The 72,089-nt window shown below is 36.7% G+C and overlaps 3 protein-coding genes across 11 annotated transcripts; 1 reads left to right on the top strand and 2 right to left on the bottom strand.

The window, feature by feature from the left end:
- Nucleotides 1-20,757: 20,757 nt before the first annotated feature.
- Nucleotides 20,758-21,132, bottom strand: LOC147514505 (uncharacterized). The gene has a single exon (XM_086592608.1). The coding sequence runs from the start codon at nucleotides 21,130-21,132 to the stop codon at nucleotides 20,758-20,760; it is 375 nt and encodes a 124-aa protein (XP_086448734.1).
- Nucleotides 21,133-24,946: 3,814 nt separating this feature from the next.
- On the top strand, nucleotides 24,947-30,141 carry ARI1 (RING/U-box superfamily protein). 2 transcript variants are annotated; one of them, XM_086583510.1, is made up of 7 exons: nucleotides 24,947-25,279; nucleotides 25,587-25,619; nucleotides 25,707-25,986; nucleotides 26,514-26,994; nucleotides 28,755-29,303; nucleotides 29,378-29,532; nucleotides 29,626-30,141. In XM_086583510.1, exons 1-7 carry the CDS (start codon nucleotides 25,094-25,096, stop codon nucleotides 29,628-29,630), a joined length of 1,689 nt encoding a protein of 562 aa, XP_086439636.1. In that variant the 5' UTR covers nucleotides 24,947-25,093; the 3' UTR covers nucleotides 29,631-30,141. The 2 variants fall into 2 exon arrangements, with proteins under 2 accessions (XP_086439636.1, XP_086439631.1); XM_086583505.1 differs by having other exon boundaries at nucleotides 24,976-25,279; nucleotides 29,702-30,141.
- Nucleotides 30,142-31,178: 1,037 nt separating this feature from the next.
- On the bottom strand, nucleotides 31,179-54,495 carry SUVR5 (histone-lysine N-methyltransferase SUVR5). 8 transcript variants are annotated; one of them, XM_086583496.1, is made up of 12 exons: nucleotides 54,195-54,495; nucleotides 51,611-52,169; nucleotides 50,803-51,105; nucleotides 50,586-50,707; nucleotides 47,415-47,525; nucleotides 37,002-39,908; nucleotides 36,542-36,703; nucleotides 35,881-35,997; nucleotides 35,700-35,803; nucleotides 35,478-35,615; nucleotides 34,683-34,770; nucleotides 31,179-31,835 (listed from the first exon to the last, which is right to left on the bottom strand). In XM_086583496.1, the coding sequence occupies exons 5-12, from the start codon at nucleotides 47,523-47,525 to the stop codon at nucleotides 31,728-31,730; spliced, it is 3,735 nt and encodes a 1,244-aa protein (XP_086439622.1). In that variant the 5' UTR covers nucleotides 50,586-50,707; nucleotides 50,803-51,105; nucleotides 51,611-52,169; nucleotides 54,195-54,495; the 3' UTR covers nucleotides 31,179-31,727. The 8 variants fall into 8 exon arrangements, with proteins under 8 accessions (XP_086439622.1, XP_086439584.1, XP_086439605.1 ...); XM_086583458.1 differs by having other exon boundaries at nucleotides 50,597-50,707; nucleotides 54,195-54,460; XM_086583479.1 differs by having other exon boundaries at nucleotides 50,597-50,707; nucleotides 51,611-52,165; nucleotides 54,195-54,460.
- Nucleotides 54,496-72,089: the final 17,594 nt, after the last annotated feature.

Here is a 72,089-nt window from a genome sequence, read left to right as displayed (position 1 = left end):
AACTGAGAAAGAGTACTTGATCAGTCCCCAAATGTGCGCTTTATTACCCTTCTTATGCTTAATGAACAGACGACTTATAGCTTTTGCTACCTTTTGCAGGATACAAGCCATTTAGGACATATATTCCTAAAACGTGCATTTTAGCACAAAAAGGATTGCTATTTACGCTGCTTGAGAAGATTCCAGTTTAGGAGCAAAAGTGCCAAAAAGTCAAAGTCAATTCTTAAGGACTTAAGACTAAAAGCTGAAGACTCAATGACTCAAAGCTAAAAGCTATGGACTCAAGGACTTAAAACCAAATCAAGAATTCAATTATATGAGCTTAAGTCAAAAGCCCACATAGCTTAATCTTATTCTCAAGGTGTTTCTAGAAGAAGGGGCAAATATGTAATTAGTGTCCTATCACTACACCATATCAGGATATTAGCAACGCCACCAATTTTTACTTACCAACACTTATTTACCATTGCAGGCTTAGTAACGCTTATTTAGCGTTGGATAGTGATGCAAATGTTAGTATAATTATTACAATTTCCAGAATTAATTTGTTACCCTTCTAAACCGTTGGTTATCTGTTGAAAAATTGAAGACTGGGAATACATTAGAAAGTTTTAGGAGAGGGAAACAAAAATATATCACGCTCTTCTCAAAAAATATGTCAAACTCTTCACTCTAATTTTTAGGAACTCATAACAACTCAAACTCTGAAGAAAAGCTAGGGTTTGCCAACGCAGGTAAACGTAAACGTAAACTCTTTACTCTCTCTCTTTCTTCTCTTTGTTTACCCTCTCAGCTTAAATGATTTATTCTCTTTTTGATGTTCGTCCATAGTAGCACTTGTTGCCACTGTTGTTGCCACTTTTAAGGTAACTACTTTCTCACCTTCCTCTTCCGTTTCCATTAGCAATGAAAAGGAGTGAGCTTTTCACAAAAAAAAAAAATGTTTTTATTGCTTTACTGGTTTGAAGGATTTGTTTCCATCTTAGTTTTGGATGGGTTGATGCTATTTGATTCATTGTTACTACAAATTTTATAAAAAAATTTGTTTTTTTCTACTTGAATGATCATTCTTCTGTTGCTTTACTGATGTTCATCTGTATTTCACTCTCCATCTAGGAACCAACAATTTCGAGAAGTTTTTTTTCTTGCTTGAAGGTACATTTTTTAGATTAATATGATTTTGCGTAAACTGTTACAGTTCTAAAATGGCAGCAAAATATTCACTTGGCGTCCTTATATGATTGGCCAATATGATATTCATATGGGGATTTAACAGGGAGTCCTTATATATTATCTATGTGTTACATGATGTTACATTGGACTTGATCTTCATGGGCTTTCTCCTTATACTATGGGTCTATTATGTTTTTTCTAATTTTGCTTATGATTTGGTTTCTGAATATAGAAGTATTTGTTATTGTTAATATGAATTTGTCTGTGACTTGTTGGCTTTTAATGCAAAGGAGATTCCTGATGCAATTTGTTTATACTCTTGTTACTCTACACTTGTGGATCATGTATACTTGTTCTATGTATCCCTAGAAGTTAATTGGTAGCGTACACACTAATTACGTAGTTAGTTAATTCTATTTAAAGCTATTCTTTTAATATCATAGACTTAGCTAGAATTTCAAGAATACTGGTGCTGCTTGCTACCTAGGCCAAATTTGTCTTTGGAACTCGACTCGAGCTTACTTTTGATGTAGTTGGAGTCAAATTTAGGATTCAACGACTTACACAAAAGCCTTAGTACTCTGTGTCTATATTCAAGGTTTGATTGTGTATTATGTTGTATCAAATCGATAGATTACACAATGTGCTTGTTCAACCCCCCACATGTCTAATTTTACAGAATGTCTCGGTCAATTCAGAAAGAGTGAATGAATGAATTGGAAAAATTTAGAGATGTGTACAAACAAGGGGTGGTTGATTTCATTCAATTTGTGACTGCGAACAACCGCGGCTCGACCACGTGTCCTTGTCCTTGTAGAGAATGTCTAAATGGAAAAAGTTTTGTGTTTGGTACAATCTCTAGACATTTGATTAGGTACGGGATGGATAAGAATTATCATGTATGGGTTTTACATGGTGAGAACCCATGTACGGATCCAGTGGTGGAGCCAGTGATTGAAGAAGAAAATACTAAGGCTGAAGGGCTTGGGATGGGGAATTTTGTTGATGCTTCTTATGGAGTGCATGAAGTAGTTTCAGGTGATTTGAATGAGGATGAAGAAAATCATATGAGGGATTTTGAACCACCACCTGTTCTTGAACCTGATTTGGGGAAGAGGTACAACGAATAAAAGAAAATGGCAGAACAAAAGCTATACCCTTCATGTGAGGCTTTTGTTACTACACTTTCCGCAATTTTTTACCTTCATAACTTGAAGAAGAAATATGGTTGGTCGGTGAAGCTTTAGATTGTAGTTAGTATACTTCAAAATTTTAGTTTAAGAGTTGAGGTTCATCCTAAATTGTTTAAAGTTTGAGTGACGGAGATGTGAAGAAGAAAGGTAGACTCTTGTATGGATTAAAATAGTTCTAAGCTAATGAAAACTTGGAAGCCTTTGTTTATTATATTGATGACTTGAAAACATGAAAGGGAAGATTGATTAAAACATTGAAATAAGAACAAGTGAATAAGATTAAGGATTGAAATAAAGAACAAGTAAACAAGATTGATGAAATAAGAACAAGTAAATAACAAGTTTAATTGAAATGAAATAAAACAACAAGAAAATAAAAACATGAATTGAAAAAACAAGACAAAAAATTAAACAAACCAAATTGTTTGGATCCTAAAACAATGGATGGTTTCTCTCTCCCTTGCTTTTTGCTTATATACCCCTAATTTTGCTTTTTACAGATTTACCCTTCTCCATTACAAACTAGACACCTCACGCTTCACTTTTACTTTTGCTTTTGATTTTGTTTTTTGGTTTCTTCTTGACCAAGATAGGTTTAGGGAGAAAAGTCATCATATTTTGAGATAAGGGCCTCCATCTCTAGTCTTCTTATTTGAGGGTTTTGACTTTTGACTTTGATTGGTTGACTTTGAATTTTTTATTACTTTTCCATAGTAGCTATTGGTCTTCATAATAAGTGTGATTAAGGCTCCTTTTGGTGCTAAGATGCGCTTTTATGATAAGTGGTCTGAAATACTCTTTAACCTGAAAAAGACAATAAAAGCTATGAGTTGTCTTTTCCTTAAGCGTAAGAGGGACTGTAATGAAGCAATATACGGGTAATAAAATGCATATTTACGAGTTGATCACCACCCCCAAATAGCATCTTGCTTGTCCTTAAGTAAGGATAAGAGAAAAAATTAGGATCACAAATGAGTGATTTATTATCAGTTATACTAATCTCGTTTTGTATAATGCAATTGCATTAACCATATGCAACAAGGCCTTAAACTACTAAGAATTCCCTAGTGGACGAGCTTTAAGCCTCATGAGAGTTTTCCAGTGACGGTACTCACAAACTTCTTCTATTTAGTACAAAGGGTATTGTTTTCTTATTTATTCTCAGAAGTTCATATATCTCATTAGCAGGGAATAAGGACAAGCTCCTTTGAACGTAGAATAATATATATACAGTAATTTAACCATCAATCTAAAGATAAATGCACAAAACATAAGCAATGAAATGCAAAAGCAGAGTCATTTCTTAGGCTTTTGGACAGCTTCCTTAAGGTGGGCTCTCACAGGGGTGTGTTGTAATCACAACTCTCTGATAAATTCACTCAAGGTTCGTTCTCTAAAGTGCAGCGGGCACTTATATTCCTCGCACACTCAAATGACGTCCAAAGAAATCGGGGTCGATTGATCATGCTTGCCACTTACTATCACACCATCATATTCCTAATCGAGCTAGAGGTCATTTATTAGGAGTTACAGGGCTAGGGTGATGGTTTAGAAAGAAAAAAAGAAGGGAAAACAAAATATGATAAGTCAAGAAACTGGGTCTTCAAGATACATGTAACCAGAGAAGAACCTCGTTTTGTTCTTTTGCTTCAGAATTGTGATACATTCTTTTAGCCCTTTGGCTTTATGACTCCATATGATTTTGAATTTTGGGAGTTCTAATTTTTCTTTTGTTTATGATATCATCTCCTTTTGATTTTGAACTTTTGGGAGATTCGATTTTTTTTTTACTCCTTTGAATTTTTTGGAGTTTTGGTTTTTGATAGGTCTTTCTTTTCTTCTATTTTTTGTTTAAAGCAAATAATTGTTCTGTTTTTGTACAAGGTCTTCTCTTCTATTTTTCTGATAGCTATCAAGTTCTCAACTCATCAACTGGGTAAGCTTTTTATTGTATGTTGTAACGGGTTAGAAATTTTTAGTGAAAAATAAAAAAGCTTTTTAGAAAGGGTGAAGGCTCAAAAGGGGTAACTAGAGGAAAACTATCTTTTTGGGTTTTTGAAGTTTATTTGGCTATATCGGTCCAAAAAGGGCCTAAATTCCCTCTTATGATATGGCGTGGTGATAAAGCAAGTGGATGTGTGGTCTTTCTATCCAGACATCCTTTGTGTCATCACTCAATAATCATTCAGATAAGGCTTTTGGCTAGATTCTCACAGGATATGGAACTTAATTGTTCTAACTTTGGCTTCGGAAACTCACTGCTATATACAAACAAATGCTGATACATGTCATTCATAAAAAGATGCATAAACTATTGTACGTATATTAGTCTAAGTATGAAGAACAAGTTTTTACTCTAGTGCTATAATGAGACTTCTAAATTTTTTATTCATCATAGAAAAAAGAAACACTACTTTTTAATACTAAACGGAAAAATATTTTTGGTTTTTTTCGAAAAAAAATTTAGAAAGGAAGAAATATACTATATAGAAAATTGCCTAGTTTTTCCAAAATGTTACTATACCACCCCCAAATAAAACTATGTTTTGTCCTCAAAGTATGAAGATATAAGGAAAGAGATTTCCATATAAACATGAGCAAAAATGATGATACACCTGTATTATGTTCTTCATGATAAAAATACACCACCCCCAAATAAGTTTGGGGCGTGGGTTGGTTGATATAGAATGAGAAATACATGGTTTATTATACTAGGGATATTTATTCTACTATAAAATCTTTTTGGGTTTTTTGTATATTTTGAAAACATATGTAATGCAGAAGATTTAACATGTATGCATGATTATGATTATACTACGATTGAAGAAATAAAAAGTATGTAAATAACTATCTATATAAACACATATGAAATGTATGTGTGTCTTTTTTTTTTTTTTTTTTTAGAGTAAATGTTTTTCTCAGTCTAAAGGTATCTTTAACTGTATAGAGGTTTTGACAAGAAGATAAAATTATATATGAATCCGGTATCATTTTGGATACTCCGGGGCGTATAATTTTCATTTTTATATCCTCTAATTTTGAAAACTATGTAGAGATGTTATAAAGAGACTCGTGCTCAAAAGCAATGATTGAAAACAAACCGTAACAGGTATCTCAGGCAACTTTCGTGTCGGCTATTTATTGAACTCAATCCAAATTTGTGGGCTTCCGCAGTTATGTGTGTTGGGGGGTTTACTGTGCAAGACATAATGGAAGGGTTTAGCTGATTGGACACTAGTGGGTGGTGGAACTAGGTCTTTTTGGTAGTTCTGGTTAAAATGGGATGGGAACCAATGCTCTGTTCTGATTGTTGTAGGTACCTTGTCATTGTCTGAATGTATTTAATGGTTTAATGTGATTATTGAATGAACCCTGGAGGTGGTTGGGTTTGTGGATTTGGGTGTTGCCTCTATGGTGCATTTGGTACATTGAAAGCACAGATTTCTTCTGGTAGAAGTGATGATATGTTGTTGAGCAAGGGACAATTGGTATCTATATGGTTTAAGCTGAGACAGAAGGTGCATGGTGATATGGGCGACCCTTAGTAACACATAACTGATCCTCAAACCGCCCTTAGAAGAATGGAGATTGTGTATTTTTAAGGGTTGGTCTATGTGGAATCCATTTCCCGTTTTGTTTTTGGGAAAATCACATAACTATTAATGTATCGAGACCCTTTCATAATGAGAACGAAAAAAAACAACTATTTTGACAAAGAAATGTAAAATAAAGAAAAGGAAATTAAATTGTATACTCGTTCCATAGGATCACACTTACTCAAACGACGAGTAAAAAGTATTTTACAAAGAATATGCGAGATATACTGTGGACTAAGGCTCCGACACTTACAACCACACCCTTCAAGTGGAGAGGTCCGGTTACCTTAAGGATGCACTCCTATGGAATGCATCGAGAAAACATAGCATGAATCTTTTATAGTCAGATATTCAATACTATATGTGTCGTTTTAAGTCAGATTCCCCAAGACTATACATAAAGTGGATAATATGATGTTAACTATATACTAATAGCTTAAACAGTTGGGGATCTTTATAGAAAAACATATGAAAGCATACACTGCCAAATAGAATGAAATTATGCATTTGGAGTGTAAGATGCAGAATGATAAGAGAATGTTTGTGTAACCCATCATGGAACTTATACAATAACCCCTCATACTTGAATTGTCCAAGAGAGTGAGAGGTTGGTAGTATATATCCTTCATGTGGCTCAGATGATGGGGGATAGGACATACCAGGTTTCTCAACTACTGAAATGATGGACTTTTATGTTTGTATATTGGACAGAGTCTCTTTACTGCGAAAGTTTAGAAAATTATGAATGATCTTAAAGGCAATTGACTTAAGTGCGAATTTGAGGTTTCTTTGAAAGGATTTTGTGGTGCAGTCCTCAGAAATTGGTGAATTTTTTTATGAATGGAGGATGGATTTCAAGATGTGTTAAATTGGGATGGTGATGGTTGGGTGGTGGTTCTTTACATGATCTCGAGGACTCAGAGAATTCTTCATCTAGTTTTGGCATTTCCACAAGATTGTGGTTCATATCTGCAATAGTAAGGATGCCACAATTTTGTTCCATCAATAAGTCTTTAACGGCTAAACTAAATTGAAATCCACTTTCCACCATAGATTTTACTCTCTCTTTTCCAAGCACTTTATTTTCTTTGTCCTTTCTACCTAGATTTTCATAAATTTTCTCAATGCCATTTTCCAAATATGTCGAGTCCAATACATGCTCTTGAGTTTCTTCTGCCGGAGTTTTCTCAGTTATGGGTGATGATGCATTAAGGCATGTAAGAGAAATTGTGACTTCGGGCATATAGTCATCATCATAAGATCTGGAATTCACACGATAGTCAGGTGGAGGATGATGGGCTTTGGGCTCTAGTTGATTGATTTTAATTATTTTTTTGGTCTAGGGCTTTCAAGAATCACGCAACGCCTAATTTACCTACATTGGGTAATGACTTCCTAATGGTTGTTATGTAGCTCGGGTTCAGCCTTATGCGTGAATGTAAATTGCAGTGCAGAAAGTAAAATTCAAACAATCACGTAAGCATGCTTGAACACACAAGTATTGTAACGCCCGTATTTTTAAATACGTATTTTTCTATTTATTAATTAATTAAATTATTTATTTTCAAAATTCGTTGGATTGGACTCGGGACATGTGGGCCTGGTTTTTGGGCCCAAGTCGGTGTTGGGCTTGGGTTTCGGACCTAAGTATATAAACACATTGTTCTAGAGAATAGGGTTCTGGGAGAATAAAAATATTAAAAATGGAGGCAGAGAGAGAATCTGGTTTGCTGGAGGGGTGGAGCGCGACGATTCGGACTAGGAGGATTCGTCGAGCTGTTCATACAGGTGAGTAGCTATTTTGCTATTTCACCGGATTTATGGTTTTCGGGTATCGGTGTATATTGTATAATGTTTATGTTTTGTATGTACTGCTCATTATCCTGTTGTATTGGACTTCGTGTCATTTATATTATTTAACTTTGGTTGAAATTTGTTGGATCAATAAAACTCATTATGGGAATTAATGTCTGCAAGCCCGAGAATAGAGAATTGTCGGGCATATGACTTGAACCGTATAATAGGTATACTTGTTGTGGTTGGTGGATGTCGGCGAATTAGGGGTCGTTATATTGGTTGATTGGTTGAAATTAGTGGGATGTTGAACCCCCCGAAGCATTTAACAAAGTTAATGGAGGCGCGACCTCGACTTGGTACTGCCCTTCTTATTGTTGTTGTTTGTTTGGTGGGTTATGAGGTTTGATTGAGGGATGAGGACCGCCGATTGGGTCTTTGGAGAGTGGGGCGATGAAGCTTGGAGGCGTTAATGGCGCCGGTGTTGGGCTGTTTTTTGGGTTTAATTGGTTGTTGTGTTTTGTGGTGATGGGTTGATGTTTGGTTGTGAGGGGGTGTGTTTGAGGTTGGCGTGAGGGCTGTTGAGTGGGCTGTTGGAAGCTTGAGGCCAGCCATTAATGGCGGCAAGAAATTCCAGATCTAGATTTAAGAAGAGTTTGTGTTTTTATGATTTTCGGTTTTTTTTTTTGTTAAAGTCGGTTGGTTTTTGATTTGGTGTAAAACCGATGTGATGAAGTTTGGAATGGGTGGAGGCTTGTGGTGGCCGGAAATTTGGGCTGCTGGTGGTGGAGGAGCCTGTTGGAGAAGATGACCGGCTGGGCTTGGGCCTGGGTCGGTTTCTCTTGAGGCTTGGGCTGGAGGCTTGGGCCTTAGCTTGTTTAGTTGTTGGGCCGGTTTGGTTTTAAGTTTTTGGGCCCGATTTTGGTTGTTTTGTTTGGGCCAGTTTCTTTTGGTTTTGTTTGGGCCCGGATTCTATTTTAAGTTGTTGGGCTCGGTTTAGATTAAGCGGTTGGGCCAAAATCTAACTAGTTTTCTTGGACCAGTTTAATTTAAAGATTTTCAGGCCGAATCCAATTATGTTTTGGGCTAGTTCAGTATAAATTTTTGGGCCTAAACACTAGTTAGTTATTGGGCCGGATTAATCCGTTGTTTCGGACCAGTTCTATATTAATTTATGGACCAGTTCAATATAAGGTTTGGGCTTGGCCAGTTGGGTCCGAACCTTTACCTTGGTCATGAGCCCATGAACCATGGACCCTTGACCTTAGCCATGAACCATGGCTATGACCATGAACCTGTTGAACATAGAAACGACAGTTTGACTTTGACAATGACAGTTTGACTTTGACCATGACATTTGACTTTGACGTTGACCATGACCTTTGACCTTTGACTATGAAATGTTGACTTTTCCAGTTTTTCACACTTTTGATTATATGGACAAATGTAGTAATAAAACATTGTCGGATATTGTATAACTTTGTTTGTCATTATCTAAGAAAGATTTGACATTGATGTTGTGTATTTTTGACACGTGACGATATTGAGATGTTAGGAGACATTATATTCCTAATACGTTATAATAAAAATGTATGCGATACGTTGAAGCATTATGACATGATATCATATGTTGGGATATATATATTAATGTAATATCTTGGAGAAATTTATATAAACGCTCCATTATTATATATGTGAGATGCTACTATGAGGTAGCATAGTATTGGTGAATATTTGTCCACGGGAGTGTGGTGTAGTGCAATAATATATTGGCACGTGAAAGTATGAAAATGGTTATGAGATATATTGAGATATTTCTATATATTGTGGCTTAGTGCAATAAGGCAATTGACCTCGACGCGTGATATAGTGGTCGGATTTATTATGAGTCATTAATGTATGACACTTGAATAAATTACGAACGAAAATCCTAGAACCTAGGTACCACAACTCATGTGTTTGGCCCTTCTGGCGTTTCAGTTAATCTGAATGGCCTTCGGGCGTAAGTAATGTGATTGGCCCTCCTGGCGTTTCAGTAAAGCTGAATGGCCCTCCTGGCGTAGCCGAATAGTGGCTTGATTATTCCGTTCGCAAAATAGAACGATGATGCGCGATATTTTATGCCGAATAGTGGCATTACTTACATAATTGCTTCCGTGTGAGGATTTACCTGGTGTGCGGCATCCCGCTCAGGGTGGTTACGCACGGAGTGGTTCATTATGTAAGGGAAGGCATGTGGATGTACATATTCGGCGTTGGGTAGCGATTGTGGTAGCCAAAGAAACTAGGGCTATGTTTGATTGGAGCTGTGGCAAAGGCAAATTTCGTCACCATTTGCCACTAGTAAATTTGTAATGTGTCAATTGCAAATAACTTGTGGCAAATTTAAATTACCAATGTTTGATGATACTGTGGTAAATATAATTTGCCCTGATTTGCAACCATTTGCAGCTGTTTGATTGTCCAAATTTGCCGCGACAAATATTTCATTTTTTTCATATTTTTAAAATATTTAAGATTTATTAATGATAGCTACTCTTATTTGTAAATTTATTTTATTTTCATATGGTTTTATTTGTGTGGTTTTTTCCCACGGCAAGTAGTATTCGACTTTTATTTTTTTTTTTATTTTCAAACTCAATGAAATATAAGAAAAACCAAAAAAAAAATTATAAACAAGATCACTCTCGGCGAACTTCTCAACAATCTACCAACGATAACATACACAATACTAAATAATTTTTATGTACTATTGTGCAAAATAGTACTAAAAACATATTCAACCATATAGTTTTATCCATTAACACGATTGTTACATAATAAAAGACCAATGAATGAAGGATCTTGGTGGATTTGAACCACCACCACCTTGGAATACATGAAGATGCAATCTCCCAAGTGCTCTACCATTTGAGCTAAAGATCCGTTATGTGGTAATCTACTAGTTGCAACTACTGCAACACCCAGCAGTAGCACCCAACACACACTCCACCCAAAGAAGAAAGAAGACTCAAAGACACGCCCACCCAAAGAACAACAACAACAAAGCAATGTAATAGCACCTAGCACACTCCACCCAACAGCAATAGCACCACAGAGGCCACCACACCACAGATAATTAGTTGATGAGCAGAACTAGGGAAGTGAAATTATATAAATGCACCCTAGTCTTAATTCTTGAACTAGAAGCATATATGATATTAACATACCAGGTTTTGTAATCAAGTCTTTTGTCGTCTCAATTGCCTTTAGAAAGTCCTTTCTCGAGGTTATCACTTTTCGCATGCATCAAGAACTCTAACTATAGTTTCTTCTTCTGAACGAAAAGAAGTAGTGATAATCTTGACAAGTGGAAATATGGTAATTTTTAAGCTTGATTAAAGAGAGCAATAAAACTCCAACAGTAGCAAGCTCCACTAGACCTGTTATAACAGAAACACATTGTATCACTAAAGCGTACATAGCATGAGTGGTACGGACGTATTGTAGAGCAGGAAAATGCAAAGTTTCTAATAGTTCATTGGAGAAAACTAAAGAAAATAACCAACCTATATGGCCAATGAATGTCGTATCAATTAGAGAAGCAATTGGGTCAGCTAGTAAAGCAAGTGTTGTAGGCAATGTAATATTTATAATCTCCCTTCCAAGTTCATCCTTCTTAAAAACAAGGCTGGCATTAGAATCAATGAACCATTAGGCAATTGCAAAAGATACTAAAGACTGGAAGAAGTATAACTAAATAAGCATGTATTGTCTTTGCAGCATTTCCTATGGGGTCGGAGACTTGGGAGTTGGGACCATTCTCCCAAAATTTTAGAGGTTTTGGTCATTTCCAACTGAAAACATTTCTAATATATATTATAATCACCTATTCATGATTGGGATGAGTTCCAAGGACCAATTCCCTTCTCACAAATGAAGCTAATTCTCAATATCAAATGTAAAAGAAACAAAGCAATACCTTGCATCCCCGAAGAAAACGTGGGCGTGAATTCTCTTCCTTTCCTCGAGAGATTCAAATTGGATTCTGCCATTACTAGACCAGAAAAATATCACGCAGAACACAAGTAAGATACTTGTTCCCACCGAATTGCCAAAGCTATTAGATGATTGGTAAAAATGCAAGATACTTGTTCCCCAAGAGCTAAACTTCTTGGTTCGAAAGTGTTGAAATCTAACTACAACTAAACTCCTTTAACCCAATACCCCCAAAGAATTCGCTCAACACTCCAAGAGATTGATTTCTTTTTGAGTCAATGGAAAATCAACAAATATCAATAACCAAAAGCATTCATCTCCTTTTAATTGTTCTGCTTCACCTATATTACTCAAAAAAGTTTCAATATAATCAAATATGGAAAAATTATCAAAGAAAACCAAACAGATGAGATTATAGATCCAATTAAATTGTTAAACTAATGATCCAAAGAATAAACAGAAAAGAAAAAAAATAAACAAAGAATGAGAGATGGAGAGAGAGATGAGCATACCTGAGCCGTCCAAATCGATTAAAAAGCGATTATTGAGGGAGGAAGGAGAGAGAGAGACTCATGAACCGAAAGGGGAGAGAGAAATGTTATCGGGGGTTTTTTTTTTTTTCATTTTTGATTGGTTGCAAATCATGGCAAATTTGTGTACAAATTTGTCGTGGTAAAATTTACTCAGCTCCCCAGAGTAAATTTTGCCACCAAAATCATGGCAAATGACAATTTGTGGCAAATCCAAAAAAAATTTGCCATGACTCAAAAAACACATCAAACAGTGCCAAACAAGTGAATAGTGCCATTTATTTGCATTTGCCATGACAAATTGAGCTATCAAACACAGCCTAGGTAAGACATAGATACGACGTGATTTTAGGGACACGCAAAGAAAACCTTAACTAATATAATTATGGTAATATGTTGGTAAATGATATATCTCTAGATAGAAGATTGTATATGTTTGGCTGGTTAGTAGTTTAGTTAGAACCTAAGGCGCCTCGTGGAGGAACTAAATGCCTTTTTATTATGCGTATGATATGTTGTATTAGTTGTTGGAAGTTAAGGCGCCTCAGTGGATGAACTATCTGCCTAGATTATTGTACTTAAGTATGTTATATTAGTCGTTGAAAGTTAAGGCGCCTCGATGGAGGAACTAACTGCCGTATGGATTATGTATATATTTGTATAAGTATATGTTGTTTTTAGAGCTACTCACACCAACATTTTTATAATGCTGACCCGATTTGCATGTTTGCTTATCGGGTGTGTTCATTCAATGAACATAGTTGATAAGTTTTGACAGGTTTAGTGTTGAAGAAGAGTGGTTGCTGCTTGTGGTTTGCGTTAGCGTTGCATCTCAGGATTTGTTTTGTTTCCCTTGAGGTGATATAGAATTTCAGTATAGACAATGTTTTTGAATTTCATTTGTAAATTTTATTAAAGAGTTATTGAAAGGAGAGTTGTAACCTAATCTTATTTGTGAATCTTTGTCATGAAGAAGACTTTTGTTTAAGTTAAAATTTTTATTGGTTTTTATTATCCGCATATTTAAACTGTTTATGGGTTTTTGGGAATTGAGAGTGGGTCACACCTCGGAGATCGAAGAGTCGGGGACAAATAATGTTTTTCTGAATTCTGTCGAAATTCGGGGTGTGACAAGTATCCTCTTACTTGGGCTTCAAGGAGGGTTAGAATTTACCTCTCAAGTTATGCTTACACGCTGCTTGAGGAGAAAGCGACGTCAGTTGGTGCGTGATCTGAGAATCAAGCCCAACCTTTCGAGTTTTACCCTGTTTTAAGTTACAATAAAGGCCCACTTAAAATGCCCGCAAGTTGGGCTTTTGACAATTTATAAAACTTTGCCTTCAAGAGCCCAAACTTAAACTAGACTAATATTATACTAATCTAATTAACTAGTTTTAGATTGATAACCTAGATTAACTAGAGTTAAATAGACTTAGAGTGTTGATTACCAAGTTGATCCATAATGTGTGAGCTATGATCTATAACTTGCCTCACACACTTGAACTTCCCAAGGCAATTAAAACTCTAATCACTTGGTAAGTATAAAACTTAAACTAAGTTTAACTCATTTTCATCATAAGAAATCAATCAAAAACCAATTTTTCCTAATATTTTTCGTTTTTTTTTTATTCTAACTATTATAAACAAGTTCCACTGTTTTCTCCTACTCTATTACAAAATCCGGGCTCGGAGTACAACTATTTGTCACAAATCAACTGGACTGCCAAAAGACTGGACACCCTTCTGTGGAGGTGAACTTGCGAGCGCCCCCAACCAAGCCCGCGGTCGCCCGCCGGCGCCGGTGACTTTCTGTCGGCTTTTGTGTGTGTCTTCAACTCCTTTCTAGCTTTGTTGTCCCGCAACCTGATTTGTAAAAAAGTAGATCAGTACTAAGAAACAATAAAATAAAATGACAAAAAAAAAATAGAAATGGAGAGATGAGAATGATGCTCCCTTCTTAGATTCCCAACCAATCATTCTCACTCCTTCAATCCATGACGGCGACGCCATTTGAAGCTTTAGATTGTAGTGAGTATACTTCAAAAAGTTAGTTTAAGAGTTGAGGTTCATCCTAAATTGTTTAGAGTTTGAGTGAGGGAGATGTGAAGAAGAAAGGTAGACTCTTGTATGGATTAGAATGGTTCTAAGCTAATGAAAATTTGAAAGCATTTGTTTGTTGTATTGAAATGACTTGAAAACATGAAAGGAAAGATAGATTAAAACATTGAAATAAGAACAAGTGAACAAGATTAAGGATTGAAACAAAGAACAAGTAAACAAGATTGATGAAATAAGAACAAGTAAATAACAAGTTTGATTGAAATGAAATAAAACAACAAGAAAGTAAAAACATGAATTGAAAAAACAAGACAAGAAATTAAACAAACCAAATGGTTTGGATCCTAAGACAATGGATGGTTTCTCTCTCCCTTGCTTTTTGCTTATATACCCCTACTTTTGTCTTTTACAGATTTGCTCTTCTCTATTACAAACTAGACACCTCACACTTCACTTTTACTTTTGCTTTTGCTTTTGCTTTTTGGTTTCTTCTTGACCAAGGTAGGTTTAGGGAGAAAAGTCATCATATTTTGAGATAAGGGCCTCCATCTCTGGTCTTCTGATTTGAAGCATTTGACTTTTGACTTTGACCAGTTGACTTTGACTTTTTCAGTACTTTTCTATAGCAACTACTGGTCTTCATAATAAGCGTGATTAAGGCTCCTTTTAGTGCTAAGACGCATCTTTTATGATAAGTGGTCTGAAATACTCCTTAACCTGAAAAAGACAATAAAAGCTATGAGTTGTCTTTTCGTTAAGCGTAAGAAGGACTGTAATGCATCAATATGCGTGTCATAAAATGCACATTTAGGAGCTGATCAGCCGAGGACTAGTGTGTCTGCACTTTTGTCCTTTTTTGAGGATATGGTTCCCAGAAGGAATCACTTTGCTATCAAAGTACCTTGTAATGAAAGCAATGCTGAAAGATCTAAGAATGAAAGCCACAAGTATCGATGCATGTGAGAACAATTATATGTTATACTGGAAAGATGATGCTAAGTTAATGGAATGTCGTCAGTGTAAAGCACCCAGATACAAAGTGAAAGAAGGAAAGATGGGTAAGAAAGAAACAAAAGAGCCGAATAAAGTTTTGAGACATTTCCCCTTGATTCCAAGGCTCAAGAGGTTGTACACTATCCCATGGATAGCGAACAAAATGACATGGCACGACCGAGCTACACTTTCTTGGGATCATATCCGACATCCCATCGACTTAATCTAGTGGAAAACATGTAAAAAGAGTTGGCCTGATTTTGCTCAGGAAGGGCGTAATGTTTGGTTTGGAATTGCAACTGATGGTTTCAATCCCCGTGGAATACAATCCATTAGCTACAGTTGTTGGCATGTTTACTTGGTACCTTACAATCTCCCCCCTTCTTAATGTATGAAACCAGAGTTCCAAATGATGTGTTTGCTGATACCTGGGCAGAAGGCACCGGGTCAAGATATCTATATTTTTCTTCAGCCATTGTATGAGGAGTTGGAACAGTTGTGGAAGGAAGGGGTGGTGCTTGCTTATGGCATGCATAAAAAACAACAGTTTACCTTGAGAGCTATGCTAATGTGGGGTATTCATGATTTTCCTGCTTTGGAAACTTAGCAGGCTGCATAACACATAGTTATAAAGCATGCCCGATTTGTTCAGATAACACTGAATCGATATGTCTTGAGCATGCTAAGAAGATTGTCTACACAAACTATTGCCCCTTTCTTCTGTTGGGTCACCCGTTTCGGTCAGGCAAATACTTAGGACTTAAGACTGAAAAGTTGAACATTGCTCCATTAAGGTTAAGTGGAGAAAACGTTATGTAGCAGGTGAGTCATATCAAGTATAAGCCAGGTAAAATCCCAACAGGTAGCAAAAGAAGCACATCTTATGTGAATTTGGATGATAGTGTAGATGATGAAGATGTTCAAGTTACAGAGGCTTGGTATAAAAGGTCTATTTTTTTGGGATATGCCCTTTTGGCCCACTCATAAATCCCAACATGTTGTTGATGTAATGCATACTGAGAAAAATGTTAAAGAACATCTACTAAATTACATCCTAGACAAGAAAGACAAGTCAAAGGATACAATAGGTGCGCGAGAAGATATGGGGAAGATGTGAATTCATAGTGGTTAGTGGATGCAATCAGACCCAGTCACAGGGAAACCAATAAACCCAAAGGCTCCATTTGTCTTAACTAAAGACGAGAAATTAAACTTCTACAAAATTTTGAAGGACTTGAAGCTTCCTTCTGGTTCGTTTCTCATCAAATATGAGCAACATTGTTACTTTAAATCCACCTGGTTTGCTCGTAATGAAATCACATGACTATCATGTCATTATGTGTTATTTGCTACCTATATTGCTTCAACATGCTTTTCCTAAACATCGTGACCTACGAAGAGCTATTCATCAGATAAGCTTATTTTTCAACTTGTTGTGCTCTAAAGTCTTAGTCCGGCAACATATCCAAGAGGCCAAGTACATGGTTGCAGAAGCATTGTGCGTGCTTGAAAAATATTTTCCACCATCGTTTTTTTATATCAGCATCCACCTCATGGTGCATTTGGCTGATGAAGCGCTACTTTGTGGAACTGTGCATCAAAGGTGGATGTTTCCATTTGAACGGTATGTATATTACTTTTACCTTAATATCTTCTCTAGCCTTTTCTATAATTGGATTTTAAAAATTGAAAGTGTATACTTAAATTTCTTATTCTAATAGGGCGATGAAAGAGTGTAAAAATATTCCCAGCAATAAACGATATGTTGAAGGGTCCATTGCAGAGTCGTATATTGTTTCCGAGTCAGTTAGGTATGTTATGGAGTATATGCCCAATTCGCGGAATGGAAATCATAAATCGAAGCGTTTGGCCTTTCTGGATGAAGATGGCAAGTATAGTGATGAAGGGCCTTTGCTCGATGGTAAGATTGTGACCCTAAGTGTTAAACAATGGATTCAAATACGTAGATGGGTCCTGTTTTGACTAGACGTCGAAAAGCTTGATGATTACTATAGGTGTGTTTTTTTTTTTGACACATTTGGTTTCTAAACCCACTCTAGTACTCCACATGAAAATACTCATGCATAATTGCATGAATGATTTGTAGTGAATACCGCTCCTTACAATCTTGTGGTAGAGGAAAAGGGATTGCAAAGTCGGCGCGTCATACAAAAAGATTTCATTGTCTGGTTATATAACAAGGTATTGTTTAATTCATCCATTAGTTAAATAGGAAATATGAAGTTAGTAATATTAGCTTTCTAACTATCGTCTTTTTACAGTTATTGGCTGCAAACGACACTAAGAGTGACTTATGGCGATTAGTTGAAAGACCATTGCACCAAGCTAAAACGTATAGAAAGTACCGCATCAATGGTTTTGTCTTTTCTACTAGGTCGCATGACGAAATAGTTGCCACACAAGATAGTGGTGTTTGCATGGAGGCAATCATTTCGTTTACTTCAAGTAAGAAAGACAAAAATCTAGTAGATGCATCGATGAAGTGGTATGGGGTTATTGAACAAATATTAGAGCTGGATGACTGGAGAATGTTGCAGGTTGGTATCATTCGCATCCGAGATATGGGTGTTGGTTATCTAGTATTGATGTTTCGACTCAGATGCTTAATCAGCAATTTCAGGAACCATTTTTAGCTGTTGTTATTGATCCAACGAGGACTGTTTCTGCTGGGAAAATTGAAATTGGTGCTTTTAGGACTTAACCTAAAGGGTACAAGCCTCTAGATGAACCTGTCTCGAAGTATCAGACTATTACTTTGAATAAGATTGAAGATTTTGGTGTGCATTGCAAACAGGTGTACCTTTTTTATTTCCTTTTCCAAGTTTATTGTGAATTTTTTTTGTGAACGTGATAGTAATAGGCAGTCAGAGTAGTAAGAGGCCAGTATTTGTATAGTGTTGTAGGTATGTTACTACAAGACTTTGTTTGTGGACTTTGCATCTAAGATGAATGATACAACATTGTAGTTATTTGTGGGTAATTGGAGTATTTTCTGTAATGATTGCCAGTCAAATTTACTATGCTGGTGATGTTTTTTGATGTGAATGCTTATGTTGTTGCAGTATTATTCCTAATAAGTCGGGAATCTTTTGTATAAGAATTCATGATTTTTGTATATGGTGCAAAAGGGGCATCTTTTTGTAGTTTTAGCTGGTTGCTACAAAATATGAGATTATTATTTTTTTATCAGCAACCCATCAACAACAGTTTATAATCGTTACAAATAAATAGGCGAGAACAAACTGAAATTTCAGTGAGATATTAGCTAACAACTTTGCAACGTTTAAGAAACGTTGGTAATATTTTTAACAAATTACTAACGTTCACAAAGCATTGGTGAAATTAAAAAACCTTGCTAAAGTTTTAAATTTGTGTATGAAATAGGTATAAATAAGCGTTACAAGTAAAAATATTGCAAAACCTTTAATAACCGTTGGAAATTTTGGTTTGCAATGCTTTATAACCGTTGCAAACATTTCTAACACTTTACTCACACCCTATTTGCAACGCATTTTAAGCGTTGCAAAGATTATTAGTAACGGTTTTTTGCCGTTAGTAATAGCCTGTTATGATGTAGTGTATATAAACCAAAGTGGGGAGAGAGAGAACCTTACCATAGAATTAATCTTTGGTCATTAGGAGTAGATAATATGTTTTAATTAATAGTTTAATTTGTTATTTACTTGTTTTCTATTTTTATGTTTTTCAAGCTTTAGTTGTTAATACAAGTTCTTATTATCTTCAATACAAACTTTCAATATTGTCTTCAATACAAAGTTTTCACTACTTCTCCTAATCTTTGATTTAACCCCAAAAACACTAGTCATACTCATTTGACAAGTTCAAATAGTATAACTTTGTAAGCAAGACATCCATCTAAACCATTTCCATACATGTTTCTCTATCAAATCAATAGTTTATTTAAGATTTCAACCCATTCTAGATAAAAAAAAACTAGTGTTTCCACCATATATTTAAAACATCAAGAACAAGAGTAAGAAAGACTAGAAAGTTTAGAAAGAGATTTTCAACCCATCACAACCACTCCTCCTAACAAATGATCTAAGATGAACAACAAAACCCAACTACCAACTATATCTACCTCTTCAAATGGCACCGCCGTCATGGATCCAAGCACAAGGAGGAAGATGGAGAAAAAAATCACTCTTTGAACTCTTCTTCTCAATCTTATTTTCAAGTTTTTCAAGTTTTTTTTCTTGTATTTCGTTACTGATGATTCTTTTTTGTGTATTTCCAGTACACTTCTGAGCAAACGGAACCCGAGATGGTTCACCGGAGACTGCTAGAGAAAAATGAGCCAAAACGGTGAAAATCCACCCGCCACTGGCTACTTTGACTGAGCTTTCCACGCCCCGCATCCTCCTTGTCGCCCGTGCACTGGACCCACGCCAAGACCTTTGGTTTTTTTGCAAATGAAGATTCTGTTGGCTCAGAATCTTTATATGTAAGTTAGCTTTAATTCCTCTTGATCATTTTAATTCAACTGTGAGTAGATAAAAAGTAGATAGATTTGCAAAGTTTTAAGCTTTCAAAACCAAAAATTCGATTAAAAAAGGAATTTAAAATTTTAAAAATTTTATTAATTTAAATGAAATAGTAATTTAAATGAATTATTAATTTAAAATTTTAAAAATACCATGTTTGTTCAACTGGTATTGGCCGGTATAGATGTAGTGTTACTAGGAGCTGATTGCTTAACGTCTGTTGAAGCTGCTGGATCAAGTGGAGCACTCCATCTACCTCTTTTCTGATTAGGAAGCTATGAACATAAATAAAGAAGAAGTTAACTTAGCTAGGAATATAAATGGATAGAAAAGAACATATACAAACAATTACCTTTGTGAATATGGCACCACTTGGACCAACTAAGTTAAAAACACCTCTTGGTACAATTGGATTCTTGTACTTTCTCACCTGTTAAAATGAAGAAATTAAATAGCTTAATTACATATTTTGGTATTCCTAATAGACCTTCAAACAGCATAAAATAAATTTTAAAAAGGAATACTTACAAGTTATGGGGGTATTCCTTTAACAACATTATCTTTGGCTTTGGCTTTCTTTTGGGGAATACTTACAATCTCATATATGAAATCATTCATTTCCACATTCATGTAATTACCAGTCATTTCTTCATTCATAGGAGTGTCATCATTCACTTGGTTTTCCTGTAATGAAAGTTAGTGAGTACTCAAAGTAATTAAGTAACTAAAATTTAATTCAAGTCAGTAACTTATAGGTGCATTTAGTATCTCTTTACATCATTTCCTATTGTGGCCAACCTTCTTACATCTTTGACAAGTCATTTTTCTACCTTTTCTACTAACAACATCTGCTTTCTTACTTGGTGACTCATGGAAGTCCTTCCTCCGCAACTTCTTTGGCCTGCCTGGCATTCTCCTATTCTTGGGTGGCAAAAAATTTGCAACCTTGGTCTTTATCCAGAGATAGATTCTCACCATTCATGGGTCTGAGAAAGTGTGAGTATGCCTTCTTATTGCTCTCAACAGAATACCAGTGTGCAACATATTTCTCAGGTTCATCTCCACTGTTAAACATTGCAACAATGGAATGACAGTAAGGAATTCCACTGAGCTCCCACAGTTTGCAAGTACATGTCTTCTGTTTCATGTCCACTATATAAGCTATCGTATCCCTTTTGATTTCAAATTGTTGGTTCCCATAATAAAATACCCTCCAGTGCCTATATTCCAGCTTGTTTGCCTCTAACTTTTCTCTAGCTATAAGGCATATAGTATCATCCCATCCTCGCATCATATCTACTCTCTGACCATTTTTTCCATCAGCTTCATTCTAATCTCCTCAAACATAGAGATTATTGGTTTACTCCTAGCTTCAACAATTGTCCCATTAAACACTTCACACATGTTGTTCTCAACAGCTTCACTAGTAGAGTGAGTTAGTTGCAAAAAAGGCCCTTGACCATGCATGCAACTGGATTCTTATCCATCAAGTATGTATGTGCTGCCTGGTTCACTTTCTTTAACTCCTCCATAGCAGTATGAAATTCTTGAGGTGTACTAGCTTTATGTGCCTTCCAAAAAGCAATTTTGAGTTGCAGCCCACAATATTTTTTCTTGAAATTTGCATATATGTGCCTAGCACATGCCCTATGCTCAGCCAATGGTAGGCACAAATGTAGAGCCGCAACAAGTCCTTTCTGTTGATCTGTGATAATTAATTGTCCACCCTTGTCCATCGAAAATATTCAAATCATTAAGCCATCTGTCAAGGAACCAACACCAAGAGGCTTTGTTCTCACTCTCCACTTGTGCCCATGCAATAGGGAACATTTGGTTGTTCCCATCCCTTCCTACTGTAGTAAGAAGCTCACCCTTGACAAATCCCTTTAAAAAACAACCATCTAGACCTAATACAGGTCTACATCCTTCCAACCAACCTTTTTTCAAACTATGAAAACAAACATACATCCTCATGAAATGACCTACTGGTAGTGGTGCATCCACTTCCATCTGTACTGGGTTAGGTCTATCAACCTCTATTATTGTACTACTTGGATTAGACCTTAAGATTTCATGTGCATAGTCAAACACCTTGGCATAATGAAGCTCTAAACCCTTGTCAACACCACCTAAAGCTTTCCTCTTGGCTCTCAAACATTGTGTTGTAGTTACTTCTAATGCAAATTTATTCAAGATTTTAGCCTTAAAGTCTGCAAGCTTCCAGGTTGGATTAGCAAGTATCTTATTGTAATACCTCTTCGCAAGCCACTTAGAATTCCCCATTTTAACACTGTAGTTTCTACCACACTTGTAAAATGTCTTGATCTAAAAAGTTTATGAATCTTGCATATCCATGGACACTTTGGAGAACAAAGAGCTAGAAGTTGTCTTGCCATATTCTTCCTATACCAAATGGAAAAACCATTTAATTTGCAACTGAGTAGTTGCTCAAAGACTCCTTCAACTGTTGAGGAGAGGTGAACTCCAGCCCAACTTCAGGCACAAATGTAAACATGTCTTGTTGAGGATTATAAACAGGGTAATTAGTTTTCCCCCTATTGACAACATGAGTGTCACACTCATAATCTGATTCTAGCTCAGGAGTATCGTAATCATCACTATCAGCATACTCAATATCATAACCATCATTAACATGATAAATAGGTACATCCACGGCTTCATTAGTTCAGTAGGTGGTTCAGTCATTGGTTCAGTAGGTGGATTAGTATGTGGTTCAGTAGGTGGTTTGTCCTTTCTTGTTGGTTCAATGGGTGGTTCAATTGCTGTTTGTTTACGTTTTTTCGAAGCCAACTTCTCATCCTTCCTCTATGCATTTGATACCCTAACCTCTATCAATTCTTCATCATCAGTGGCAAAGTCTAAACTTCCAGCTAACACCCCTTTCCTCTTTAAACTCACCCTCATCCTCAAACTCATAATCTTTTTCTTTATCCTCTTTATAGATAACATACACATCAATGCTTCCATACACAGCAGCTTGGTTTAACATTTCAGAAATAGATCTTTCATTGCCAATTAATTTAAGACCTTCTGCTAGAGACAACCCAAGATAAGGATAATATAGCTTCCAATAATTATAGTTGAGTATATAACCCAATTGAACAACCTTAGCATGAAGATCATACAAGTTCATAGTAGCAGGATCAAGACCATAGTACACTTGCTTATACCTAGCTTCATAATGCAATATTGGCTCCCAATAAAACAAACCACCATGGTGTAATACTAAGTTGAACTTGTCCACTATATACGAACAAAAAAAAAAATATCAATAAATTATTACATTATAATAAAAGTATATGAGAATCAATATACAATTTCAATCCACAAATCCACAAATTTTTCGAGCTAAATAAACTAAACAAAAGGGATGACTCAATGGGAATAACTTTGATTCTAATAATTAAAAATACTTACTGAGACAACACAACACTCAAGCTTCCTCAAAAGAGCTTCAATTTATTCTTTGTCTTCACTTTGATATTCAATTTTATTTTTAAGGGTTCACACTTTCTTTTTGATTCAACACTTTACTCTTTGTTTGTTTGTTTGTTTGTTTGTTTGTTTGTTTTTTTTTTTTTTTTTGGGTACTCTTTTATTTTTCATCGAGTCAAAGATTTTTGATTTACTTCCAACCGCACATGTCTGTCCCGTGACCTACGTAACTAATTGAGTTATTTAGCGCTAATTAGAGAAACCCAACTCACGTGCTTAAACACGTGAGCTCCCCGTTAGCGAAGTTGGACGGATTGAGACGGAAAACAGACGAAGGTACTAAATTGAAACAAATTGAGACTATACCTCTTTAAACAAGCAAACCTCCCAATCAATTTTCCTTGAATCGTGCAACTTTTCTTTTAACAAGTACTCTACTATATCTTTCTTTCTCTAATATAAGTTATTTAATTTTCTTTTTATTTTTACAAAGTTTCTTCATGTTTCCATATTAATCAAATCTCTACACATTAATTTTAAAACTTAAAAAAAAAAAAAAACTTTCCTATTAAGCATTTTTCAAACTAACAAACTATTTTCTCTCATTTTCAAAAAGTCAAACATATATACATATTTTGTTCTAATTTTATTAATTAATAATATATATAGTAAACAAAAATGATTTTGAGCATTAATTAAAATAGGGATGTTACAGTATTGCTGCCTGCTATGCGATCCGAGATTTTGGTTGGTCCTGCTATAGACATCTCTTATCTTTTATGAGGAATTTGGATTTTTTTTATTTTTTTTATTTTTATGTTTGTAATTAATATGTTAGAAAACTTTCTTTGAAGACCTGGCGCTTTAAGTCTTGTCATGGGGAAGTAGGCATCACTCGTTTGTAGGTAGTTAATTCAATATATTGAAAAGCTTGTTTACAACTATTAAGTATAAATAGGTATCAAAAAAAATTATATAGGGCACAAGAAAGCTTATATGGCTAACCAACATTGTTTTATTCCATTTAGTTTCGACACTTTCGATTTCTTAATTAGCACAATAGTTTGTTAAGCTATTTAAAAGAATTCAAAAAGTTATAGTCTTATAATAAAATAGTAACGTAATGACAGTTGGTTCTAACAAGTTGTTATTTTGCAAATTTGTTTTAATTATTTGTAAAATTTGTTATCAATAAAATTTCCACTTCAAAAAAAAAAAAAAAAAAACCTCATTGGCTAGCAAAAGTCAATAAATGCCAAAGTAGAGCAGTGGAGAACCATCTCAGAGCCATACCCAGGCACAGCTAAAGAAAAGCTCTCATAATAGCTTCTTAATAAATAACAAGTTTTAAATATATTTATTTTATTTTATTTTTCAAATGCGATTTTGAAGTTAAAAATTAGTCATCGTTTGTACGCTATGTCTTACTTCCCGATTATGAATCCTCCTCACACACCACGCTCTTTACCTATTTGGTAACGAAAAAGAAAAAGTAAAAAATCCTCTCCTACAACCGATTACAGACAGCAAACGTGTGGTACCGTTTTAACATTGACAAATAACATCTATTTTTCCATCTCGAGACACTTGATTGGTTCAAAACACAGTAGCAGATTTCTAAACCCAGCAACCGGGTACACAAATAAAATAAACAAAAAGAATTCTAAAACAAGAACAACTCTTTTGCTACCTCACCAGTAGTACTCTCCTTAAAACACCAATTCACTTCTCTTCTCCAAAAAAAAACCGAAATTTTGAATTCAAATTTACCGATATTTATTTATTGATTGAGAAGAATGGGTGATTGTATAAATATCAGTGATGATGATGAAGATAATAATAATTATGAAGAAGAAGAAGATGATGATTATTATGATTATTCTGATGATCATGATAATTTTAATAATAATGATGCCTCCTTTGATGGAATTGAGAATGATGATGATGATTGGACTAAGTCTTCAAAGAATCCAACATGTCAGGTGATTGATTGGTTCTTTTCTTTTTTTCTTTTTTTTATGATTGGGGCATGTTTTGTTATTGGAATTCGATGATTTGGTGCGTTAAAGATTTCATCTTTGCTTTTTTTATTATTATTATTATTATTAACTGTGGATTAATCAGACAGTATTAGTTTTGTTACTAAATTAAATAAAATTTTAGTTTTGTTTTGAGTACCCGGCGCGCAAAAAGTTGATAAATAAATTAAAATTTATTGAGAGTGGAGATGTGTGGTGCTGTTTTTTGGTATGGCAACTTACTTGTACCTATGTTCGTGTTTTTTTTCAGGTAATCACCAGAGAATCTCTTATAGCAGCTCAGGTGAAGCTTTTGCCACTGTATCTGTTTCTGTTATGTTTTTAATAGTTTTAATGGTTAGAACTTAAATATGAGAATATGTGTGTGCAGAGAGAAGATTTGCGTAGGGTGATGGAGTTGCTAGGACTTAGTGAACAACATGCTAGGACTTTACTTATTCATCATCGATGGGATGTTCAGAAGTTGTTAGCAGATCTTGTGGAGAAGGAAAAAGATAGACTTTTTGCTGAAGCAGGTGTGACTGTGCTTGAGTCTAGATGTCATTTTACATCCCAGTCTCGGTCAGAAGAAACATGCTATATATGCATGGAGGACATTCCTATAGAGCAGGTTACGACAATGGATTGTGGGCATTGCTTTTGCAACAACTGTAAGCACTTTGCTTTACAATCTCGTCCACCTTAATAAGAAAACCTGTTGAATTTGTATCATAAGATTGTCGTAGCAAACCTGTAACAAACATGTTGTGGTCTATATTTTGCATTTTCTTTTTCTTCTTCCCTTCTTATTTTAATACACAAATCCATTTGTCATAATGTCATGGTTTGTCTCTCGGGAAACTGAGTAATGTCTTCTTTCCCTTCTTTGCGGAAAATGTCTTCTTGACCTCATTCATTAACTACAGCTCACCTTTTGTTTGACATCTTGTTGTTCTTGTCATGTTTTTGTTGTAAAATCTCTCCCTCTGTCCTGAGCCGTGGAAAACAAAAAGTAAACTATAAAGGGAAAATAGGTGAAAAAAAGTTAGCCTCCACTGCATTGGTCGATCAGCTAAGAAAGTTGAAAAGGTGTTATGCTAGTTTGTAAACCTAATTGGCTCTCTTTTATAACTTCTAGGAGTCATTTGTTTATTATAACTTATAAGTGAAACTTATGTATATGCGTGTCTGTGGCTAGGTTGGACAGAGCATTTTATCGTCAAAATTAATGAAGGGCAAAGTAGGCGCATTAGGTGCATGGCGCACAAGTGTAATGCTATATGTGATGAAGCTATTGTCAGAAACCTAGTCAATGCAAGGGATCCTGATTTGGCGGAACGCTTTGAACGTTTTCTTTTGGAGTCATATATTGAGGACAATACTATGGTGAAATGGTGCCCAAGTGTTCCTCATTGTGGTAATGCGATACGTGTCGAAGACGAGATATATTGTGAGGTGGAATGTGCATGTGGACTGCAGTTCTGTTTCGGTTGTTCATCAGAAGCTCACTCACCTTGTTCATGCCTCATGTGGAAGCTTTGGGCTAAAAAGTGCAAGGATGAATCAGAGACCGTTAATTGGATGACGGTCAACACAAAGCCTTGCCCTAAGTGTTACAAACCTGTTGAAAAAAATGGTGGCTGTAACCTCGTGAGCTGTATATGTGGACAACCATTTTGGTGAGTTTCTCAGTCACCTTGTTACTTTAGTTCAAGTTATGCACTGTTGTTTTCATTAATTAGTTTTGTTTCTGTTCCTGATATTACTTTTATAATTATAGTTATATATTTATTATTTTTCTGGAGGTGTGAAGTAGACTTGGATATATACTTGTGTCGACATATTAGGTTTAAAGTATCACACTGATAGTGGTCGTAAGTGCTAAGGCTCTGGATCTGCACTACCCTTTACCTTTTTCCTGCACTAAGTAGGATTACAATGAATGATGGTGTAACATTGAATGCGGAAGCAACTTCAGTGATGAATACCAATGAAATGAATTAATTCAACACCTGTAACCAGGGTTTGAACACTTAAACTACTAAACTAGAGGGAAAAAAATTCTCTTAATAGATTATTCAATAACCACCAAAGAACAATTGTGGCTTCAAGGCCTTTAAATATCAAGACAACTTCTAATTCTTATTTAGGAAGCCAAAAATTGAAGCTACTATTCAATGCCAAGTTGCCAACACTATCTATAAATAAATAGATATAGTTCATCTTTAGAATGATTGTCCCTCTTGTTTAAAACCTATGTTACATAGACACACCATATTTAAAAAATAATCTGTGTCGGATACGTATCCACGTGTCCGTATCGGACACACACGGACGCATATTGTGTGTGATATACCTTAGTTTTTTATATTTCTCCGTGTCAAACACTCTGTATCCGTGTCAGATATGGACACACGTGTCCGTGTCAATGTAACTTAGTTTAAAACACTTACCAGATCCTTTGATCAGAGCAGGTGCCTCCAGCCTTTTTTTATTTTAAATGGGTATTGGTTTCAGATCTTTCAGTGATGCATTTGTATTGCAATTGCTTTGACTTGGGAGGGGTATCATTACTTAAGCACAACTGGAGTGTTCTTCTGAATGTGTGCTTTTTTGGACTAGACGTTTACTTAATCACTTGCTTAGTTGATTTTTGAGAAAGACCAAAGGCATTGAATTAACTCTTTAAATGGTTTGAGTAGCAGAATAACATCATAAAGAATATTACTTGAAGGAGAACTATTTTCACTATACATATACCAGATTCAGAGTGATTGCACTATGTTGACTGCAGTAAAACTTGTTCTATATGCTGTGATTTGGTTGACTTTTGTCAACGATTGTATCAGAATTATTTGCTGATTTAGGCGTGAGACATGTTTCAGGAAGGTTTTTTTTAGGCATTAATACTCTTCTGTTTTCGTCAAATATACTTGAGCACCATCAGTTGTTCTCTTTGCTGTTGTAAGGGCCAGAGGATGAGTGTTCTCTTTAAAGCTAATTCATTCTCCCAGTTCTCACCAAGTCGTCGTTTTAATCTAGACTTCAGTCGCTTTAATACTTTATATACTCGACTATAGCATGATGAATTTCTACTGGCTTAATATAGGCTAGAGACTGGTTCCAGCCTGATTCAGTTGTAACTTGATACTGTACGTCTGTACCTCATTTTTTGCTTAATCATATTGCCATGAAGTTTTACGATGTCAGATATGGCCTTTACCTAGTATGCAAGTACTATTTCTTCCCAGATAGTCAAGAAGATAAAGGTCTTTGTGGCTTCACACAAACTTGATGTCCTTGCGAAGTATACAATAGTATTTTCTATGTCTGCAAACTTGATGTGCTTGCAAAGTATGCTATACCATCTTCAACATGTGCAGTTCTTCAAATTTGGTTTTTATCTGATTTGTAGGATTAACATTCTTTCTTTTTGCAGTTGGGTGTGTGGAGGAGCTACTGGACGGGACCACACGTGGACAAGTATAAGTGGTCACAGTTGTGGACGCTATAAAGAGGATACAGAGAAAAAAGCCGAGCGTGCAAAGAGGGACCTCTATCGGTATATGCACTATCATAACCACTACAAAGCTCATACAGACTCTTTTAAACTGGAAGCAAAACTTAAGGAAACAATACAGGGTAAGATATCAATACTGGAAGACAACTCAACATCTGATAAAGATTGTAGTTGGGTAACAAATGGACTCTATAGACTATTCAGATCAAGGCGAGTTCTTTCATATTCTTATCCATTCGCGTATTACATGTTTGGTGATGACCTCTTTAAGGATGAGATGACAAAGGAAGAAACTGAAAGAAAGCAACACCTGTTTGAAGACCAGCAGCAGCAACTTGAATCAAATGTTGAAAAGCTTTCCAAATTTATAGAGGAACCATTTGATACCTATGCTATGGATAAAGTCATGGAGATAAGAATGCAAGTCATCAATCTAACTGTCATCACTGATAGACTCTGTACAAAAATGTAAGTCATGCCTCGCAGCACTCTGTTTACCAGTTGAAATGTGATTTGGTCATTCATTCTGTTAACATGTGCAGGTATGAATGCATTGAGAATGATTTATTGGGGTGTCTTCAATTTGAGACCCATAATATTGCTCCCTACAAGTCAAAGGGTGTTGAGAAGGCATCAGAGCTTCCCGTCTGGAGCACAAAAGCAGACTTTTACCTGGCACACAGCTCTGGAATTAATGGTACCACCCTTAGAACTTCCGAAGTTTAAGTTTTATCTATTGAATCATCCCATTTTTATTTTGTAATGATTAACTCTTTTCTCTTGATTTTAGTTTAACACGAAGCAAAATTGAAGATAAAATAAGACCATCTTGTCTTTCAAACGCTAATGACATATGCAATATATAGGAGGAACAGTGGAACACAATGACCCTTCAGGCACCCAAAATAATGAGAGAGGATGCTCTTCTAGGAAGCGCACAAGGAGAGAAGCTCGTGGAGATGGCCTGTTTGATCTCAACTTGCCTGCTTGACAAAAGCTAATTTAATGGCGCTCCGACTTTATCCAACACAGTTGTATAGCTCTAACTTGAGAGTGGTGGGCATTACTAGCTGGAGAAATTCGAAACTGATAGCAAATAACAAGCATCTTTCCTCCCGGCCATTCATCATCGAGTTCTTCCGTTTTTTCTTAGTCTCAAATTCATATCTTGTACATCCATTATTATGTTGGGTCTGTGCATATATATATATAATATATAACATTTTGGTTTCGCTACCCAAAGCTTGAACAACATCATTGCACGTGAAAAAAGTTTATATTATTATGGTTTCTATTTACTAGTGAATCTCATGTTTTTTTATTAAGATTCAAATTCCTTCCAAGTATGAAGTGTACAAGGGTCATAACCTTAATTCCTAATGGCAGATATTCCTAATGGCAGATGGACCTCTTTTTCTCTGTCTCTCTTGTTTAATCTATCTTGGTTGACACAAAAGTCTAACATAATGGTTCCTCGTTCTGAGAAGGTTCTGTGGCTGGTGATCTGGTCTGGAAATTGGCCACCTTATCCATGTACCTTGTTATCTATATCCTCTTTCTTGTTCTGTGTTTTTTTCTTGTTACAAACTTTCAAATGGAATGTTAGGCAGATGTCCTTGCCTAGTTCAACATAGCTACACAGATAGGGCAATGCGATGCTAGTAGCTGTACGGAAGGACCAGTGCACTGCCAATCGCTTAAAAGAAAGTGCCTTTTTCACTGTGGATTTGCTATATAAAATGATTGGTTTCCTATATAAAAACTCTCCTTCGACAGCTAGAAGTACTCTATTCCTACAATATATATGTTAAAATCATTTTTATTATTTCAACTACAATCCGACTCACAAAACAATCAAACGAATGTTAGGGTGCCTCATTTGTTTTATCTTTATTTGTTTTCAGTGGAACAACCCCCATATAAGTAATTACGAAATAATCCCATAATCTCCACTGAATCCGATCCTAGTATTTTTCTAAAATTTCCAAAGCCCTGTTTGCCAGTGTCTTCAACAAATCTGGTAGATTGAAGCCTCTATGTTTGACCTGCAAATTTGAAAGCTGCCCTAAGCTACAACTTCAAGAGGCATGGACAACAAATAAAGCCTATTTAAGTTACTTTCGAGTGTCTGTGGCCTTGCACAAAACGGACAATCTGACATATGCTATCCAAATCCGTCAATGTATGTTCGCCAGTTCAAGGAATTACAGGAATTACGCTGCATTAGTGATTGTCTAATGTCTATCTCTGACTTAACTGCAAGCTCCACCAAAAGGCAAGAGAAAGAATATGCACTTCAAGTAAACAGTTCTACAACAAATTTGTACCATCCACAGGAGTGAATACATCACCAACAAATAATATAAAGTATAAACCAACTGAGATCACAAGTCTTCATGTATTTGGGTGGATCCTCTTTGTTGAAAACTGTTTACATCTCATTTCTGTTAAGGGAGTACCGAAATTCAACATACTCAACCATTCAATTTAATACTGCATTTGAATATCTCGAAGGATATTGTATAAATAACTCGGCCCACAATAAATAGGCTTGATCGGAAAAGGGGACAGATGCAATGTACACAAACGAAATGCCACCCACCCATTTCATGGGACAGTACATCTGAGTATCTTCCAACTTCTGAGCCAGTACTGGATAGTAGTACAACACTCCCTCGAAAGGCAACTGCAATATGGTGGTGCTGATGAGCAAGCTTTTTGCAAACAATAATAACTCTTGCATGACGTGCCAGGTTCTGTTCTCTATCAAGGGGGAGAGTGGTGATTCCGCTTCTCTAATGTCCTCAATTATGTTAGTAATGAATGTTCCAGGAAATCTGATATTTCTATGTGCTTTGTCAGCGTAATTGTAACTTTAGGTTCATCTTAGATTTAGAACAAGTGACCTTCACAGTTCGGTGCCCTGCAATTGCAAGGGTGTCTTCCAGAATGAAGAAGCTTCTCACGGTAACTGAATCCCAGTTCTTCGCCCACAGCAATCTGTATATTTATAAACAATATGTTTTCAAAAGGAGAAACACAGACATACATGAATACATGATATGCATCCATCTCCTAAGAAACACACAAATTGTATACAAACAAGTTCTTTTACATCCTTACCAGTTGACAACATGATTTAAATCATATATACAAACAATTTGACGACTTTACAGAGAAAAAGATCATATCTAAGGCTTGCTTGTACACAGTTACCAATTGCAACTCCACGTCAATAGGGTAGTGCAGTGGACAGATTACCTCCTCATCTCTTCACCAGAAGATTTTAGCTTATAGATTGCGGAGTTAAGAATTACTCTGCAACTGAATGACATTGTTTGAAAATATAAAGCATCTGAATGGGCAAATGAAAAGTGACAAAAAGCAACATGTGTAAGGGAGAAAAGTGGTGTACCCGTGGTAGAGAGAGATTCTCGTTTTTTGGCAACTTAGAAATGTCATATAACTTTTTAGCCACACGCTGGTCTTTATATAAAATTAATATCTAGCAAAAACGCCTTCCACAAGGTAAAATGAGATTACTGATGAATCTCAAGTATAAGAGACCTGAACACAAAGCATCACGAAAGCAAACATACATGTACAGAGGGTATCAAAAATACACAATGGCTTGGCATTTCAGTATGTGGTCGAGGCATAAAGGAGTAGGAGAGTAAACCTCAAATATTAGACTATGGACTTTTGGTGGGTGACCATTTTACTGAATTTTTTAGTGTGGATTTTGTGTTGGTTACCCAGAATCCATTTAGGTCGGCTCTCACATATCCATTTTTGGATAAGGAAAAAAACAAAATAAAAACAGATCTAGGCTTTTCTCTGTTATGGCTTCTCCTTCATGTGATCGACATCAACCAAGGTAGCATTAGGACATCAGGTGACTTGGGTTTCTCAAGTCCAATTGAAAGAGCTTCCTAATTTCCTACATGTTCTTCATTACCACACCTTGAGGCAATCAAAGATTCCATTTCGAAATTCACTTTTCACAACAAAAGCTAGAGAGGAGAAGAGGGGATCAGGTTTCGTGGGCGTTCACTTGAGCCACCACCAAATGTTGTTCCAAGTAGAAGAAACTGGGAGGAAATTCGGAATAAAAATCGGATGTCACATGTTACTAACAAAGGCATATCTTCTACAAAACTCGCTTTTATATGCGGTAACAAAGATAAGAGCAAACACCCAGGTGAGGTTTACAAAGAAAACTTCAAAGACTAATTTGAAGACGATGAAATTCCACCCATTAAGACCATCGACACTGAGTATCTCTTCCTACAATTCTAATCATATCAAACACGATAAAATTTCTCCAAAAATTGAACAGCCTATAACATCCCAACTTGTGGGATACTCTTTTAATATGTCTAATACAAGGCCCAAAATATCGATATCGATGAATATATCGGTGTACCCAAAAACCGATATATATCGGATATATCTATTTTTTTGGTGACCAGTCCAAACTATTTAAAATATCATAAATATCGGAAATATAATATCGGAAATATATTGGAAATATCGGATTGATATTAAAAAATGGTCAAAAAGTCAACCGATATATATCGTAAATATCATATATATCGATTATATCGGTGATATAAAGTTTTATATTGGAAATTCCGATATATATCGGGAAAAAAAAGGTTCTATATTCGGTGGATATATATCGGAAATATCGATATCGGTGTACCAAAATACCGATATATATCGGATATATCGGCGATATTTTGGTCCTTGGTCTAATACACATGTGCTTGTTCAAGAGTTTGTGCTCGAGTTTATTTACAATAAAATTCAACATACTAATTGTTTGAAAAACTCAAGAAACTTCAAAATTTCTTTTTTTTTTATCAGTAAAATGTGATGTGTATATATATAATCATATAGTCAACTTTGTAGGATGAGATATCCCACTCAGATATAACAAAGGGAAAGACAGATACAATATCGATACTAGAGAAAAGAAAAATAAAACTACGATTACTAGAGAAGACTAAAGCGAAGGGATGCAATCATGCATGGCCGAGCAAGGAACCCCATCTGAACATAATATCCCTGAAAGATGTATTTGTCCACTCCTCCCAAAACTTCGACCAAAGAAAGACGAATCACTTGATTGCTACAATCATCGGTGCCATAGTCATCGCACATCCATCAAAGTGTCTCCTGTTCCTTTCCAGCCACCATGATAGCAAAAAGTAAGATGCTCCACACTCTACATTCCTTAGGGGAATGGACACTAAGCACCCAAGAGCTCAACGGATCTTTCACTGACCGAGGAACAACCCAATATACCCCAGAGTGCCCACAAAGTAACTCTATATCTCCTAAGAAAACAGGACAATGAATGAGAGTGTGACTCACTAACTCCCCATCAGCCATATACAAGGGACAAAAGTTAATGATTATTTTCTTTCTCCTAATGAGATTGTCTATGGTCAAAATCTTATTATGGGCCGCACACCAAATGAAGAAAGAAATGAAACAAGGGATCTTTGCTGACCAAATAAAAGAACTAGGAAAGTCTGGAATCATGACCACTCAGGTGTTAGCCGGTAGATGAGAACACAAAGAAAAGTATAAAGACTTGGTTGAGAATTTCATTCTTGATATACTAGCCCTCATACAAGATTGTGTTCAACAATTGTATTTATGTAATTTTCAACTACAAGATGACGGAAAAGACCCATGCATGTAAAGTTCTTCTAAGTTTCCTTTTCCTTATTGTTATACATTACTCATATCATAGAACCACTCTTTGATCCGTATCATGTACACTTTCAAGAACCACAAAGAAAAGGTTAATTGCAAGAGAAGAAAAAGAATGCTTACATTACGACTTGCATAGAGACCAACATGAGCAAGCTGACAATCCATGCTCTCCACCAAAACTTGGTAACATACAAGATTGGGCGAGCAACTGTGCGATATAAACATCAATTGGTTGAGTTAGTAAGTACTTTACTATATTTAGTAAGGCATTTATAGATCCATAGAAAGGAGAAGAAATTTGATCACACTGAATTAAACTTTTTGAAGCTATGCAGACAAGGTTGGCTGAGCAACTTATGTAATATAGACAATAACAGATTGTGTTAAATGGGATTTGATCAAAATCAAGCAATTTATGTAATATAGACAATAACAGATAGGGTTAAAAGGGATTTGATCAAAATCAAACCCTACGAGGGAGATACAGGTCCAAAGAAAGGAGAGAGAAGACTAGACTACTGTACTGATGGATGCAAATCTCTCATGCTTTGCTACATATTAGAAGTCCACTTCCTTGGCATCATTTGTTAACTGGCTACCTACTTTTATTTTGCTAGCTAGTAGCTTTGTCACTTCATGAATACAGCCTTAACATCATTTTTAGTAGAATCATACTGTTCTATTCAAGATTTACAAAATAAATAGAAAACTATGAAACCAGAGCAAGCTCTGAATTGATTCCTAAAAGACCAAGAGGATGGTTAGTATATTTGGACGTGTGGCTCTGGTGAACTACTGGGCAGCTGAGTAGCTCACCAAAGAAGTTGTTCCAAGGATTGCCTATATGTGTGCAGTATGCACAATCAGATTGGTTCAATAATTGTACAAGTACTGATACTACATACCGTGTCTCACCTGTGATTGATAAATCGTGAAACATTCCCGTATCTTGTGGCATCAATCATATGCGAGACCGATCCATCAGTTGGTCCACTCATGTCATCAATATGAGCATCAATCTTATACATATAGCTGCAACCTTCATCTTTACAGCTGAAATTTCAGGCAAGCCATTCAGGATAAGTATATACTAATTGACAGAAGGGGGCTGAAGAAAGCACTGAGTACCAAAAGCACCTGTTATTCCTTTTACTTGCCTCCTCGTTATTTAAAACCTCCCCAATGTACTCACACACAAAAGTTCCACGTGAAATTGCTTCAAGAGCTCTGACTGCCCAACCCTGTGAATCAGCACACGCAAGGCATCAATCTCGCCTTCCTAGAAATCAAGATATGTTCATAACTGTTACAGTGTTACCTTATTCTCTGTTTTGAAGACTTCTAGTTTAACTTGCACCCCATTTTGCAAAACCCTATTTGGGCAAGATCTATCACAGCTGCACAAGGAGTTGCACTCGTAGACCAGGTAACCCTCCTGCATAGTTTACCAATATACATAGTAAAGTAGAGTTCAATGAGCATATGGTAACTTGTATGCACTCAATAAGAAGCAAAGATCCACACATGCACAAGGAATATTGGCATGGCTTCCTAGTTGGCTTCCAGATAGAATTAGGACTTGTTTTCCTATTCAAAGGCATGTTAGCCTCATTGTTATTTTGGTTGCTACGGAATATTTTACTTAGAAATTTTCTTCTACTTCAAAGATTGAACCCCTAATTTTAGGTGTTGATGAATTTATTTTTATTGGTGTTCTTCATTTATTCATTTTAAATTGCATCTGCCTTCGATAGTACATCATAAGTATCGTAAGCGAAGCAAATAGTCCATACATATCTAACCAAATGACATAACAATCTCATTGGTCCGGTCAAACAAGAACAGGGAAAGATAGAAGTCCCATAACTACATAATGTAAGTTGCACCCATCATCTCAAAGTTCTAACTACTTTCCAGGATGCAACTATTTGGGACCATCCCTGGTAAGAAGAAATGAAGTGAAAATGGTATCACATTACCTCCAAGATGATTCTGCCTTCTTTGTCATATGGAAATTTACCACGCATTGATTGACCATAAATATCCTTGGCATCTTCGTAGTCATTGTCAAAAAGGTAGACATGATCACATACTTCAGCTGAACAGGTCGAGTGCGGACAAGCACACCCCAACTGCGAACTCTGCATGGATAATTACTGGACATGTAAAAGTGCTCTTCATAAGTGATGCAAATGCAGTGTAAAAAAATGTAAGCCGAGATCATAAAGAGAACATGATTCGGATTATAATATAAATAACTACTATGGTGAAAGGTCTATGCGTATGGAAGCAATTAAATTTCTATCAATCAGGCTGGCTTTTCACTGAGAGGGACCCCAACTGGACCAACAAAACTATAGGTCTTGTTGGTGAATTCACATATATATCAAACACATATGTAGTTTTACAAGATGAAGAAAACTACGCACAAACAAATACCTCTGTATCACAACCAAGGGATGCATCAAGGACCCGCTCTGTGACATAACTAAATCCATCCCAAGGCATCAGACAAACATTTATTTTTCTGCTGGAATCTTCATCTAAATTAGAACGGAGGGAGCTGACAAGATCGTCATCCACTACACATTTCACTGAAACTGATTCCCGCCCGAAACTTAAGTCTTCACACAAGACTATAGCCTTTTGAGCGAGTTCTGATTGTATATGCCTTGGTTCAATAATATAATGGCATTCATCCATTTCCAAATCTTCAACTTCGATAGGATCTTCCGATACTTTTGGTGTGAACTCCACAAAAACACTTGGGAGTGGCGTCAAGGGAAACAAATTACGGTGGTCTGCGACTCGTTTGCACCCTTTTGGACAGATAAACCCATCCTGGTGCCATTGAACTTGAATATTGAGCTCACTACATAGCTTCGCAGCCTTCAGATATAGACGTTCAGGCAATACTCCATACTGCTCCTCCAGTGCAGCCTGGAGGCTGATCTTGCAGCAAGTGGAACGAGCCACAGAAAGAATATCAAGGTTACTTGGCCGAGATTTAGCCTTCTGAATCTCAGAAAACAAGATCTTCGCAACAGCCGAACATTGTGATTCTGCCAGTCTACCAAGACCAACCACCTCAGCAACCTGAGTCTGCATGGTTCCCCCTCCAGCAATAGCTGAACTGGCTGCCTGAAAGCAAGTGATAGCTGAACTGGATGCCTGAAAGTGTTTTTTCATCCTTATATTTCCCCTATTCCTGATCCTAAAAGAAGCAGCTCCCAGACCTTTCCTAAAACTAGGGCGAGTGAGTCTGCCTGACTTTAATTTATAAGGATTAAGATGGGTTCCCCTCTTGGTGGAAATACCGCTGACAGAATTCAGTCCCATATGAGCAGCTTGATGGTGGCGCCCAAGATCTGGCAAGAGATCAAACTTCAATCCACAGAATTTACAGGTGAACCTGCGTGCCCCACCTTCAATCAAGCAACTCGTCAATGAGGCATCAGTCAATGAGGTATCATTATTACCAGGCTCAAGGGGTTGAGAAGCTAGGGTAGCTGACAGGTTGTTCTGTTGAGCAGCAGTGCACGTCTTGAAATCCTTGGAGTGGACTGAGAGGACATGTGACCACAACTGTTCAGTATTCACAAAACGGCTGCCACATGGTATACACTTAAGAAGCAAGCATTGTTCCAGGAACTGCACCCCATGCCTTTCCCTCCCATGCGTCTCCAGAATTTTCCGGTTTGTAAAAGAATTCAAGCATATCGCACAAGCATAACCTCTGAACAGCCACTGTGCTTCCTTTTTGTGAATATCCATCCAGTGTGAACCAAGCAATTCGTCATGAGAGAACTCCTTCAAACATATCTTGCATTGAACATTCATTTGAGAACTATGGCTTCTCGGAAAGGCCTCTGGCTGCAGCACTGGCTCAGGAACACCAAAAGAAACTGGGTTACAATTCTCGACATCAAAATTCCAAATGCTCTTGAGTTTTTCTCTCTCACACGATACCAGTTTCATTAAGCATTCACCAACACACAAATCTTTAGAAGCTTCTGATAAAATCCACTGGATCTGGGTTTCCTTAGAAACTGGATTTCGGCGGGATTGCACACTTTTAACAAAGCCATGCAGAAGCACGCATGCTCTATGTACATGTACCTTTTGCTTCTGCGAGCTGCATTTCTTCAAAAAGTCAATGAAGACTTCTTTCGATATAATCCTACTCTTGCCATTCCTCGCACGTTTAAGAAAGGAAGGAAGATGTTTTTCACAGTATAGTGTGTGGAGTTTTGCAGGGTCTGGGCATGGATCATTAATATTCTGATGGGAAGATCCTATACAGTGCAACAACTCTGCATTATCATAGTCTTTAATAGAATGCTCTGATTTTTCTACCACGGTGTTTTTCCTATCCGAGGTTTCTCCTTCCATAGCAGAAAGTGAGACCTCTCGGACATGATTTTGAACTTCTCCAACCATCACTAGTTCTTGGCAAGATGCTGTTTCTGAACAGGAATTTATCTCACTGTAACTCCTTTTGGTTGCAATCGCTGTTAAACTTGAAGGCTTTTCTATATCCATCATATATTGGCTGTGCTGAAACCTGTGTTTCTTGCAGAATGTAGATCCATATTGAGACCTGTGCTTACACTTTGTACCATGAGTTGTAGTCCCTGCACACATTGGGACATCACCAGGAGTACCTAATTCTGCCTTTGGAGATTGGTCCCGAATGGCCAGATGCACACAACAGTAATCATCACCATCATTTGCCCACCTTATACACTGCCTTCCCTTAGTTTCAATAAACGCTGAACATTGACGGGACTTATTCCCAGGTTCCAAAGGCTTCCCACCATTTCGCCCATCCACAGGTGTCTCCTCCAATACCGTACTTTGGAGACACTCATTATTTTCTGTTTCAACGACAATTCCATCCCATTTGTCAACCATGATACCAGGATAGTCAGATATTTCAGCCCCCTCAACTGAACATTTGTCTTCACAAGCCTCAGATACCAATGTATTTGCATTTTCAAGTTCTGCACTACCAAAAAATCTGGAGTCTATCTCTGCAGTATCAATCTGGGGTTGAGTCTCATGTGAAACTCTGACTTCTACTTGTGCAATATGCATCTCTGCACGGCGGACTTCAAGTTTAGGGCGCTTCCTACTAATTTGGAGACCCAGCCTTGTGGAATCATCGCCGTAGGAATCGTCACCATACCACTTCTCCGAATCTCGGCCAATAGCTATGGGTTGTGAGGTCGAGAACCACTTCATAACTTCTTGCTTCCAGGTCTTCCATTCAGAAGCCAACTCTGGCTGCATAGCTGCATCCCTGAGTGCTTCAATTTCATTCCACAATACAGAACTTGCAAATTCCTGGTTCAAAAAAGAACAGGTAAGATAAAAAATGAAAGCAAGAAAAGGAAAATTGCAACATTCTTAATATTAACATATATGTAGGTATTTTGTAAGGGCATAGTCAAGTGAGCGGAGCGAACGTTTTTGGGAGGGGTAGGGGTACGTGGGACAAAAGGTAGTTTGGTAGGTTTTTGTCTGTCTGTTTGTCCTCACCTCTCCCTCTCTCTCTCTCTCTCCTTCCTTCTCTCTCCCTCTCAACCAAACCCTAACTCTCTCTCTCTCCCCACCCACAAACCCATCTCTCCCTCTCTCTTCTCCACCCTCCGCTCACGCCCCCACTGCTTAGCAGTTATCTAGTAGTAATGTAGCGTCTACTGTCTAGTCTAAATAAATGAACCAGGAACTTTTTTTTTTGATCGGTAAGTATAGTTTTATACATTTTATACATAGTACAAAATGCCGCAATAAATCGCAATATATATAATTTTTTCAGTCAATCAATATTGAAATATTATGATATATACCCTGGTATGGGTAGGTTGTAAATGGATCGGTTTGGGTCAGATTCTGGAAAATCTGAACCCGAACAGATAAGAAAATTGGAAACTCAAAACCGAACTGATAAAATATATTACAAACCGAAACTGTGGGAAACTATAAAATCAATTAAATTCAAAATTAAATCGATTAATTTCAGCCACACAATTGATAAACATATACAAAATTAATCATAAATATTAATAAAATGCCATCTTATTGGTTCGGGTTCATATCGGCTCTGTGGAGGGCAAACCCAAAACCAAACCAATATCTTATCTGTTCGGTTCGGTTTTGGGTCGGTGGAGGGCAAACCAAATTACCAAAACCCAAACCGTTTTTTATTGGTTTGGTTCGGTCGGTTATCGGGTTATCGAAACCCATTGACATGACAGCCCTAGGTATGGGAAACTCAACTTATCGGAAACAAAGCGTGATATATTGCGATATTTCTGTCTTATAATTTATTATGTCGCGATTTGGGACAAAAAACACTGTCGAATTGATAAGCACTTCATCTTCTTCCTCCATCTTCCCAAAGCCACGCATTTGGATTACATAAAGGCTAGCTAAAAGCTAAAATTTCATGTGAACATACTAATAGAGAAGCTGAGGCACATGTTCGAAGAACTTGGTCGGATTTTATGTTTTCACATTCGATGACTCTTTTACAAATTTGATCATGAGCAAGTGCTTCTTGATCCAACTTCGAGAAGTTTATCACCTTCGTCGAAGAAGTTTGCAATCAAAGGGTTGTCGTCTCCTTTCACTACTCTCTCATATTTTTCCTTTTGTGAAATGTGACATAACCAAAACACAATCCAAAAAAGCCTGCAAGATCAAATCTGTTTTTGTGTGGAAATGGTTGTGCACGTGACATTTGAAGCCAAGGTCACATGGGCAACTCCTTCAACAACAAATTGATTAATTAGCAACTCTTTGAGCAGAGATGTTCTTCGTGGGTATTTTTGTTCAATTAATGTGGAGGAAGAAAGAAGACGAAGTGTCTGGTGAAAGCTCAAATTTCTCAATATAGCAAGAATGGGTAATTTAACCTGGAAAATTACATAAACGCCCTTGTAAATCACAAATTTCAGCAGACTTAGCAACTAATCAGTCGACCTCTCTTTACCAGTGATATTTTCTGATATATTACGATATTTGTCTATTTATCTTGATTTTGGTATTTTCACACCTCGTTTTATCGGACCTTTGACACATAATATTTACCATAAATATTGGAAATTTGATATTCCGATAAATTACTCTGGCACGAAATTTTGTACTATGGTTCTAAACAAATGAACGAGGAACTCTTTTTTTTTTATCGTAAAGTATAGTTTTATATATACCTAGGCTTTCTCTTAAACAGACATGTCATATAGTGTCTTAAGCAGCATATATAGTGTATAGTTAATAAGCGTAAATTAAAAAATTGTTCAAGACACTATATAAGATGCCCACGAACGTGCCCGTTTAAGAGAAAGCCTATATATATATATATATATAGGATGAGATATCCTATAGTACAAATTACAAAGGAAAGAAAAAAAAAAAAACAAGACAAAAGACAAAAACAACATTTCTCCCATCTGCTCATTATAGTCTCCCATCTGAAAACGAAAGTCTCGAAAAAAATGTGACGAAATTGATCATGCACTTTTGACCAAAAAAACACAAAAGAGCTTTAATGGCTAAAATCACTTTCTCCATAGACAACGACGTGTCTTCAAAATGTTTGTCATTCCTCTCCAACCATATACCCCACAAAATCGCAAAAGGGAGCATGCTCCAGAAGCGGTGTGTCCCTTCAGAGAATGGATATTCAAGTTCCATGAGGCTAAAAGTTTCTTCACAGACCTAGGACAAACCCAATAAACCCTGGATTCTAGAATAAAAAAACACCAAATTCTCCGAGAAAAATGGCACATCAACAAAAGATGGTTCACTGATTCCCCATCCCTCAAGCACAAAGGACAAAAGTTGACAATGATCTCTTTTGATACGCCTTTTCCTAAGATTATCTATTGTCAAGATTTTGACTAAAGAAAGAAAGTGAACTTTCAAAGGAACTTTCAAAGGAGGCACACCAAAGAAAGAAAGCAACTTTCAAAGGAACTCTAAAACACCAAATAGTCTGACTCGGAAAATTATGAAGAATTTTAAGACCGCGGCGAGGAATAAGAGAGTGGAGCTTAAAATAAAAAGACCTAGTAGAAAACATCCCTTTTTTGCCAATAGACCAAAGTCTCGTATCTTTGTCCGGTCTCATCATTGTGAGTGCAGCCACATTCACTATATCCTTGTCAAAGAGAGGATTATAAATCCCAAGGTCCCAACCAATAGAACAATTATCTTCCCTCATGAACCAACAAACACGTTTATTTTTAAAGTCAGATAAAGCAAATAATCTAAAAAACACCTTAAACAGGGTCCTCTCATCCTCCCAAAAACGAATATTATTGTCATTACCTAAAGCATATCTAATATTCTTGTGAAACTCCTCCTCTGCTTTTTTAATATCTTTCCAAACACCACACCCATAGGGAATGGTAATTGGACCGCTCTCTCCCCCAAACCTAGTCACTATAACCTTCCTCCAAAGGCTATCATTTTCCTCCCCAAACCTCTAAAGTCGTTTACCAAGCAACAACGCAAGATTAAACTCGTGCAAGGTCCTAATACCCAAACCACCCTCCTGCCTCAACAAGCCCACTCTCTCCCAACTAACTAGATGAAACCTATGTCCATCTTCACTATCGTCCCAAAAAAAAACTTAATAATTGATTCCGATCTATCAGCGACACTAATCCTTAATAATTGATTCCGATCTATCAGGGACACTAATAGACATATAGAAAATGTACATGCAGTAGACAGGAAGGCTAGAAAAAATGTATTTAACAAGAATAACTCTATCACCTATGGAGATGCCCCCAAAGGGAGACCAAGGTATCTCGATGGGAGATTGCCAGAAGTGCACCCACCCAACTGAGGAGGCCAAACTATCAAGACCCTCCTCACCACTCACCCCGAAGATAGTGCTCTTAGCCATATTAACTTTAAAACCCAAGACTGCCTCGAAACAACATATACTACCTCTAAGATATCTCAATTGCTCAACATCATACCCAACAAAAACCACTGTAGGTGGGATATCAAAACCTGGTTTTGACCTACTTTGAAACCATGTAACGCCCCTAACCGATTAGCTCTCTCAATCATCTTACAAAAAACCTCTACAACCACGAGGAAAAGAAAAGGAGATAAAGGATCGCCTTGCCTAATCCTTCCAGAACTCTTTAAAAAGCCCACCGGTGAACCATTATTGAGAATGGAAAAAGAGGCCGACGACACATCTCCTAACCCACCCTCTCCACTTAATACCAAAGCCCATATGCATCAAAACATAATCTAAGAAATCCCAATGCCCATGATCATAAGCTTTCGCCAAATCAATCTGACACATGACACCTTGGTTACCACTCCTTTTTTTTTATCACCAATGGCCTCATTCGAAATCAACACCCCATCCAAAATTTGACGTCCATACACAAAAGCTCCTTGCTCTAAGCAATTACTCTCGATTGCACCCTTTTTAATCTCATAGACAAGATCTTTGAAATGATTTTGTACGCACTACTGATAAGGCTAATGGGACGCAAATCGCTAATATCCTCCACCCTTTTTTTTAGGAATAAGCTTGATGAAAGTACTAAGGCTATGAGCCAAGAAACTCGAATAAGCTTGATGAAAGTTCCCCCTCACTTTCCAAAAAAACTCAATGGGAAAACCATTTGGGCCTGAAGATCTATCATTTTTCAAACCCTTCATAGCTTCCCACACCTCCTCCTCCTTCCTATGAAACACCGATACGTCCCTAGGGGTGAAATATCCGTGTCCGACACGGATATGCCCCGATACGTGTCAGATACGCGATTTGGAGTATCCAATTTTATAATTATTTTTTTAATTTCCGACACGCAGAGGACAATAATCTCACACATACAAGAAATTTTTTTGGAACTTCAACAAAAAAAAAACAAGTGAAATAAAATCCAAGTTAAGAAGAGATGCAAGAGAAGAAAGATGAAGTGAATCCAAGTTATATATGTAAGTTGCTGCTTAATATGTTTGAATTGGTCATTTTATGAAGTAAAATTGCCATTTTAATTTGAATTTGGTGAAAAATGCTCAATTATATAATATTTATATATATATTATTCAAACGTGTCCATGACGTATCCGTGTCCTATATTTTTGAAAAATGTCATGTCCACGTATCCGTGTCGTGTCGTGTCGTATCCGTGTCGCGTATCGGTATCCGTGCTTCCTAGCCTCCTCTAGCTCGTCTCTTTCCTCATCCGGAATGTTATCCAAAACAAGATTATCAACCCGAGGACGAATATAATTAGGTTATGTATACATCTTGGAATAGTAGTTAACCACCTTATCTCTAAGATTATCCTACCCCTCACTTCCTCGCCCTCTATCAATAATCTATCAAGATAATTCTCCCTATACCTAGCTTTAGCACATTGGTGGAAATATTTATTATTACATTGCCCTTCCTTAAGCCACCGCTCTCCCGATTTACGCCTCCCAGAAGACTCCTCAAAGTTAACTATCTTCTCGAAATCAGGTTTCAAGTCAAGGCGATGACTCCACTCTTCCCTAGTGAGATGGCCTTCGTCCTCCTTCAAATCCAAAATTCTTATATCCCTCAATAATTGCCCCTTCTTCCTGTCCACCCTACCAAACATGGTCTTATTCCATTCCTTTATTTTAGAGTTCACAAACTATAATTTCTTGGCAAACTTGATGCTAGCTCTATCATCATTCTGATTCACCGCCCACCACTCTCTAAACCTGCCCATGGAATTAGGATCCGAAAACCACATCATCTCAAAACGAAAAGGAGTAGGCCTACCTTTGCCCATCTCTGATGATGATCTGAAGTCGTACTAGGAACCACTGACTGGATCATAAAAAGCCAAATCTCCTCCCACTCACTTGTAATAAAAAACCTGTCCAAAGTCGACAAAATAGGGTTCTTTTGTTTGTTAGACCAAATAAACCTACCTCCTGTGAGAGGAAGATCAAGAAGCTCGCAGCTCCTCACCCACTTGTCAAAACCTCTCATCTGAGGAGAGATGCAGCATCTGCCTTTCTTCTCATGCGAAAATCTAATCACATTAAAATCACCTGCCACACTCCAAGAACCACCTCTGCTAAAGGCGTAGACATCATCCAATTCTCCCCAAAAAGACGAGGCATCCTCATTTTTTGAGGGCCCATACACAGCTGTCACTAGTTTAGAACTATTTTCCCCTCCAAATTTACAAACAATAGAGACCGAATATGAACTGATAATATTCTCAGACACACACTTTGACCTTATCTTTATCCCAGATAATGCACGCGCCACGTGTGGTATCCAGTGCTGGAAGCTCGATCCAGTCAATGTTACCGATACCCCAAATCTCACGAACAAGCAAAGGAGAGAAAACTAGAAGTTTAGTCTCCTCTAAGAGAACCACGCTAGGCTTCTCTTTCCTAATACCGTCCTTTATACTCGGCGTTTCTTATCATTGCCCAAACCCCTCAAATATAAATGAACCAGGAACTCTAGCCATGCAATATGGAATTATCATTTTCCCCCTGCCCCCCAACTAATACATATAGAAGCATATATAACAATTAGCAACTGAATGCCCCAACCGAAAATTAGGACTAATATGTGTCTTTTTTCTTTTATTGGAGTACATAATTAATTTAAAACAGAGGTTAAGATAAAGACAATAAAGTAGTATAAACTGATAGAATAATAAACAACCACAAAGAATGCCGGTGCCTATACCTCAACCATAGAACCTAGCACAAAGTAGAATTTTCATCTAAATACAAAATCTAAACTGGAACATCACATAACTCCTCAAGCACCCTGGCCCATCAAAGTACAAGACATCTTAACCATCCTAACCAATGAATACTACCTCCAAATCTTACTGTTACACACAAGACAGAATCGCCGAAGAACACCAAACTGAAATCCCCACAGCCTGTGAATAACACGAGCCTCTCTACCACTTATTTTGATCTAGAGAAGTAAAGGAATTAGCCTTCAGCATTCACTCTAATTGAACTAGAAAACTCTTGCCAATATAAGAAGTAATATGTAGAAATCCGGAGTTTCGGGACGATAAATCCTAAAACAATACAACCTACAAATTGGATGTTCATAAAATAGAAGGAAGTGTGTTGTAGTGAGACCCTCTACCACTCTACTTTTCCATCAAATTATTGTTGTCTATCAGGAAAAAAAAATGTCTACGAAACGAAGAAAAATTACATAGTAAATTCAATTAAAGAAGAACTACGTCTTTTGGGGTGTCCTTTTTCCTAGAAAATTAGGTCGCCTTACCATTTGGAGTTAAGATTGTCTTGGACTCTTAGGTGTGTCCCAGCCGGGTGGTGAATTTGTTTGGTTCATGGGCTACTGAACCTTTTACTTCATTTGGTAATCGGCTATGGAGTCTTCTACCTTGAAATTTTGTGGGGTATATGGTTTGAGCGAAATGGAAGACATTTTGAAGGAACCGTAGCTACTATAGAGGAGACTATTACGTCTACAAAGCCCACTTATTTTAGTGGTTTAAGGTGTTTAGAAACTGTCATTTTGAGCAATCTGTGTTTAGATGGGACCAATTGCTAGGTCTAAAACTCTAAATATGTTGTTATTGATCTTTAGCTGCTTGGTTGTAATGCTTTTCTATTGTATTGTAGACTATCTCGGCCTATTTTTATTTATTAATGAAAAGGGAATTTTTTATCGACCAAAAATTAAAGAAAGAAAGAGGCAAGGCATCAAACAACTCCTGTAACCCTTGTTTATAGTTTATACAGTTACAGCAATAAGGTCAATCAGATTTTGTAACAAACAACTGTACATCAATTTACTATATGCGCGGAGAAATGATCAATTACCTCCTTCAGCAACTCCACAGATTCAGCACTTTGTGCATTCTGACAGCGTTGTTCCCAAGATTTGAAGGAATTTTGTAGCCAACCAGGATCTACACACCGCTGCAATATCATCTGCAAGGGGAGATATATCACTATTAGCATTTTAAGCACGCTCAACATACAAGAAGCCATGGGATCTTTGATTGCTAAAAAAGCAAATGAAACAGTAATCAAAACAGCAATCAAAGAATCAATAAGACAAAAATGAGCCAAAAAATATAAGAAACCAGACTAGCTAGTAACAATATTTCTTTACGAGAATAAGTGATCAGGAGTAGGGAAGGTAAAACAGGGCAGGGTTTGGGCTTTGCCTCTGTAATCTGTTCCTGTTGTTTTCCTGTTTTGGAGGGTTCTATTGGTTATGTTGTTTTTCTCTTTCTCTTTTCTTTACTTTATGGGGGTATTAGTGATGTTGGGGTGGGGCATTGGTCTTGAAGAGTTAGCTTTTGGCTAATAATTCAAGTGTTGATGTAATCCTTTGATTGTGCTAATAAAAAAAAAGGTAAACACCAAGGGCAAGGACTAAAATCAAAGAAGGGGAAATCTATTTTTTTTCATCAGCAAAAGTCACATCCACCAAAAATCAGCCATTGATTCATCGTGGATGTACACTTTCAATTAGTGGTCTCAATTCGGGGTGTCAACGTAGCCTGACCGATATAATTTATTTGTTGATATTCTTAAATTGTCAATTTCTCCATAAGCTCAAACTTGTGTGAAGGGTCAATTCTATTTATATATTAGAGGCTCATATATATTAACACTCCCCCTCAACAGGACACGCTGGAAATACATAGGTAGAAATACATAGGTAGAAGGATTGGATATCTTCACCTGGCAGGAGTTGAACCCGAGACTTCTCAGAAACCAGTAGCTCTGATACCATGTTAAATTGCCAATTTTTCCATAAGCTCGAACTTATGTTAAGGGTCAATTCTATTTATATATTAGAGACTCATATATGTCAATAGATATGAAACCAGTCAAAGGAAAGTAAGATGAGATGTCCTACTAGTATAACGACAAAGAAGGATAAAAACATGAAATTACTAAGCAAAGGTCCTTGATCAACAAATCAAGGAATCCCATCTCAACATAAAATGGCTGAAAGGTATATCCCTCATCTCGTATTGCAACTTGGACCAAAAGAATAAAAGGCCTTTGATAAACACAATGACCTCCATAATCTTCATCTTTCCTTCCTTCGAAATATCTGCAATTCCTCGCCAACCCAATTCCCCACAAAATAGCAAAAGGAATCATGCTCAAAATATGTCTTCCCTTTCTTGCGTGAACTCTCAAATCCCATGAGGCATGTAGCACTTTCACCACATAAAGATGCTCCAAATGTCCCAATAGAAGGACACCATAACATTCACAGACTCGCCCTCATTCAAACTGAGTGGATAGATATCAATATGAAATTCACTATATATTCATTAATATAATAAGATAAAGCTTACAAAGTTTCTTAAGAAAGTAACAAGAAGCTACTTGTCCCACTCAAGCTCCCCAAATTACAAAAATGCTCTCATCTTACAAGCCCACCCTAATTACACATAAAGTCTTCAAATCTCACTCCCTCAAACAATAGATTAGCAAAAGCCCAATCAAAAATCAAAGAGAACCTCCTCGATGTCCCTCACCATCTTATGCAACTTCTTTTCCTTATGCTCAAAGGCCATCAAATTTCTTTCCTTCCAAAGTGTCCACACAATGGTAATCGGAAGATGATCATTTAACCATTTGGTTTTGGTAGATAGTGGAGCCATAATGATATCCTTCCCCAAAGAACCTGTTAATTGGAAAGGTCTAAAACCGACTCTGGATCACATGGGGATCAGTCAAAGTAATAGCTTTAAATGTGGTGTTTCACTGTGCTGCAGTGTGCCATCTAATATTTCCTCTTTCGCCACTTATCGTGAATCAAATGCAAGCATAATGTTTCAAGTTTTCTCAAAGACACTACACGAACTCTAGTTTAAAGCTTCAAGATTCAACAGCAAACCAAGAGAAAGGAAAAGAAATAAAGAACTACCAAGAAACAACCAAGCCCACTGGACTCTAAAATTGAGAAGAGAGGAGAACACTCTCGGTCATGGGAGTGGAGTAACAGGCATGCTTATTCCATCCCACCATAACTTGAATTGTCCATATATTACTCTAAAGACTCAATTGGTTACACGCTATGTTACATGGACACACCATATTTTGAAAATAATCTGTGTCGGAGACATATCCACGTGTTCGTGTCGGGCATATATTGTATATGATATTGTATGTGATATACCCCAATTTTATATTTTGCCGTGTCAGAACTTCGTATCCGTGTCGAATATGGACACACCTGTCCATAACATTGTAACTTAGGTTCCACAGCAGAATCATTTAACACATCAAGAACACAGAAATCACAAAAACTCTAAAAATAAAAGTAGTTCCCAATTCCCATCATCATTAACAATAAAGTCAGACTGTAACTTGTTTTGACATGATTCAGAAACAAAAGTACCTCAATTATATATCACTAACACCATGGGATATACAACAGAACATTAGTGTCAATTCTATTATCGAAAAAAAGAAGAAGCAAAGCAAGTAAATTTGTGGACGGCAAAAATTTGATACGGAAATTATTCATCTGAAATTAGAAAGTTTGGACAGTAATTCATTTAAAAATTTGGTCCAAAAAAAGGGGGAAAAAAAGGCTAACAATACAATTCATCTTTTACACGTGTATAATACGGAAAAAAAATCAGTTATATCTTTTTTGCATGTTAACTTTTGAAGTTTAGAATATAATATTCTTACCGGAATTGCTCATGAACTACATAAACATAACTCAGTTTTTCCTTCATACTTGCTAAAATTTTAATTCTTTGATATTCTCCAAAGGTTTCAACTTAAAGTGGATTTTCAAAACCTTCCATTTCAAAGTTTTAACATACCTTGTAAAGTCTAATTTTTTTGTTTAAAAATTACAGGCCTTATTATTCGGCAATTATAAGCCTAGACCATAGAATTCGCATATTAATCCTTAGGTTAGAGATGTTCGCCTTATTATTCGTATTATACGAAATATCATATAAAACGGGTATAAATACAGAGTATTATTAGCTATGGTATCAATACCAGGAGCTTACACTCTGAAGCCTTATAAGTATCCTTCCAAGATCGGAATAGATTTTGCAATGAGACGCATCCATAGCAAATTCCTTCCAGGTCGTAACCTCACGAGCAGCCTCAATCACAGCCTATTCCATGTAAGCACCGCAAATTAGGAAAAACAAATCAAGGGAAAAAAAAACGAAAAATAAAGCAAAACAACAAAACTGAAAGTAATGTCTACCTCATTATGCAATTGGTCAATGAGATTCACAATGCCAACAGCAAGCCGATGCATGATGAAGCGTCGTGGAAGAGTCAAATCTTTAACCTTTTCAAAACCTTGAGAATGTGTTTTATGTGCAATAGGCTCAGGAAGTTCATGAATCGGGCGAACAAGTAGCATATCTGCCCAAGAGTAGTTTCTTGTGTGGGGAAAAAATACTACAAAGTACTTCTTTCGATCATGAGTAGGCCTTGCTTTTAAAGTTGATAGTGGACAGTCAGCCCCAGCGCATCGAATGCCTGCCTGCCATATTCCTCTCCACTATACTTGAAAAGAAAAAGAGAAACATGAACATACTGAACAGAATGAGGGTAAATGTGTGCCACATTAGATATGTCTGCTCCTTTTAAATACATCACAGGCAAAAAATAGTCAAAACACTGTTTGTTATTTGTCTAAAACATTAAAATATCAGTTTTTTTTATAGCTTGGTGTTAATAAGGCTTATGCCCCACCTATTACGCTAGTGAGTCGCCTTGTCACACTCATTAGCTTAGAAATCATTATTTAAATCATCTGGTCAAAATATTTTTAAAATAAACCTCAAATGCAGAAAGACTTATATTGGATGGCAATAAGTACAGCTATTAACATCTAATAAGATATACTAGGACAATCCTTAAACTTCCTATCAGGAATTACCACATGTAGATAATGGAACAACTCTCACTAGGCCATGTCCCAGAACCAAAAGACATTAACAATAATGTAGTGCTGCAATTTATTAAAATAAATGGAGACAAACAAAGAAACAATAAATAGGTACCTTCACCCATAATGCCACAGATTCATCATGCTCTAACCATTCAGCTTCTGGAAAATGAGAGCCCCCAGCAAAATTTATATTTGGCAGCTCACCTTCAATTGCCTCCACATTATGATAAAAGTTATGAGAACCAATGAAAAGATCAACATCTCTTTTATCATCATTCAATCTATCTTGCAGTGAGTCACAGTGGTTATTAGGTAACTCTTGCTCTTCTACTCTAAGCCCAGGGTCTAATGTTGTAGCGAAGATGCCTGCCTTGTAAGATGATTCATCTACTCCCCCTCGATCTTCGCCTGGCTTATTTATCAAAGGATAGTCTGCCGTTCTCACAAAGTCATCTACTTTGTGCACTTGTTGGTGGTTGAAACTTTTTTCCATGTTCAAAAGAGTTGGATTCTCCATCATACCGAAATTGCGACCGACTAGATTTTCAGAAATACCGGACATCTGAATGAGACAGTACTACCATAGCTATTTACGAGGATTGGCAGTTCCAAAAATTATCTACGGTTTTTCACGTTAATTCTTCATCTCAGGTCAACAAATCGGCACCTGACTGATGAGTATGACCAAATATTAATGAGCAGATAAGAAGTTATAAAAGTGAAATTCTAGTAACATGCTAGATTTCCAAAACGTTTTTCCATAAAATTATTATAAATACTCTTTTTGCTAGGGTGAAAGTGTACACTACTGCTAGCACACTTAGTTTCTCAAACCACAGAACATTTGTGTGAAAAGTAAAATTTGCATCAGTATAAAAATTAATTGTCTACCCCAGAAACCATGAAGAGGTGTTCCCCACAAATAACTAAAGAACAAAAATATCTACATTATGAGACTGAGAGATAAGCTCACCATGTTCCATAGTGAAAATCAAACCTTTAACCACACCAACAGGACCAATTCTAGCAAAGACTCGTTAACTAATCTGCCACATTATATGTTTTCTATTATGAAGGAATAAAAGGTCTACCCTACTAAATTTCCCATACTAATGCGGAGTGTGATACAATGCTATGAAGAAACCTGTAACCACAGTACACGGCCAATCCTAGTAAAGATTCAATAGTTAGATCAATCATATATGGACTTTCTGCTATTACAAAAAGAAAAGGAGATTTTCCCTACTTGAGGACATTTCCCTATCAAGTACAATCCAAGATTGACCTATCTGTACCCATCCGTTCACTGGAGAGGAATCCTCAACTGACAACGAAACGAAAGACACACCCCAATTCATTACCCAATTGTTATAAGGACATATGAACACTCTCACAAACTTGAGAGAAGCAGTAACAGAGAATAATTATATGTCAAAATGGTTGAGGTCGGGCATAGTTCAACCGTTTTATCTGTTATAGACTTACACTTACCACTACCAGTTGCCAATATAGTTACCGGCCAAAAAAAAAAAACTCACTACATATAGTCCCTCACATGTGATACGTAATAACGTGTTACAACTCAAAGCAGATGTAATATTTATATTGTGAAAGAGCTTCTCATTTGAGCTCCAAGATATTACAATAAAAGCAATAGACATTTTTCCATCATATTTTGCCAATAATTTATATGCAAAATGCTAATGCCTATGAGTTATCTAAAATGAAGAACAAATTAATTGCACCAGGATAAAACTAAAATAAAATTAATAAAAAACACTCCTCCGAGTATCCAACTTACAACCCCTTTTAGCACTTAATCGAAAGGTTTACTTACCTTGCATTCATCTTGGACCTTCAGTCTCTCGGATGTTACTACTTAGTTTATATGCAAGCTACATATGGTAAAAAGTGACATGAGTGTCGGCGTCGTATTTATGGACATTATTTCTACTTATTTTCTTATATTAAAGATGTTTCAAACAATATACTGTTTATAGAAAAAAAACAGTAATCAACTCACATGCCAATTTTGGAAACTATAATCGATTTTCATATTAAACATGGGCATTTCAAAGATCCTCCTCTTCCACATTTGGCACTTGAGTTCCACAACATAAGAATCTAACAAATCGACACCGGAAATTTTAACAATCAGGCAAAGTCAATCACGGGACCCAAAAAGGATAACTGTGCACAGACCAATTTGACACCCGATATAAAATAACACCGTGACCCTCTACGATCTAAAACTCCTAATTGACAAATACCCATTTCACTAAAAACATTAACATTAATAGTTAATATATATATGCAGTCCAAGATCAAGAACAATTAAAAGCATGTGAGAATCTAAAATTAAAAAACGTTACATCTGATTAGGACAAAAATTAAAAAGTGGGTCATAAACAAATAACCTTCTAATCGACAAAATCAGGTCTGATTTGAGCCGAACCCAATTGAAAATTAATGTTTGGGGTTCTAGGGCACGACCATCTTAATGTTGTTATATTTTTTCTTTTCTTTTATTTCAAGGTGTAACAAAATAAAAGGTGTCTAATCTCTAATGTCTAGGGCACGATAAATATGACTGTATCAAAGGTTGCATTCGTGCGGTCGTGACACATACCTATAATAATAATAATAATAATAAACACATATGAACATAACAAAAATTTGGTGAAAAAAAAATGTACCTTTTTAATTTTGTGGAGAAGTTCTGTTTTTTATTTTGGCTGTGTGGGGGGAGCGGACTTGTTCCAAGTGACCGACCAGATTTTTTTGTTTGTGTTTTTTAATTTTGGTTTTATGTATGTATGGCAAATAGAGAAAATGGGGTCTTATGTATGTGGGGAGGAGAGAAAGTGGACCAAGACTCTAGGGATGATCGTGGGTGGACGAGTGGATGGGATCCAATTTTGGGATCAGGTATATTGTGGGTTTGGCTCTGGTCTTGGTCTTCCCCCTTTTTTGATGGCTCGCTCTATAGTCTATAGTCTATTATTGTCTTTCTCAAGGTTTCACGGTTTTATATTGATGGGCAAGCGAGCAGGCTCAGATGAACTTTTTTTTTATTTTCATTTTCATTTTCAGTTTGGGACTTTGGGCATATCCGTCTATTTGATTTTACCCCACTGGTAGCTAGGTAGGTAGACCAGAATCACCAGACCAGTAACACTTTTGTAAGTTGATCTTTTTCATGGGGTATTTGGTAGTTTTGTTGCATCAAATTTTGACAATTTACGGTGACGAGAAGTTGAGGCTTAATTGCATTTTATAACAAGTGATGTAATAAGTTTGAAAGAAAGAAATAGATGATGAAGTGGTGAACCTGTTGTGATTTCGGAATTTCGGAAGCGAGATTCACATCAAAAGAGTATTGTTGCACAAAATGTGATTTGGGACGAGCTTGACCAATGGAGTTTAGTGGTCTACGGTCTACCACTAGGTCTGGTTTGTGCAATTAGATCTCGATTACGTTGAGAAGAGGGGAGGGAGGAGCGGACGCAGAGTGTGTCCACAACTTGGTGGCGAAACATTCCATTGTAGTTGTGTTTTTCGTTGTATTAGGGTGTGTTTGTTAAATTTTAACTCATGAAAAAGAAAAGAAATGAAAGGAAAGGGGTGGTCTACTATTGAAAGGAATGGAAATAAAATAATTTTAAATGGTATGTATTTGGGAAACTGGGGAAAGAAAAGTAAAAACTGGATAAATAAATAATCATGTTTGTTTGCAAAAGCTATGGAAAAGAATAATTGTATTGTTGGGTGTGCTAGTAGTAAGTCCCTAGCTATCTATTTCCTTTCCTTTCCACAAAATTTTCATGAGTTAGCTAAGGACACAAAACTTTTTCCATTTCCATGATTTTGTTTCCATATGGAAAAGTCTATTTCCTTTCCATGGATAAACAAACGCCTTAAAAACTATGGAAAATGTGGACCACTCTTATTTTCTTTTCATTTCCACAGTATTTCCATCATAACAAACACACTCTTAGACTATTAGCCAGGTACTAGAAACTAATGCGTATTAGTTGACAGAGAGGGTGGGGAATTTCCTCTCTCGCTATCAACTAATAAAAAGCTCGGGCAACACTCGAACAGACATCTGAGTAAAAACAAATTCGGACATCACTTGAAGTGTCGTCCCTATCTATTCCTAAAGTCACAATTTAAAAAATTTAAACTCAGACGTCATTTGAAGTGAAGTCCCACTTTAATTTAAAGAGGGACGTCACTTGAAGTGACGTCCGAGTTTAAAATTGAACTTTTTTACCCTTTTCTATTGGGAACAATAAATAGTGGATATCTATAGACTCTACAATAATTTACAATTGGAGTAGTAAAATCTTAATAGCACCTAGGTGGCGCCTATGTGGAGGTGTAATTTTACACCCCCCATTGGAGATGCCCTCTCCAATAGATGGTGTAAACCGTATAGAGTGGAAATTTTACACCCCAAATGTCAAAAAACTCTTTCCAATAGGGGTGTTATACCGTAGGTAATAGAGTATTAGTTAATAGAGAGGGTGGGGAATTCCCCCTCTCGCTATCAGCTAATAAAAAGCTCAGGCGACACTCAAACAGACGTCTGAGTAAAAAAAAATTCGGATGTCACTTTAAGTAACGTCCCTTTCTAATTCTAAAGTAATTTTTTAACTCGGACAGTGACGTCCCAGTTTAAAATCTAATTTTTTTTACATTTCTCCATTGGAGAGTATAGAGTGTGGATATTTATAGGTTATACAATAGTATACAATTAGAGGTGCAAAATCCTAATGACATCTACGTGGAGCCTAGGTGGAGGTGTAATTTTGCACCCCCTATTGGAGATGCCCAAATGGAAATGCTATTGGGTCGCGGTATTGACACCCCACTTTATAGAATTAGCATCCTTTTGACCAATTCAAAGGTACTGGCACCCCTTCATTACTCAAAAAAAAAAACACTCACAGCAAGAAATTGCCGCGATATCTCATAATCCAGGGCATCAGGTTGCCGCAAGATCTCATATCCCACGGAAGGTGGTTTCCATGGGTTCTTTTTTCTTTTAAATTTTTTTAATAGCCATCCTAAAAAAAGTTAGTTGTTGTGATATGGTTGTGTCCACTAAAATGGAGTCTTTGTTTGGGTTAATTATCAAAACTCTTTTTCATTAATTTGATCACAAGTTTTTCTTATAGCATATAAAAATATTTGCCGCGAAATAGCAAAATTATGCCTCGATTGTATATTTTTTGGTTTTAATGTTGTTCTTGGAGTGTATAAAGAAGTTTTAAAGAAGAAAATGAAGTATTCATATGTTGTGTGTTTAATACGCAAAATTTGAAGTGAAAAAAAAAACAAAAAACACAAAAAATAAAATGTTCCACGGCAACTCCCTGCCGTGGGATATGGGATCTCGCATCTCGCGGCAACCTGATGTCGTTGAACTATCGGGCATGTAGGGTGTAAAAAGACATATAAGGAATAACCATTATTATTTTACTTTTTGCCAAAGGGGTGCCAATACCGCGCCAATGTTATTATGATTTTTCACCAATTTCCCTTACACACCCCATTGGAGATGCCCATGAGATTAAACACTTGTAATGAAGATTTTGGACAAACCTAAATCTTGACGTGATGGTATGATTAATCTGTATAGAATTTTAGTTTTATCATTTTTAAGTTGTGTTATTTAATATGGAATTAAGTTATGCTATTTTATTCGCCAGTTTAGTAGGTGTATGAAGCTCTAAAAAGTTGGAGATAAAACCCCAATTAAGTTATCCGTATTTGCTACTTGGGTGCTAATTTTGGGGGGATAACAAACAAATTACAATAACGGTTGGAGTTGGTCTTAGAAGGGGATAAAGGAATTTCTCACATTCTGTCGCCAATGGATAGGATATTGAATAGGAGCAATGTGTAGAAGTACAGAACTGAGACACAAGAAACACACTTGAGAATTTTGGTTTTTATAGAGCCTTGGAGCGTCTCTAGGTGGAGGCAAACATGGAGGCATCAAGTGTCTACCCGCATCTATGGAGGCAATTTTGTTGTTTCGGATGCGAACAAAATGCGGCATTCCCAATGTCGTGCGCCACTTCTAATGTCGTACAAATTTTTTTTTTACTTTGAGCAAAACAGCCGCGACACTACTAATGTTGCGCGACATTCTCCCACCGTCACGTGCTCCAACGGGAAAAAAATGGCCGGAATTCTACCTCTATATATATACACTCATTTCCTTATTCATTTTACTTACATTCAACACTAACACTCAACTCAAACAACTCAACTCACACACAACTATACTCTCAATGTCACAAAAGTAAGGTAGGGTTCCAAATTGGACAAATAAAGAAAATATTAATCTTACTAGAGCATGGGTTGAAATTGGAGAAGATCCTATAATATGAAACGATCATTTGTGGAAAGTTTATTGGGAATGAATTATGGCTGGGATGTGTGAAATTCAAGGTTTTAACAAAAACCGTAAATGGAAGGGAGTCTCACAACGTTAAGTGTATTTTTTACCATTCTTGAACAAATATCATGTACGTCATATTAAGAAAGGTTGAAGAACAACCTCCAAGTGGGTGGGGACGCGAGAACATTGTAAGATTCGACAAACTTGTTTAATTTATACTTCATTTTCTTTATACTTTTACTATAGAGTATTTGATTTTGATTTTTTTTTTTATAAACATAGTTTAACAACGCGACAACTATTTATGCGGCAGCCAATGGGAAACCATGGACATAGCAAGATTGTATGACCTAGTCAAAGGAAGATATGTCAAAGTGTGAAAGAACTCAGTTACGCAACGAAACTCTTGTACCAAGAGTAAGAAAGAAAGCAAGATCTGGAAGGTTTTTATTCTTCACCATCAACCCCATCAATGCTTCACTTTCCTCCAACTTCTGAGTCTGGTCTTTCACTTTATTTGGAATACGACCTTAGCAGTACCGAAGGTTTCTTGGAGAGGTCCTTTGGCAGGAAGCAGAGCAAAGAAATCAAGAAGAACGAGAAAGTTGTTTCTACTGTCGATGGTAATGTTGCATCCATTACAAAAAATCTAAATATTTTTGTTGAGTCGTTTAAAGAAAGTCGCAAACATAGAGAGGAGATTATAGATTGGCAATTTCAAACTATGATGACATTGAAGCAAAAGAAGACATAAAAAATTATTTTTGAAGTAAGAAAAAGTTTGTGTTAGAGAGAAAGAAAATGAGATTAGGTTGTTAGCAATGACACTCAACAAACTCAATCCTTGTGCACGGATAATTTTAGAGTTAAAACAAAAGGCAATTGTAGCTAAAACAAAAACTGGATCAAGTAGTGCCAATGAAGGTGCCGAGGAAGAAGGAGATGATGACTGGCTTAACTAGGAATATGTAATAAGTAATATTTTTTTTTTAATCATGTATTAGGTAATATGTAATAGTTGTCGTTCTATTGATAAAAATTGCAATTCATTTGCTAATAATATAAGTCATCAAGTCCTTACTCCCTACATACGCCTCCTTTACCGTGAACCCCTCGACTTTCCTTGTACTGAACTCTCTAGTTGTCCAAGTCATGAACTCCCTGGATGTACCTTAGTGCTATCAAGCTGAGCTTGTAATTCATCAACTTGGCTTTGCAAATCGTCCTGCTTCACGTGAGCCAGCCTAGAAAAGAAGTGTCTCTCTCTCAGCACTGTAGGCAAAATATTGAGGAGCGCATGCCCTCATTTATACAAATATTTGTCTCATACATCCTACGCAGTTCATCCTGAAAAAATTATCCATTAATAATATATGACATTTTTATAATGAACCAAAGCAATAACATTGATTACCAGAGGTAGGTGTGCAATGTCGGGTTCTAACTGTTCCATGTGAGTGTCATCAACAGAAGGAATGGGATGGTAAATCATCTAGCCAATCGGATCACTCAAACTGTACACCCAAGACCATTCTGACTGAATGAGGTCTGGCACTGGAACAAATGTGTCTACAGGTCCCGGCTGAAACGTCGGCTATGACGGCTGACCAATCTGATATTCATGTCTGACGTACCCATTATGTTAACCGTATGAATGTTGAATGTACAAGCCACAGTTGGGAGCAAATGACCAATAGAGACCCTAGACTAATAACGGTAATATATATTGCTCATAAGTCTGCAACGTAACTAGGTCAGAAGCTATTTGCCAACTCCAATCAACATTTCTTTCAATGACATCTTGTAAGGTCATGTATTTAGCCCCTAATACATGGGCAAGTGGATTGGGTGGGATACCAAAGCATGATGTGAGCTTCCTGTAACATCGATCCCCTAAATATTACTCATTTTTGCTCCCGCAAGTGGATACCATCCTCCTATGAGAAATGAACATGTGTGTGTGTGTGTGTGTGTGTGTGTGTGTGTGTGTGTGTGTGTGTGTGTGTGTGTGTGTGTGTGTGTGCAATGTTGGTCATAGACGTGCACAAAAGTCCTCCAAGGTCTCCAAACAATAGGAGCATGTGTACTAATCTCAATCTGGTTTCGAACATATATAAAATTATGACTGATCTCACTGGTCAGACGAGCTCGACGAGGTCTGTGCCAAGCCCTGAGCTAAGGCCTCTCATCAGTGTACTCTGTGAGGATAAGATTTGCAGTACAAAAATACTCATAGAACCATACCTCTAAGAGAATGACAAACCCTCCAACTTGGGGAGTAGTGGCAACACCAATTTGCTGAGAAGCCTTATCTAAATGACGCAACAAATTACAGTACATGACTCCACCAAAATCAATACGACCCAACTAATTCAAATTCACAAAGTTGGCAAGATACCCCAAGTTAATTGTGGAATGGCCACTAGGAATAAACAAAACACCCATCAATACATATAGAAAACTCCTGGCATATATACCCATCGACATGTGCTTGACCATCAATATAATCAAGTGACAAATAGTCTATTAAAAGCTGCAACCCTTCAACATTAGTCAAGGGTGGAATGTATGCAACTTTGATGTAAGAAATCCTAACAGTACACCAACACTGTCATATGACTCCTCGGTCAAACAAGAAAAGAAAGTCATAATTTGGGCGCAACTTTGGAATTCAATGTTATATTTTAACGGCTCACCTAATCCCATACTCAAACTAGATATCATACAAAAGTCTAATGGAGTGAAGCCCAACTCTCCCTGAGGGAAGTGAAAAGTATGTGTGTTATATATCCCACCATCTCTTAACTAAGCCATTGATAACTACTCGAATGTCTGTCTTATTGTAAGGTATGTTAACTAGAGAACCAAAGGGAGTCTCTAGAATTGCATCTCTAGCATGGTCAAGTGCACCAACTATTTTAATATCATCCCATCACGTCTTAAGCACATGTGGAGTGCACTGAACCCGATACATTACACATTGTTGATGTACGCAAAATGAAACTAAAATTAAAAAAAATAAAAATAAAAATGCATGTATTAACTATTAGAGTTAAACACTAATATTAATATAAAATTAAAAAACATACCTGCTGGTCAAGAACAACTCTTGACACATACTTATCATGCCACCACTTAGACACTGATAAGTGTTTATTAGATGTTACTCTTAACTCACACTTAAGTTAAGTTCCTTACTCTCAATTCATGTTGAAATTTAGTTCGAGTAAGAGAATCGTCCCATGCCTAAACACTAAAGCACTTGTTCACACCTTTGCTAAACTACTCAAAAGAGAACTTAAATGAGAGAATGATTTTGTTTAGAAGTTTTACACTACACTATTCTTAATCTTACTTTAAATTCACGCACAAATAACAATTTAATTCTAAAATTACGAGAGAAAATAGAAGAGAGAGAAAAAGTGTAGAGAATTAAATCCACTCATGTAGGTTACTCTTACACTGCTTACAACTTTCTTGCATCTCTAATCTTTCTTTTGATTCATATACAAATCAAAGGCAAGTGTCGTCGAGTCATGATCCCTAACACGATGAACTCATCTTTGAGAACATCATGGTAGCATGAGGAGTTGAACAAATACCTCATCTTTGAGAGTACATTTCTACTCCTAACTTAACCTTATACCTATCGTTCAAAGATGAGAGTCTGATCATACAAAAAAGTCGTGGGCGCTACTAAAGTAGTTGTGCCATGCTACTAAATTCTGAAACCAAGTCCTCAAATTTGGCCAGTTGCTACTAATTTGTGATAGGATGTAAGATCAGGCTTGAACGCCCTAAGCAAATTACTAGACGATAGAAACAGAGTCGGATTTTTCACATGAGCTTCATTAACCCTCCACAAGAGAGGGTTTTAGCTCATGATCCTAGGAAATCAAGAACTAAAGAAGAAAGAATATGAAGAAGAAACAAAAACAAAAATAAAAACTTCTTTTTACACTATGGAGAAAACTCCATTGATGAGTTACAAACTATCTAAAAAACTAAAACAAAAAATCAAAAAACATATCTTTGCAAAAACTAATTTATGAATAAAAAAATTAGAATGAATGCAAATCACAAGTACTCCACTTTAATTTGGTATTGCTCCACTTGGTAGTGATCCACTTTGGTACTGCTCAAATGATGAAGAAACCACTAAGTGATGGGCCAATGTGTTTTGACCAATGGTGGATCTATGTGGGCCCTATTGATTTTTACAATTTTACGTATTTGTGCAGAGCTCGCCGCACTAATCGTTTTAACAGTTCACGTGCCGAATTCGGAGTCCAGAATCAGAAGATATGATTGTCAAAAGTTCCACGACTTTTCTTCATCATTGTTTTGATTTGACCCAGAAATGGTCGGCGTTGAGTACACGGGCTTTAATCTGGACTTTTTGAACTTCAAATGGGTAGAGAAAGAAGACTTCAAGTTCAAGCACTATTCCATGCATACAACTATTTCATGCTAAAATGCAGGTTTTGCTACACTTTTGTCATTAACTGTCGAAACCTGTGAAAACACAAAAATACAATTAATTTACATTTATTAAACACATAATCAACCAATATGTAGTGTTTCCACGGGGTTTATAACACAGTTTTGGGTGCTTATCAGACAGTCTAAGATGTCTGAAATCTAGGATCTGAAAGAAATTCAAAATTGACATGTTGATACTGAAACAATAGTGGATCGGTCGGCTCACCCCCCTAGTTACCAACTCCAGCGTCTCCCTAATTTCCAACTCCAAAAGTTCCTGCTTCATCATCTAAATCTCTCGTTGGATTTCTCCAAAACAATGCACTATTGCCACTATTTTACTCTTCCTCGCCATCACCACTCCATCTTACTTCTTGATTATCATAGGCATATTCGTCATCGAAATCCATTTTTTTTTAGAGAACTATCTATACGAAAAAAAAAAAAAGTCTAAAATGGCTACAATTGGAGTGTCACGCAAATTTATTTTTGCTTACAAATGGCACGCGATAGTGGTAATGTCACGAGTGGTAGGTCCTACGAGAAATTTGCGATTGTGGTTTGCCTCCACCTAGAGTTGGTCATTGTTTGCGGATGTTTGCCTCAAATTTAGCCTCAAACATGACATTTGATGCCTCCACCACCTAGAGATACATTATCCCATAACACATCATAGGGTATGATAACAGTGGCGAAGCTAGGGGGGTACGTACACCCTGGCTCACCCTCAGCTTTCGAAAAAAAATATATATAGTTTTTGTATTGATTCAATCACTCGAACTAAAACTCCAGCAGCGAAAAAAAAAACACCGAAACCCAAACAAACAAAAACCCTAGACATACTTTTTGTCTTTTTATCATTAAAAAAAAAAAACCCCCCCCACATAACTCCACTGCTCCTCCCTTCTATATTATTCTAGTTAGCTACCCATAATTCCTAACGTCTTCTACCCATAATTCCTAAAGTCTTCTAGGTAAGCCTAATATTATTAAATTTCTTGTTTTTTTTTCCTAAATCCTAAACCATATTATTTAATTTTTTGTATTCTTTTTGTGAATTCATTAAACCACATATAATATACCATAATTCCTAAATATCTCTAATTTAGTTGAAAGGTTATATTAAATAACTTATCATGATTCATGAATATGACAAATTTAGCTTTTGTATGTTTGTGATTTTTATTTAACTTTATTTTGTGAATATCATTGGCGGTTTATTTTAATTGGTGCAATTTCAATTCAGTTGATTAATGATTTATTTTAATTATTTAAACAGCTATGTTAAAGTATTTGACTAAGGGAAAGTTGTTGCCCGTTCAACCTGGTCAACCAACTAATAACATAGATAATGTTGCTAGTGTTGATGTGGGATCCTCCTCAAAGTGAATTGAGACACCAAGAAACTGAAGAAGGTGGTGTTAAACAACCCACGTCAAAGCGAGTTCAATGTGAAAATCATGAAGAACTTGATCTGTCTTCAAATGTGCATTTTATTACCTTTACAATGCTTCATATATACCCTTCTTATGCTTAATGAATAGTCAACTTATAGCTTTTACTACCATTTATAGGATACAGGTCATTTAGGACGCATATTCCTAATACGTGCAGTTTAGCACAAAAAGAATGGCTATTTACGCTGCTTGGGAAGATTCCAGCTTCGGGGCAAAGTTGCTGGGAAGTCAAAGTCAAAAGTCAAGGTCAAAAATTAAGTCAACTGTCAAAGTCAAAGACTCAAGGCTGGAAGGTACAAACTCAGGGATCTAAAGCCAAAATCAAAACTTATAATATGTGGACTTAGGTCCAAAGGCCATAAGCTTGTTTCTAGAAGGAAGGGTATAATTCTAAATGGTGTTCTATATAAACCAAAGTTGTAAAGAAAGATCTTTACCCTAGATCTAAATCTTTGGTCATTAGGAGTAGGTTAAATGTTTTTATTTTAAATTGTTATTTTCTTATTTTCCATTTTCATGTTCTTCAAGCTTTAGTATAAACCAAGTTCTTAATTATTTCAATACAAGTTTAAGATTGAGAGTAATTCCAAATAGCCAAAAGATACTAGGAGAGAAGAGTTACAAAGTTTAGTGTTTTATCCATCAAAAACCCTCCTTTAAACAAAGAATCTAAGATGAACAACAAAACCACCACTATCAAATACTCATATTCAAATGGCATCACCGTCATGGATTCATATGGGAAGAGGAAGATGGAGAAGAGCAACAATAATTGAACCCTTCTTCTCAATCTTCATTTCAATTTTTTTGTTTTTTTTCTAATTTTCGCTACTAATGTTTCATTTTTGTGTGTTTATAGTACATTTCTACGCAAACGAGACCGACAGTAGCACGAGAAGACCCACCAGAACTTGCTGTAGAAAACATAGTGCAAACGGAGAAAAAAAAAACCCGCGCCGCGCCTGCCACATGCGCACCCGTGTGTGAAACGCACCCGCGAACCATTTCCCATCGGACGCAAATGACACGCGACCGCACCTTACCTAACCCGCGTCGCGCCTCATTTTCATCAGATGAAGATTCCGTTGGCTAGGAATCTTCATATGTAAGTCAACTTTAATTTATCATAGTCTATTTAATTCAACTGTTAGTAGATAAAAAGTAGATAGATTTACAAGTTTTTGAGTTTTCAAAAACCAACAATTCAATTAAAAATGCAATTTAAAAATTAAAAATATTTTTTTAATTAAAATGAATTAGTAATCCATCAGCAAGGTTAAAAGTTAAAATTAGTTTAGTAGCATGTTTAGGTTTTAGTTTTCATTAATTGTTGTTTATGCATGTTTAGATTAAGATAATATCATATAGTTACGTCAAAACACAAAAAAAAAATTAATTAGCTAGGTTAAATACAAAATAGTTTAAGCTTTGAAAGTTTAGTCTTTTGGTTTAAGTTTACTTACCAAGAGTTGGGGATTCAACCAACTTGGACCGGTTGGATGTACGTAGCACGAAAGAGTAGTACCACGCGCGCACATCACAACCCAACTTGGGGGTTGGAGTTCCATTCTTTGACGAACACTTTCCAAACTTTTATGTATTTTGTTTAATTAAGTTATTAGTTAATTAAGTTAAATGTAGTTAATTTTCGTGTTTACCGTTTTTATAGTTTAAGCCCACGAAGGCAAAGTTGTTTTAGGCACACGAAGGCAATTAATTGTAATTTATTGGCTTTGCCAACATTTCGACCCGACTTGTGGGTTTTAGTTAGATTAAATTTGTAACTGTAAGGAAAAGCTTGCATGGTGGGTTGACATGCAAGACACCAAACACTTCGTCAACCCCACCATGTCGCCTTCACCCCAAGGTTCGTGTACGCACACCTTGGGAGGTAATTTCTAATATAAACCTCATCTCTACAAAGTGTAAGAGGATACTTGTATGTTACTAAGCATGTTTGGATGATTGTGTGATTTATATTTTAGTCCTGTTTTTACATTTAACGCTAAGGCTAAACCCGAGCCATAAAAGAACAAAAAGTGGATTAAGACCCACTTTAGAATGGACGTTGCGTGAAATGTTTGTTACATAGACCAAATTAAAAAGATAAAATCAACCAAGCAGAGCCAATTTAGTAACGTCCATCAGGACAAACATCTAGCACGAACAAAGAGAGTAGTAAACTACCAAATTCCAGTGGACCAATCACTTTCCTCACTCCCCTCCCTCAGAAATACCGTGGGTGAGATTCTTGGTGGCACACCATCTGGTGAAGTAGTGATCTTCTCCCTTGACGTGTGTAGTTCCAAAAATCCTAGTTTTGCGCCCACTGTTACATTCAAACAGGGAATAGTATCTAATCTATAGACATTGCATGCAAACTTTTTAAAAATTTCAAAACCACAAACGAATTTCGTTGTTTGAGCATCCAACACATTTGTGTGCACATGTAAGTAGATTATAAAATAGTCTCGCAATCGTGCATGAGACTACGCTCAGACTACACAAAGCTTAGCGTGTTTAAAACTTACCCACGTAGGAGAGCACGTTGATCTCGACATTCTCCTATTTTTCATCCCCCAACTATTAGGATGGCGGATGAAGTAGTTCAAGCTGAAGAGCCTCTCTCTAGTTTCTACACACCATTACAAGATGGACCTCCATCTTGTATACAACTTACACAGCTCAATAGTGATTTCTGCATCCCACCTAACGTATTTAATCTCTTGCCCGTCTTTCACGATCTCGAACACGAGTTACCATACGAACACCTACGCCGGATACATAAGGTCTGCAGTACGTTCAATCATCCGGGCATTTATGATGTTCAAGTTAAACTGAGAGTGTTTCCCTTCACTCTAGCTGGCAAGAGCCATGCATGGCTTCTATCGCAGAAGCCCGATTCATTCGATACATGGGAAAAGGTACTGTTCTCCTTCATGAAGAAGTACTTTCCACCGAAGAAAACAGAGAAGATAGTAAACAAAATACAGTTCTTCAGACAAAGTCCGAGTGAGACATTCTCTGAAGCAAGGGATAGATTCTCTGACCTGATCCATTCATGTCCTCACCATAAACTCGAAAAATCCACTATTGTCTAATGTTTCTTCAAAGGTCTTCTCTAAGAACACAAAGTCACACTGGATATCATGAGTAATGGAAACTTTTTAAATAAAGGTGCTACATAAGCTCTAACCTTTCTAGAAGACCAAGCTGAAAAGAGTACTCATTAGAGCGACACAAACAATTTCAGAACATCCCAGTCAAGTATTTCCAAAGCCAATGGTATATTTGGGGTAAAATCCGATCCAGAGATGAAAACCCTAATCGAAACCCTCACAAGAAAGATAGATGCCCTTGCAACCAAACAAAAAGACCATACTCCCTAACTAGTCATGAACATCGATATAACACCATGCACTTTCTGTTTCGATCTAAATCACGTATCTACCCATTATCCCTTGCTCAACAACATAGCATCACTTCAACCAAAAGAAGTTTGTGCTTTTAATATACCAAATGCACTATGGAGGCAACACCTAAATTTTCAATGGAACAGTAATCCACAAAACTAACCACCTCCAGGGTTCACAAATTATGTCAAACCACAAAATACATTTAATCGGTTCAGACAAGTACAAGGTACCTACAACAATTAGAATAGAGCAATGGTTCCATCCAACTTTAACCAGAACTACCAAAATCCACCAATCAAAAACCAAAGAAACTTAGTACCAGTTGCCCAACCTACTAATGTCATACTAGACAAAACATTTGAGATGATGCTATACTTGATGCACCAACAATCTCAAATCTTGGTGTCTATACAACAATCTCTAAGCCACCTAACTTAAGAGAAAGCCTAGAAAGGTGTGTTCCCAAGACAAACAGTTCCTAATCCTAAACAAGCGAACTCAACCTTGGAAGCTACAACCACCTAAATTCTCTGTTCCGTGATGTATTTCCAATCCATTCATTCCCTTACATCTATTTCTTTGGAGTACATCGGAAAAGGTAATCGGACCACTCCACTTGGAGTGTGTGGTTATAAGTGTCAGACCCTTGAGTCCACGTATATCTTGCATATTCCTTGTTAGCACTTTTACTCGTAGTTTGAGTAGTGTACTCCTGTGGAGCAAGTATATAATTTTCTTTTTCTTTATTTTACACTCTTTTTGTTAGAAATAGTTTTTTCTTGTTGTTTTTATAAAAGTTCATGGTTTTTCCAGTTTTTATAATAGAGGATCCTCGACACAACACTAGTCATATGTTTTTGTTTCAAAATGAGCAATGGATTCTACACGAACTAACCCCTAGAAAATCGCAATCTAGGGGCGGTTTGAGATCAGTTTTGCTTATTAAGGGACGCCTATATCACCGCGCTATTCGCACGGGTCTGGGCATTCCATGTCTTGCACAGTAAAACCCCTAACTTGTATAACTGAAGCTTTGTCCGTCTGGATTGGGTTCACTCGGACCGACATGAAAGTTGCCTAAGACAATCTGTTATGGTATGTTTTCTCACTGCTTTTGTAAGAATCTTTTATATATATCTCTACATAGTTTTCAAAAACTTGAGGATATGAAAATTAAAATCTTACATCCCAGAGTAACCAAAATGATACTGGATTAACGTACGATTTTATCTTCTTGCAAAAATCCTCTATCTTGTTAGAGATATCTTTTAAGAAAAACAAGAACGGAAAAAAAAAAAAAAAAAAAAAAAAAACCTCGACGAGGAGTCGACTTCTAGAATTAAACAAATGGTGTAACCCAAAGTGAAACCATGAATTGTTTAATTCTATCATGCATCTCTCTATTATTGTCTCGAGAATCTGACCTTAAAATACTCATTTTGAATAAAAACTTTAAAAAATTCCCTCCCTCCCTTTTCTAAAAATTCTACAAAATATTTCCAGTTGCTAAAAATTTCAAGAACTTCTTTTCTCTCTCTCTCTCTCTCCCCCTCCTTTCTACAAATCTTTCAAAATGTCTAAAGAAAGTTATTCTCCAGCGAGCAAGGCTCAATGGAGACGTATACCCTCTGATTCAGAAGTTTTTTCTTCTCTTCCGATTGATATAAAACATGATATCTAGAAGATAATTCACACCACCACGCCTGGTGCAGGAAAACATTCCTACGCCCGCAGACGGCGCGCAGTCAGGGAGAATTGGTACTTGAGATGTCAAACACCAGACTGCCCTGAGCTTCAGCCGATAAGCAAAGGCTCAGTATTTATAGTCTACATGTGCCTTACACCAAAGCACAGAGCTCAGCTTCATAGAGTCATCAAACCTTCTAGTTAGGATTGACTCGAGTCTTGGGGATCTAACTTAAAACGACCCACATTTTTACAGTTTTTCAAAAATATAATCCAAAAAAATTAATTAGTCTTTAACTTTAAGTTTGTATATTCTTTCCACCATCCATTCCCTTTGCTCTTGTAACACTCTTTTTGATCCATTCCGCTATTCATGTGCTTTGTTTTCAAGTTGGCATACTCTATTCTTTTCAGAGCTCATTCGTGTATACAGCTTATGTTATCTTCACGCTTCAAGGCGTTCATTTATCATCTTGTGTGTCATACAACCTTGGATCGAAGCATGTGATATACCATTGGATAGGATTCTTCATGCTAATCGTTTAGACAATTTGTTTGTCCGAATCAGACCGGTAATGAAGCGGGGATTTGCATTTTACTCGTTACGAGACAGGACGGGACCTTTTCGGTATTTTTTCATTTTATTTGGGCTTGGGCCAAAATTTCAAAAACCTAAAAACCCAACAATCGACGGTCGTACGCGGGTTTAAGACCCAACCACGTGACCGCCTGACATACCATCTTCTCCATTCAAAACCCTAGCTCGCACACTCAAAGCTGACTTGCGCCCGTGCCTGCCAAAACTCGCGTCGCGCCTCAACCTACACCAAATTAAAAATAGTTTCAGCTGCAACTCGCCCATATTCACCCCACCTTATATCCACTTTCAATTTAACCAAAACACCCTCTAATGGCTGCCACTCGAAAGATTGTTCCCGAGATGAATTTTTCTAATATCTTTGATTTGGGGATTTTTGATGTTTTCTTCATAGCACAAATCCTTAGAAGAGGTTGGAGGCCACTCTTGCTAGAACCCACCGCCCATTACTCCCCTTCTCTTGTTCAAGCTTTTTTTCGCGACTTAGCTCGTGATAACGAATGCTTGGTTACCGTATCGTTTGGGGGTTGCTATCATGTGTTCACTAGGTAGATAGTTGGAATGATTTTAGGCATGGAAGTGCGACACGACTCGAGAGTCAGCAGTTTCATGGCACAGTGTTCGATTTGATGAATGCTACTGTGTTAGCGGGCGAGTACGTTAATGGTTTTACCTGCGCGAGGCAGACTTCTCTGAGAAAGAACTAGTTGGCAGTGGCAACGTGGATTGCACACAACCTTGTGGGGACGACGAAACTTTTAGATATCAATAAGTCGATCCTTCACATTCTTTGGATATATTTTACAGACCCGGAACAATGGGTTATGTATTGCTTCTTTCCTGTGGGACCAGCTTTCTCAGTGTAGACGGAGTACTGCTCCCCTTCCTACCCTTGTAACTAGGCTCATGCTTAGTTGGGGAGCAGCAGTTCCGACTGACTTTGTGGCAGTCAAGTCTGCCACATTCACTCCTATCTACCTTCATTGCGTTTAGCACGACTGGTCCCCAGAGGTAGTACAAGAGATCGAGCACGGTCTCGATGATGACGACGCTCCATATCTCCACCTCCAGTAGACTACTTTGCTCCAGGAGTTCTGTCTCAGATCACGCGTCCTTTGGATGCTTTGCAATTCATGCACGAGGGTCAGCGTTTACTACATCTGCAGTTGACTACTATTCAGCAGGAGTAGCGCACCTTTCAGGACAACACTCTCCAGATGCTTCAAGCGTTGCGAGATGAGATAGTTCCATCGGCTTCTGAGAGGGGAGAGACAGAAGTAGCTCGAGTTCATCTCGATGTCGTTAGTTATCCCGCGCGGAATCTGACTAGGCAACTCCCTAGTGTCCGCATAGTTATATGTTTTTTATTATCGTTGTAGTATCTATTTTTACTTTCTGCACTTCTAGTTTTTCATAGTCTTATCTCTTATGGATGTTTGTGTTTTGTGGAATATATAAGGATTTGTGGTATATGAGCAGAAGGACATACAAATATATCATGCCCAAATTTTTCTTATTTTCTACACTATGCATGTTTTACAAATAAAATTCAATAAAACCAAAAATTTCATGTTAGAATAATTATGTTTTTTTACCTTTTAGATAAACCATGTATTTCTCGTTCTATATCTATCAACCCACACTCAACTCCAAAACTATTTAGGGGTGGTTTATTTTCATAACGAAGAACAGAGTACAAGTTACTATCGTTTTTGCTCATGTTCCTATGATAATCTTTTTTTTTCTTCATACTTTGAGAACAAAACATATTTCTGTTTGGGGGTGGTATAGTAACATTTGCAAAAACTAGACATTTATTAATTAGCATTTCTTATATTAAATAGATTTTCTATATTTCTTTTTTTCTTAAAATATTTCAAAAAGACCAAAAATATTTTTCTGTTTAGTACTAAAAGTCTTGTCTTCCTTTTTCTATGATGAATAAAAGGTTTAGAAGTCTCATTATAGCACTAGAGTAAGGACTTGTTCTTCGTACTTAGATTAATATGCATACAATAGTTTCTGCACCTTTTCATGAATGGCATGCATCATCATTTGATTGTATATAGCAGTGAGTTTCCAAGACCAATGTTAGAACAATTAAGTTCCATATCCTGTGAGAATCTAGCCAAAAGCCTCATCTGAATGATTATTGAGTGATGACACAAGGATGTCCAGATAAAAAGATAACATGTCCACTTGCTTGATCACCACGCCATATCCTATGAGATAATTTAGGCCCTTTTTAGATCGATATAGCCAAATAAACGTTAAAAACCCAAAAAGATAGGTTTTCCTCTAGTTACCGCCCTTGAGCCTTCACTAAATTCTAAAAGCCTTTCTATTTCTTCGCCATCAATCCCTGAACAGTTACCACACACAATAAAAAAGCTTACCCAGCTGACGAGTTGAGAATTGGATGATATGTAAAAAGAGAAGAGAATGCCTTGTACAAAAACAGAATAGTTAGAAGCTTCAAAAGAAAAAGAAAAGAAAGAAAAGATTCAAAGATCGAAATCTCCCAAAAGTTCAAAATC

Source organism: Coptis chinensis, chromosome 2, assembly GCF_015680905.1.
Source record: "Coptis chinensis isolate HL-2020 chromosome 2, ASM1568090v1, whole genome shotgun sequence".
Lineage (NCBI taxonomy): Eukaryota > Viridiplantae > Streptophyta > Magnoliopsida > Ranunculales > Ranunculaceae > Coptis > Coptis chinensis.
This window is presented reverse-complemented; position numbering and strand designations above follow the sequence as displayed.

Excerpts from the sequence above, each read along its gene's own strand:
- LOC147514505 (XM_086592608.1), bottom strand. The coding sequence starts at position 21,132 with ATGCGAGGATGGGATGATACTATATGCCTTATAGCTAGAGAAAAGTTA.
- ARI1 (XM_086583505.1), top strand. The coding sequence starts at position 25,094 with ATGGGTGATTGTATAAATATCAGTGATGATGATGAAGATAATAATAAT. Across the intron at positions 25,280-25,586 it reads CAAAGAATCCAACATGTCAG|GTAATCACCAGAGAATCTCT; the intron begins GTGATTGATTGG and ends GTTTTTTTTCAG. Across the intron at positions 25,987-26,513 it reads GCATTGCTTTTGCAACAACT|GTTGGACAGAGCATTTTATC; the intron begins GTAAGCACTTTG and ends GTCTGTGGCTAG.
- SUVR5 (XM_086583458.1), bottom strand. The coding sequence starts at position 52,060 with ATGTCCGGTATTTCTGAAAATCTAGTCGGTCGCAATTTCGGTATGATG. Across the intron at positions 50,708-50,802 it reads TTGACCAATTGCATAATGAG|GCTGTGATTGAGGCTGCTCG; the intron begins GTAGACATTACT and ends TACATGGAATAG. Across the intron at positions 34,771-35,477 it reads TCACGATTTATCAATCACAG|TTGCTCGCCCAATCTTGTAT; the intron begins GTGAGACACGGT and ends TATATCGCACAG.